Source organism: Gambusia affinis, linkage group LG14 (genome assembly GCF_019740435.1).
Source record: "Gambusia affinis linkage group LG14, SWU_Gaff_1.0, whole genome shotgun sequence".
Classification (NCBI taxonomy): Eukaryota; Metazoa; Chordata; class Actinopteri; order Cyprinodontiformes; family Poeciliidae; genus Gambusia; species Gambusia affinis.
This window is the reverse complement of record NC_057881.1, coordinates 23416101-23488189: the sequence shown is the minus strand read 5'-3', so window position 1 is coordinate 23488189 and position 72089 is coordinate 23416101. Positions and strand designations below refer to the sequence as shown.

Genomic DNA, 72089 nt, shown 5'->3' with positions numbered 1-72089 from the left:
CATGGAAAAACAAAACAGGCTCCTTCACATCAAGAATTGATTTCTAACTGGTCTCTGATTTAATAGCTGGTGAAATTAAGTCGGAGATTCTTCCAGCTCCTTTATCAGACCATGAGCTTATTTTAATTGAAAAAAAAAAACTAAATTAAACCAGTAAGGGAAAAATAAAATTACAGCTTACTGGAAACTCAACTCTTCACTATTAGAAAATAAAACAGTAGAAGAAAACATTAAACAAATAATCATAAAGTATTGGAATACAGCTTGTAGTCAGAAGGAATTTGGTAAAAATTGGGAACTCCTAAAATATGAACTTCGAAAATGAAAACTGGAGCTGAGATTACTAAAAGAAAAGGAAAGTAGAATCAGAAGCAATAAAATGAATGAATCTGTGGCTCCAGTGAGATCTTTCTGTTTCAGGACGTTCATTATTAGTCAAAGCTGAAGGCTGATCTAGACTCGTTTCTCTGGTCCTTGATCTTGATGTTCCCACGGAGATCAGTACCAACATTAATAAAATAAACTTTAACTTTATATGGAAAAAGAAATGCCATCTCATCAAGAAAAATATTCTAATGAATAAAGTTGAAAAAGGTGGAATTGAAGCCTTTGACTTCACATCTTTAAACAATTCATTCAAAATGAAATATTTAAAAAAATCTTCTGAAAACCCAAACTCTATATGGAATCCTATTCCCATTTACAACAAATTGGAGGATTACCCTTTCTTCTTAGATGCAGTTATAGTTTACCCAAAATACCCCTAAAACCATCTGTTTCATAAACAAGCTGGTCACTTTGGTACAAAAACAATTTCTCTCATAAATATTATATCTGGAAAAGTGAAGACATTAAATACAAAAATAAGACTATCTTTTGTAGAAAATGGTTTGATAGGAGAATATTACTTGTAAGGCAATTATTAAGTCCAAAGATTATAAATGGTCATTTATTGTCTTATTCTGATTTTATGTTATTTTTCCAATTTCCTGTCACCCCTAAAGAATATGCTGCTGTGTTTGACACATTCCCCAGTGGGTCATTAAAGCTTTTAAAGATATAAGTTTTCAATTAAGCTTGGGGTATTTTTGACACTGATTTTTATTTTAATTTTTTTTATTTTTTTCCTTTTTAAATGTTTTTTTTATTGTTAATTTTTTTTTCTCCTCCTTAATTAGCTTTTGTATTACATTTTAATTTTTATTGTTTCTTGTGTTTTTTTGTCTTCAATCAATGGTGTGATACTTCCTCACTTTTCCTGGACACAACATCTACAGGATAACCTTTCCTACCAACACAGTGATGTTGTTGCCGGGTAGACTGGGGGACTGCCGGAAGGTTTTTTCCTATCTTGTGTATATGTTCCTTTTGTTACGTCTTCCAGGATAGTGTTGTGTCTTGTCTTTTGTGTGAGGAGGGAAATGTGTGTTGATTAATATTAAATATTTTCATATTTACTGATAATCAAAAGGGGGGAAATGTGATGGAAAAAATTACAATAAATCCCATCTGCTAGTCATGTCATTTGAAATGTTTATGAACTTTCACCAAAAGAACTATTTGGGTTTGATGTAGAAGGTTGGAAGTTGTTTTCTGCAGCTGCATCAGAACCAGACTGTCTTGTTGTTAATTCTTTATCTTTGGTATAAAACTCATGTGCTGTCCCTGGCTGACGGAGCTTGGCGAGGTTTTCATCCAGACCTGCTTCATTACTGATTGTCTATTAGCTCTCTGTGTTGTGCACAATATCTGAATAAACCTGACTGAGTGATTTCACATGAACAGTGCTTTGGAAATAGCATTTTTTCCACAACAACCTCCAGATCAAATTCACTCACTGCCAAATTTTTATCCAAACTCCATTTATATTGATTATGATTGTCCTTTTATAAGTAAGAAAACAACCAACAAAATGTTAAGAAATATTTTATTACGACATGTTGTTTTAACACCAGCTTGTATATTTTATTGATCCAGCATTTTTGAAAATCTAAATTGGAAGTGGACTTGGTTGCTCTGTATACGTTATTATACAATAACGTATACCTTAATCATTAAAGACATGAGCGTGTGGAAGTTACACCTAACAGTCTCTTTACAAATCAACTGGTTTCCTGTCCAGACTCATGGTCACCCTTCAGGCGTCGTCTGTGTCTCAGTGGGGCAGATGGACTAGCGTAATGAAGTTAACGTGGATTATCTTCTATAGACTCACATACAGTCAGGTAGAGAAGTGTTGCTGTGTGCACTGCAGGGCTAATCTGTTCTGTACCATGACCTACAACTAGTAAGCTACTAATACACATGAGAGCATTTAAGAGAGAACCGTACCGAGCAGCATTGTCAGCGTAACAAACCTGGTTACCATGGTTATCTTTATTGATGAAATATTGCAAAAAATAAACGATAGGATCAAGGAGTTTAACGATTAATGTTAAAGTATAAAGACGATCATTTTTAATGAACTGAAGAGACCAATTACATTTGAAATCTTATGGACAGATGCCTTGTGATTATATTAATGCTTTAGGACCTGGGCTGTTCTGGACAGGAGCTCACAGGGCGACGAAGAGATAACACAAAATCCATTTCTTATGATATGTACTGGCACAGAAGGCAACTTTATTTATACAGCACCTGTCAGCCAAAGACAATTCAAAGTGCTTGTACAAGAAAATTAAAAACATACAAGATAGTAAAAAAAAAAAAAGCTAATTAAAAATAGACAAAGTAAACATTAAAACTTTGAATATAGTGAATGAATAGAATTAAAAAAAAATTAAGAATAGGCAACTTTAAATAGGAAGGTTTTTAACCTTGTTTTAAATAAACTCAAGGTAGGGGCAGTGTTACAGTGAGCAGGACGTTTATTCCAGAGTGTTGGAGCATAAAAACTAAAAGCTGCTTCACCATGTTTAGTTCTGACTGTGAATAGTTAGTGGGTTTGATTCTGATGATCTTAAAGGTCTGAGTGGTATATATTATTGTAGAAGATCAGAAACGTAGTCTGGGTTTCTATTATGAAATGCTTTGTAAACCATTAAGGAGATTTTAAATTCTATTCTTAAATTCCTAAATTAAAATTCTATTAAGTCTGTGTCTTCACTGCTCCACACAGACCAATTTCATTTTCTAACTTTTCAGTTTTACTGCAGCAAAGAATTAAAAATGAAGGCTTTGCACTTTCAGCTTCAGCCGTTTTGAAACAGGATCACAGGTTTCTGCTGCAGCCTCAAGCTGAGGAGAAAATCTCAGTAGGCAGAAATGTAAGCAGACAGCGGCAAACTGTCAAACAGGTTTCTCTATCAAGATTTGGACCATCAGTTGCTGTTTGGCATGGTGAACACCCTGCTGACGCTTTAATGAAGACTGATCAAGTCTTTACTAGATTTAAATATCCAAATAAGTCTTTGACACTTGTAATTTTAACCACTGTATCAGAGAAACATGAATACAAATACATGTGGGTACTGATAGTGCCCCTATCCACATCAGTTCTTAACAAATGAAATTGTTAGTTGGGATCCAAAGGGCGGATTCTCACCAGCCCTGTTTAGTCTACTTTAATGTTTGTTTGGACCAGAGATCGCGCCGAAAACAGGAAGTGGACTATAGTGCTGGACCTTCTCGGTAACGTCAGTGAGTCTAGTGCTAGCAAGAGAAGTGGTTGGTGGTCTTTTACCGGAGACAAAAGGTAAAAGACCACGCTAAAATCAGAGTGTCGTTTCCTTCAGAGGCGAAGGGAGAAACTGGTTTTTCAAATACTTTGGATCGTTTGACAGAGTGCGGTGTGAAAGAGAACCTCAGCAGCTGAAGCCATAACAAATGTTGCCACTTTGGTCCCCAATAGAACCGAGTTAATCGGACTTTGAGGTGTGAAAACATCCTCAGACTCTCCCATGTGGTTTTGGTATTTTTGACAGTTTTAAGAAAACCAATAGCATCTGCCTTCTTCTGAATGTATAGTTTCTACTCCATTGTCCCAAAAAAACCTCTAAAAGTTGCAGATGTTGGTGTGACTTATATGTAATGTAGATATAATTGCTAGAGGTCACCACCCATAAGTGGTCTGGCCAGACATTCTGTGAAATATTCCATCCTTGCAGGCCCATTTCTTTCCTCCACTCCTCTCCTGCTTCCCAAGCTTGTGACGCTGTAAATAGTAACCTGAGAGGCATGAACCTTCAGCCGGAGGATTGGGATATCTGGAGCTCTCTCCTCTGTTTCCGAGCATTCCTTCTATTTGATGGTAGAGTTTATAAGCATGGAAAGTTCCTGTCTAATTATGGGTACGATGAGGAAAAGTCTCTGGGAAGGCACGAGTCTACAGGGCAGCCACCGCACCGCAGGAGGAAAGAAGAAAAGCTGACATTTTCTGACAAGCTGCTGATCCATGTCATGGCTGTGTAAACCAAACTGAAGTGGATGACTTTGACTTGGCTTCTCGGCTGGAATGAAATGGTGTGCCAGTTCAATATGGAGGAGGATGACTTCAGATGTCTTTCTTCCAACAGAAGCTGTGGATCTCTCTTCCATTTTAGTGGACCAACAAGCACTCTCAGCTTTTAACGTTTTTCATTAAAACAAAAAGGTCCCCGAATGAGAGTCTTAGAAGCCATTGCCTGTATAGAAAGGTCAAGTTGACCCAGATTGGAAATGATTAACTTGGATGGCCCCAGGTGATGTTCAGCCATGCATCTGTTCTCATTAGCCTGCACCGTCTTCCTGTTGGACCCACTGCCGGGCTGCTGGCACAGGCCACCATGCAGAGCAACTGGTTGCTGGGAGACCGTGGTTCACTGTAAAAGCCACTGAGGGTTAGAAATGAGTGGAGAGTGGAGGGGCAAACAGATTTTAGGAAGTGGTTCACATGGGGCAACAGGCATAACAATATATCAACTGTTGCACCATTTAGAAACTGGTGGGTTTAAAACCAGACAATCTGGTTATTTTTCTGTATGTGACACAAACCACGTCGAGGCACCCAAGAAAAATGAGTCAAAGTAACTAATAATTAGGGTTGGAGGTCCCAAAGTAAAGAGTGGGCTAACAATCTAAAAAAATTGGACTATGAATATGAAGTGGTTCAAATTAATTGGTTTTCAAACCCTATCTTGTTATTAGCTCTGATGTATAATATTAAAAAAAGACAAACATGGAAATGAATTTTTAGTGCACACTCAATATCACATATTGTATCACATTGTACATGTGGTAGTTATTATATTCTATGAGACTCTTTGGTCCAAGTGTGAACGTTGAAAATAGCCAGCAGCACTGGTCACTAGCAGGACGACGTTTTACGTGATGTGAAAGTGAAAGGCCATGGCGTTCCATCTGTAAAGTTACACAGGACGAAAATTAACAGCAATATTTTGGTTTATTTATTCATTCAGACATTCATAAACGTCTGAGTTACTAACTAAACACTAAATTCATAAGATAAATATTTAGTTCCCAAATAAATATTTAAATTAGAAACTAAATATTTAATTTGCACGTATTCCTTTTCTAAACTAAACCTTCATTTTCCAGAGTAAATATTTATTTTCCAAACAAATCATTAAATTTTCAAACTAATTATCTATGATCTAAGCAAAATATTTAGCTTACAACTAAATGTTTTACAAACAAGCACCTTTTGAGCTTGCTAACTAAATATGTAGATTGCTAGTTAAATATTTAGCTAGTATGCTAATTAGCAAAAGGGAACTGTCAAAATGAAAGGTGGATTTTGTGGACGACTGACAACAGAATAATCGTAAACAAGCAAGAAAAAAATTTCAGGATGATTTTTCCTGTGTGGGCTTCTGTAGTTTTAGATGAAGACACAGAGGAAAACAAAATATTCCAATTTGATGAATTGAACTGAATAACTCTGTCCTGTGGACTCGTGCCTTCTCTGAGCTGCATTTCGTCCAGATTTGAAATTTCTGTCCAGCTCTATAAAACAGAGTTTGCATGAACCACAGAAACGTTGGAATGGAAACAGCTCTGCTCGAAGTATGTGATTCTCATGTCATTTATCATTCGAAATATTCTACCCACTGGCAGAATAGTGGACAGAAATGTAGGTGAAAGCAGAGAAATGTTGAAGGAAAAACGGTTAGGCTCATCAGGGCCTCATCACTCTTCGCTATAATGACTGACATCTGAGCTGTTAAAACTCTGTTTTCTTTGAAAGGAAAGTGTTTTCCAAATTCAGCTGCTGTGGAGGTGCAGCCCCATCACCACTGGACCAGCAGGGCCAGAGTGACTTCACACAGCTCCCAGAGATCTTCCATGACTGACAAGCCAACTCTCCATTCAAGTCATAATAAATTCAGTCTACTGTGGAAACGCTAATCGGCTGCCAAACGTCAGGTTCCCTGACACATCAGAGACATCTGTAATCCATCAACAAAATTAGCCTCGAGTTTAAGGTCTCTATAGTCAGTTGTTGTCTATAGTCAGTTGTAATGTGTATTTGTGGCATGTTATAGCACAATAAAGTAACTATGTCACCTTCAGTTAGAAAAGCGCTGTATATGTCAAATATATATTAGAAGATATTTGCCTTAAAATTGGGCCTCTGTCTTTTTAAAAAGTCCTGTTGTTTCTGAAGCTCCGCCTCCAGAAAGTCATCCCAACATGGCTCCTCTATTAAACCTTTCATGTTTTTAGCAGTGTTGCACTGAGATGTAGATCACATGATGAGCCGTATTTGCTATGTGGCTGTTATTGACTAAGGAAAATAATGCTAACTTAATGTATCTATTTATTCTTTAATTACAAAAATCCAGTATTAGCTGCACTTATATTCAAGTCACTGAATGCCATTGCTTCAATTCAGTGTTGGATGAAGTGATTGCTAAACACCCTTACCTGAAGGCGCTGACTGATTGCCACGTTCACTTCCCACTCAGGACAGCTACAGCCTGTCTTCCTCAGGGCCCCTCGCTCTGTAAATACTTTAAAGAGGGAAAAATGAAGACATTCCGTACAGCTGGATCCACAGCTGTCTGTCTCTTCCAACTGGTGTCCTGCTGCAGTCCTCGGCTTCCCTTGGACCCTTTGAACCCGTCGTCTCCGTCCTCAGTAGGGGCTTTTCTGCGCCGTTGCTAGGGCCTTATTTAAAAAAGCCTCAGACCTGAAGGGGAAAGAAGTGTTGCATGCAAAGTTCTTAAATATGGTAATTATAATATTGCTTCCCTGGCGAACGCTGGGAACTCAGGGGAGGCTGCAAGAAAGTGCATGCTGACAAAATTCTCTCTTGAATGGTCCTTAACGTTTTGCTCAAACAGGAAGCCGTATCCCACAGTTTACATGAACAGAAGGTTTTATGAAGCGGCCCCCCGTTGAACACAGATACCCCTTGCTGCGCATTTCTTGCACATGTTGCTAACACCTTGTAATAGTAATCACACCATTTATTACAGCCACAAACTTCAATGTACCTTATTGTGTAAAGAACTGAACAGCTGAGAGCCAGAAGGGAAATCATACAAATCATACAATCATTTCAAGGCTTTGTGTACAATTAAAAATCAAAAGGTTAACAAGCCTGGTGTGCTCTGATGACATCTAGTGCAGAAGTTCACCTTGATGTCAGGATGCACTCGCTGTCCTGTGAAGGCCTCAGAGGGGATTGTCAGAGAGCGTTTAGTCTCGTCTCCACTGAGTTGTGCCTTATTTTATGGCCCAGCATATTTAGTCCACCAGTTGGACTTTCACTGGGCAAATGGAGTTAAACCCAAACGTCTGGCGTTGCATCATACAAAACGACACGATAAGACATGACGCCAAATGTTGACGCAGTGGTATGTCTCATTCTAGAATTGACATTTTTCTGTCCCCCAATCAGTGGACTGTGTTGTGGGACACCAGTAGCTCCACCCTAACAGAACTGTACCGTTCGGGTTTGGTACAGTATGGGTTGGCTGGACCGCGCTTTTGCAATGGAAAAGGACAAAATAGGGTAAATCTGTAATTCCATAGTGTTCCAGAAAAAAGACAAAAGCCATGTTGACAAAAGCACTTCATATCACCAATGTGATAGAAGCAGTGCCAGTGGAAACTAGGTTTTTGTTAACTAATGGCATCATGAATGCCAAGTAACATGGCATATGAATATCCTAAGTGCTATTCCGCATCGTTTGAAAATGGAAAGATTGTCCCACAACTGCAAGCATCCCAAGACTTACCTGTTCAGTTAAAGTGACAAGCCAGACAAGGAGAACAGCCATTAGGAAACAGTAACTCACAGTAACTCTGAAGGAGCAGCAGAAGCCTACAGCTCAGGTAGGAGAATCTGTCGGCATGACAATGATTCTCCTACTATCCACGAAGTTCCACAAAGTAGGGGAACAAAAAAGGAGTTTTTGGCTTTTATACAAAATGCCCCCACATCACCATAAAAATGCCACCCACACTGCGAATGTTGCAACTTAAACCTCTTCTCCTCTCTCATGTCCAGTGTTAGATCACATGGTGCTCATAACGCAAATAAAAAAAAAGAGAGAGAATAAAAGAGGAGTACAGGGAGCTACAAAGGTCTCAGTTGTTTATGCAGACTAATAATCTGGTCAAGAAATCTGGTGAATCCCAGAGACGCACGGCTCTCCTGTTCTTTCCATCAGAGCCGTCCTCTTGGATCTCCCTCCGCACCACAACTGAGTGGGATTTGGACTTGGGATCGGGAAATCCAGAATTGTTTTCATACTGCTCCATTTAAACTCTTGAATGTTGTCTTTGTAAAAACAAAAAGTAAAACTCTAGAAATGTTCCACTGACTACTGTGAATGTTTAAGACGGTGAAGCTCTGTGTCTGATTTATATTGTACGTCTGCTGCTCTACTGCAGAGCTCTGGAAACATGGCTGCTGCCATGGTGGGAAAAGTACTTCATGGATACCACTAATTTGATAGAAATATGGCTGAGGAGCATTAAAATTGATCCTGGTGATCAGATGTTACCTATTTTGCATGCAACTGTACACAAACCCACAAAAACTCAACAGATGTTGCTGTGAAAGCAGACATGTTAAATCAGGCCTAAAACAGTTAAGCAAGCAGATGCAGTGTGATAGTAGTGATAATGTGCTGAGACATGTAAGCGATGGACCCTAACCCTCAGCCAATCCTCCCCTACTGATAGGGGAAGCTCTGATCTTCCTCCTGTTCCTAATCCCTTTTTCCTCACTTTCCTAAAATGTTACTTGCACCTGGCAAGTAATAGTGCATTACTGCCACCAACTGGTATGTCAGTTTACCCTTTGAACTAACCACCCTGCTAGTGGTTTTCAGTGTTCAGTTCGCTTTGGTTGCTTTGACAAATAATGTGGTTTTCTGTCCCGGATCAATTTGCCAAGTGTGATTCAGTCAATAAACAAAAATCTGCTTGAACCAAAAACCTAAAATAGGGCTGGTGTCAAACTTTAGTTCATTTGCTTAAAAGGTCCAGTTCACTTGGAAAAGGTGTGAATGTGCAACCGGACTCTGATTTGGACCAAACAGCAAACTTTGGTCCGCCCAAAAGCCAAGGTCTCAGTTCAGGTGAAGTGATCTCTGGTGTGGTTTGAATCTGTATATGAATGCCAAGCGCTCCAAAAGCAGGAAGTAGACTACAGCACAGAGCATTCTGGGTAAATACAACAAAAACAAATGCACAAGTCTAGTGCTAGAAGGAGAACTGGCTTGTGGTCTTTTGCAAAAGACAAAGGACAAATCCTACAACAACCACTAAAATAAAACTCACCTCCACTTTTGTTTACATTTTGTAAAGAAGGACGTTGCGTTCAGTGTCTTCTTCCGAGGTTTTTGTTTCGTTTCCTTCAGTGGTTGTTGATGGATTCCTCCACAGGAGAGGAGGGAAACAGGTTTTTCAAAGAAGTCTTTGACACTTTGTAGTGAGAAATTGAACCGCACCAGCTGAAAATGTAGCAACTGTTGCAATTTTGATCTTCAGTCATACCGAGTCTACCAGAATATCAGGTGTGAAAACACCCTTAGTGTGTGTCTAAGTCATTCCCGGACCTGTAAAGTGAGAAGGTTGTGTGGCAGGAGCCAAGCTATGATTCCTGATTTCTAATTTACTGAAACCAAAAACTACAGTATATCTGCTTCTTTAGCTCTGCAGCTTTTCTGTTCAGGTCATCAACCATCCATGCCTTCACCTACCTGTTCACTGAGCCACTGCTGGACTGGTCTTCACAGAAACAAAATAAACCAATCACCAACACCCTGTTCCACAGCCAACCGCAAATTGTCCTGGGAAATTGTGGAAAGAAATCCATCTGTCTTCATAAACCTCTCCTTCTGGGAGAGAAACTGACCATGATGACCAGACCTGCAGGCTCATAACACCCACTCAATCTTCTCTGTTGTTTTTTGTCATTTCTGCATTTTGACCAAGAACAAAAGCAGAGCAGCCATTGGACTGTTATTTGCTTGTGGTCATTTTTTAGATATCAACTCATTGGAACTACATTGTTATGCTTAAGTCACATGAGTGAAGTGGGCCTCTGTCATTCTCTCTGGTGGGTCTGAGGAGAGCGTGCAGGACGGTGAAAAATGGTAGGGAAGAAATCACTGCAATAGATGGAACTTCTGATGAACTCTGACATTGATTTCTTTCTGAAAGCATGTTTTCTTTGTATGATGGCTACTTTTATTGTCCCTAGTACGTAAAAAAATCTTCATAAAAACTTAACTCCCACACTCATCTGTGACTTGCTTAAAAGATTTACTGTTGAAACTTTTTAGAAAGGCTTCCAGAAGGTCCTCCACAGTATAACTGGAGCAGCTGAGACACTGTTGGCTCCTTTTGCTTTATGTGTAGATCAGTGGCGTCAAAGCCAATTTAACTTTGGGCCAAATCAAGATCTTGAATGCTCTTAAAGGGCCAGTTGTGCCCGAATCTATTGCTAAAACCCGTTAACAAACTGTTAAAATATGAATAAATTCTTAATATTAAAGGATTTTGAGCATCTTTTCAGTCCCTGCAGCATTTCGCAAATGTTATTGGGATTTTTTTTGCAATAAAAATCATGGTGTTTGAGCAACTAATTTTGAAATATTTGCACTTATGTATGATGGGAAATGTGACTTTTTATTACTTGCCCTATCATTATGGATTATAACTCACGCAAAACTGAGGAGATGATTTTTAGAAGTAAGAACTGCATCCACCTGCAGGTGGGAGTAAACAGTCACTTGGATACAATATTTTTCATCATTTTTGCCAAAAATCTGCAACAAACTCACAATTATGTATTACTGTGAAAAAATGCAGGGATTTCTTAATTTTGCATGAATTTCCACAATGATTTAAAGAGAAGTGGAGGGACTGATTGGTGTAATTTGGCAGTGAACAGATAAAAACTGTTTCCATTGACAAAATAATGTTTATTTTAGCATACAGTGCTATTCTTTAGAGTCTAGAGGGCCACATGAAAAGCTACGCTGGGCCAGATTTGGCCCCCGGACCTTGAGTTTGACACATGTGGTGTAAATGCTGGACTTCACAATAGCTGTGCCTCCTTTGAAGTTTCCTGCTGTAGCGCCAGGTGCTAAATACTTTGACACTTCAAACTGGCTTTCTGCTATATTTACAACTTGCCCTCTATGAACTGCCATGGAATGAGCCAGTATCAACAACAACAAGAAAATAAACAGAGATCTAGCTCAATGGCTCTTTCACAAGCAAATCCAGCATTGGCCCTAAATTAAGAGCGCCCTGTTTGGCACAGAGCAGCCGGATGGGTTTCTTGTTATTTTATAAGCTGGCCTCGCACCTTGTTTTGTAACTGTATCTTTAGACTCAGTGCCGTATGGGAGTCGCTTTCCCGGTAGTGCTCACTGCTGAGACGTACAACAGAGAAGCCTGGGAACTGAAACACAGAAGCCAACCTCTCCTGGATACCCTAGAGCTGCGATCTGCTACCAGGACACTCCCTTGTTTTTGTCACTACAGTGCCCGGTGCTACAGGAGACAGTTTGCTTGAACTGTGCCCATTAAGGTTGAAAGCAGGACAGAACTCTTACACTCTGTTTCCATCTTTTTTTTTTTTTTTTTTTTTTTTTGCACAAACATGAAGGATCGCCTTAATGATTGACACAACGCAGGTCAAGAAGAAGCTAGCCAAAATGTAGTTAATGATTTTGATTCTTGTGCCAAAAGCAGAGTGAGTTATAGATGATAGCATCAGCGCTGGAAGACAGCGTTTAGTCGGTTGCCAGCGTGAAGACTTCTCCACTAGAGACAAACTTCTCGCCATGTGTTTTCATTTACATCCAGTTCCACACGGAATCACATTCTCTGCTCTGATTCCATCAGCCCAGTAGGTAAACGTATGTAGCAACCAGTGATATAATGCAGGTAATAACCTAATAACTGCCAATACTGATAACAGAATAATTTTGGGTCATTTTAAGTGTAATAACATTTAACAAGGGTTTTATTTGCTTCTGTAGCATTATTACATTCTTTTAAAAAAATGCAACAACTGCAGCTGGTGGTGAGATGGTAGTCACCAAGGAAACCCAGTGTGTAGAACTTCCTGTAAGATTTCTCCATTCAGAATCTTTGTTTAGAATATTGTTTATTTTCTCAGGGATTGCAAATCATAGTTTCATGTATGGAGGAATATCATTTATTTATGTAGGTTAAAGTGTGTTGTGTGTTCCAATTTAGGAAGAGAATCCTGGTCACGAGACATACATGTGTGTTATTATTACATGACCAAAATGTTTTTTAGTGATATACTAATAATATAATAACCAGCCAATAGCAGAGACAAAATATTATATCATCACCGGATATAAAAACGTGACATTATTGGAAAATTATTACATTACTGCCTTCATTGTAACTAAAAAGGTCAGAATTAGAAATGGTAAATGGCCCAATGGGGATCGAACCGGCAACCCGCCAGCTACATGACGGACTGCCAACAAAACCACTGAAAATTATCAAAGAAAGGTCATGAAGAAGATTGAAGAAGGTTGTTTCTGTTTTGTCATTTTACAAGGAAAAATAAACAGGAAGTAGATCTGTTTGAGAATATCACCACATTTGAAAATGTGATTGAATGCAGAGACTGTGTGCTGCCAAGTGAGTTTCTTAAAATTATTTTTATTGTTATCAAAGAAGTAGCTCAAAATATTGGGATAAAAATTATTTATCTATCTATCTATCTATCTATCTATCTATCTATCTATCTATCTATCTATCTATCTATCTATCTATCTATCTATCTATCTATCTATCTATCTATCTATCTATCTATCTATCTATCTATCTATCTATCTATCTATCTATCTATCTATCTATCTATCTATCTATCTATCTATCTATCTATCTATCTATCTATCTATCTATCCTATCTATCCTATCTATCCTATCTATCCTATCTATCCTATCTATCCTATCTATCCTATCTATCCTATCTATCCTATCTATCCTATCCATCATCCATCCATCCATCCTTCTGTTCCTCAGGGACTCATCCATCCATCTGTCCATACGGCTTATATTGGCATGAGAAAAAAAAGAAAAAGAAAAAAAAAAGGTGCTGCATACCAGACTTTCTTCCAGTGTGAATTATTCTAACCTTTTGACTCGTCTGAGGATAACAAACTCGCGTACACACCGACACACACACACACACACACACACACACACACGAGAAGTGGTTTGACACACGGTGTGATTAAAGATCGGGCTTTAGAAGGAGCTATTTCCTGAGACTGCGATGGAGGGAGCAGCGGGTTGGGCTGGCGGCTCGCTATGTGTTTGTTGCGGTGCGACTCCTCGGTTCCCGTCGGCGTATCGATCGCTAGCTGAATGGCAGAGAGGAAGTTGACTCACACCTCCGGTTTCTGACGTCTTTCCTTTCTGCTACGTCTCTTCCTGTCGCTTGCTCGTTCACGCCGTCCACTCCTCGACAGAGTGGACGCCCGTGACCCCGCCCGACCCCTGTGCTATAAAAAGTCAGCCGGGCTGTTTGGTCCAAACCCATGGAAGTCAGAGGCAGGGCCAGCCACCACCCTCCAGCCTGCTTCCCTCTTTTATGATTTCTCAGACCTTGTTGTTTGTTTTAATGAACTATAAATGAACACTTGTCCTATTTTAGATTGCACATCATAATGAGTGGAATGCAGTTTTACCCCTGGCTTATATTTGATTTGACCACAAGTTTTTATTTCATAGGTACACATTCATCTCCGTTGGGATTTAAGAGCCTTAGTGCTGTCGATCAACCTTGTGTACGTACTGCTCACTTCCTCCCTGTTTTTCTCTGTTACGGCTAATTCCCATAAAAGGAGCCAGTTAGCATGGTACTGAAGAGGATTACAGCTGGTGAAAAAGAAAAATTAAACAATTTGTTTTTATACAGAATTCTGACATATGTCAGTTCTGAGTTTTCACCTCAGAATTGTACATCAGAACTCTGAGGAAAAAAGTCAGGATTAATGAAACAAAAATAAATGAATATAAACTGAACTGAATTCTTTGTTCATGAGCACAAACCAGATAGAATCACAAAATTCCAAGGGAAAGAGAAACCATCTGTGCTTCAGCCTTTCCATGGAAGTGGGTTGTGCGATTTGATTAGGTTTTTTTTTTTTGTTTGTTTGTTTGTTTCTTTATCTCACATGCAGGAGTTTCAAAAATAACAAAAGTGAGTCACATTGTGAACAGGATGCTTTCCTCCAGGGCAGAGCACAGAGAGACATAATGTAGCAAAGTGAACAAGTGGTGAACATCGTCACTGTTTCACACCTCGGGTTCAGCAGAGCCATAAAGCGGTGAAGTAGCTGCAGAGTCGTTGGGTTTCATGGCTGCAGGCGGACAGTTGTTGGCCGGCGTTCCTGGACCCGAGAGAAGTTGGAGGACGTCGCCGACGCAGCGACCTGGTTTGCCCTCTGCATGGGAAGAGCATGAAGCTAACAGACCAACTGTAGGATTAGCCAAGGATGTTTTTAAGAGAAAATAAATGTGACTGGCTTAAAGTGGGGTCAAGGGTTTTTGGGTTGTGATGTGGGTGGACAGCAAAAAAGAAAAAAAAAAGAAGTCAGGACTAAAGATATAGTATCCCAGATACTTCTGTTGTTTTTTTGTCTGATTTGCTGGAATGTTATCCTTCTTCCTACTGCTGGCATAAAAACGTCTCATCCAGCTTCACAAAGTGTCACGTTTGACTAGATATAATAACAGCATCTGTTTCTGCACAATATGCATTTATGTCACATTGGAAAGATTCCACTGCGAGATGCACTGTTTTTCACTGCTCTGTGACAAGACAAGTTCCATTTTTTAGCTGGTGTTGTCATTCATTTGTTTAGTAAAATAGTGTAGAACAACTATTATAATTATTTCAGGGAGATTTCAAAACAAAACAAAAAACGTATTTAATTATATATTATGATGGAGCTCTTCTATCTTTGACCTTGGTGACCTTTGCATTAGGAATAAAACTAGATGCCTAATGGGACCATTGTCAAAGTTAGGAATCAGAAGATGTAAATTTGCTGGAAATGACTTGGCAAACTCCAGGTAAGTAACCTGAAAGTTGACTGAAAGTGTCTGGTGAGTTCCACACACCATCTGGTGAATTTAGCAAAGTGGGCACCGATCTCAGATTTACACTACATGTGGCTCCGCTCCAGTGCGCACTTCACTGACATTCGTAGCCTCCCTGATTTTCAAAATGTGCGGCTCTGCTTGAAGCCCAGAGGGGATCCGAGAAGTATGTAATTATAGTTCTCATCTTCCAATTTAATTGTTCTTCAAACTTTTCGCTCTCACTTTAACTTGAGAGAGTTGACTATTTTTGTTTTGGGGGGTTTTTTTAGAATTTTTTTGGTACCACTGGCATTTATTTGATGGTAATCTGACAGGAGGGTAGAGAGAAGGGGAAAGACATGTGTCAGCCATGTTGAGGTCAACATGCTCTGTATGCAGGGAGATCGCTGTATTGCCACACCATGCTGCCATGCACCACTCAATGTAAACTCTCATACAGACACATAATTACTGCAGAGTTGATTCTATTGGCAGATCGGAGTGGAAACAAAAGATTGGGAGAAGGTTTTGTAAATTATTACGCAGGAATAGACTTGTTTTAAGAGTGTTTTCACACCTGATAAACTCGGTTCAGTTGGGGACAAAAGTAGCGCTAGACACGCGTTAGTTGTGGTTGTATTTACCCAGAATACCCTGCGCCATACCACACTTCCTGCTTTTGGAACAGTCTCCGGTCTGCTTGTTGTTCACATTTGCATTCAAACCGCACCAGAGTTCACTTCAGCCGACCCGAGATCGACCAGAGTTTGTGTTATTGGTCTTCCATTCAGACCTCCCCAAACTAACCAAAGGCAAATCAATTAGTTCTATAAAAGCGGACCAAAGAGTTCTGGTATGAATGCATCCTCACATGTCACCTTCATGAGAGCTAATCAAAAAGTTTAAGCCTGTGGTGAGTTCACTGAAACGAAAGAGTCAACTGCCAAATACATCTAGCTGGAAACCTTCTCAGAGGACAATGAAAACATTCCCATCAGAGAGGAAGCAGAGAGACTTCACCCCGGGGATCTCCTTTGGCATGTGTGGATACACACAGCGCAGAATTTCACAAGTAGCTGTCAGCGGCCCAGGAGGAGTTAGTCAAGTGTTCACCTGCCAGACGCTTGTTTCCTTCGCTATTCACGGAGCTGCGTCAAACATTATCATCTCCTCTATGAGTTAAGTCTTTCACACATCAAGTAGATAAGAATGCATTACTGATTCCCCCCAACTGACGACTCCAGTTGGTCCCTTGACGCCTGCGTCTCTTGATGCACCTTGTGTGCTCCTGTAAAGGAAAACGATCCGCTCGAATCTTTCTTGCTGACAAAGTCTTGAGCTCTCTCTAAGTCTTACCTCTGCGGACTTGTGGAGTGCACCCCGTGACCTCCGGGTCGTTACTGCGCAGCGGCTTGACTTGTGCGGACGTTGCACAGTCACGCCCCTCTCTCTCCAGGAAGCCTCATCAGAGTAATCGAATCTGCAGGGACGCCGGGGTCCGTGTGCCTCGGCGGTTCTGCATATTCAGCCATGAAAGACGACTGACGCTCGGGAGGTTATCAAGGTTTCTGCAGGGTTAAATGTGGAGATGGTATTTGTGCATGTCTGTTTAGATACCTGTATTTAGGAACTTGAATGAGCCACCAGCGGTGTGGGACTAGGCCAGGAAATACCAATGTGGCTCTCCATAGGATTGCTCTGGCTGAGAGCCCCAATCTGCAGGAAGCAGGTCGGCTCATGCACCTCCTCATCTCTCCTTTAAGAGAGAGACACTAACTAGAACATATTGTGTGTGTGTGTGTGTGTGTGTGTATGCATACCCATAAATTACACATTTTGAAAACATATATGTATAAATATACCTATATATTGCTTGGCACCGACATGCCAAGCAATCCATACTGTATCTCGTGTGAGCCGGTGCGAGTCAATGGGTCATAGTGTGCAATACGTGAAGCGCCCAGAGCCGGTCTGGATTCGAAGGGAGCGCAGTCAGTCCTCTGAGCGGGTGGAAGACGGTCCAGCGTCTGTCCCCAGCTGCTAAACCAAACAGTCGGATGTCTGAGAGTCCAGTGTTGAGCCTCCGCACCAGACCATCCGCAGCTGAAAACGCACTCCAGAAAATAAACAGGCCGGGGGCCATGCAGAGCAAATATTTGATCGGTCTGGGACAGATGTGTGTGCGTGTGGTGGGAGGGGAGGGGGAGGGAGGTGGAGGGATGAATATTCCTCCAGGGTTAGAAGGAGGGAGAGGAGGAGAGGCTGGCTGGACATGAAAGGAGCAACTACTGTATAAATCACACGTCTTGGTTCAGGAAAGAGACAACAGTTGAAGTATGAGGATCTTTCCATTGAGTTGATTCGAACCTAACGCTGCTTCTAATAAGAGAAACTCAAAAAGTAGTTTTGTGTTGAACAAGGTCATCTGAAATGTGTCAGACTTTCCACCTGCCGACATTTTCAGCCGCCACATATTTATTTGCATTCTTTCTAAGGTTACGTTTACACAGGACCGCCGTCTGGACACGGCCCGTGTTTTAAGATATCGATCGGGGAAAAAGTTCCTCGTTTAGACGAGATCACTACAAAAGATTACTTTGAATCCACTGCAGTTGCCTTGCCAGGCCACTGTGTGACCTGGCAAGGCAATATGTGAAAAGTGGATTTCACATATTACTGCCCTCCCTTAAAACTTATTTTTGGAAAACGTTTTTCTTTTTATGAACTCAGACGATCTGATTCAGAATTCTTTTGGTGATAAACAACAGAGGAAATCTCTGAGAGGTAATTCCTCTGAATGAGAAAGCTCCCAGTCTCCAGTTTTTCTCCAACACTGCCCAGTGAATCACAAAAAAACAAGTCAGGAAAAACAAAAGCTGCTTCTGGATCCTGGATCCTGGCAGCTGTTCGTGTTTGGCTCTGGCTGACATCAGCGGTCAACCAGATGTGCTCTTCTCCGCGGAGGATTGGGAACCATATTGTGTGAGCCTCATATGGAGCCACGGCCCGCCGTAGTCTGTGTTATTATACAGAGCTGTTACATAAAACGTCTGGCACGAGCCAGTAAGAAAAAAGCCTTATTGTAAAGCCCCATAGGCTTCACTCTCTTCCATCGTTTGAGGAGAATTTATCGATTCACATGGCAAGCTGACGTGTTCGGCCATCAAACTGCCTCCTGGATGGAATCAGAGTTGCAGTTTATTGGCTTTTCAGCCAGGAAGATATCAGACAACCCGACATCATACGCCTCATATTTCCTGAGGCTTCGCTCCAGAGGGGCCTGTATAAAGGAGTTCACATCCTCCACAGCCTCTTGTTCGCTGTCAGGGGCTTCATTTGCCGCACACACCATTAATGTTGATGAGGGTAGAGCTTCTCTTAGGGGCCCGTGGATAACAAACAACGGGCCCTTATGGAGGGCCAGTGTTTGCCCCGGCTGTTTTGAGCAGCCACAACCATCTTTAACCTGCTGTGGGCCTGAGCAGCGACTTTGCAAAAGTATTAACACCCAGGGAGTGAGTCAGGTTTATTTTTATAGCAGCTATCCCAACAAGGCAAGTGGCTTTAATACACTAACCAATTAAGAAACGAGCAATAAACACTGCGATATGTCATGTTTATTGCTACACATCAAATCTACAAAAATGCACATCAAATGTTCCAGTTATGAATCAAAGGCAGCTCTAAACCGGTGAGGTTTCAGTGTTCCGGCTGTTTTGTGGTTTTCTGGAAGTTTTTTTTTTCCAGATTTGTGGAGCGTAGAAACTGAATGCTACTTCTTCACGTTATGCTCCAAACCCAGCCCGGGCCATTACCTTCCTACGTGATCCCCTGAGATTCTCATCTCCTCCATCTGGAATTTCTCCCATTGAGCTTGATTTGTAGAATTTCAACCAATAGGCAAACAGAAGGCGATTTTCGGAGCTGAGGAAGTTGAGGAAGTCGTTCAGGCCTCACTTCCAAATATCGAGTTGACAGTAACAGTCGTCTGGTTCACTTCTCTCCCCACAGTGGCGGGTGGTTGCTTACAGAACAGGCTTCACAGCCTCAAACTGACTCTACATGTTAGCCGTTGAGTGAAATTTTAAACTTCCAACAGAGGCCACGCCCCCAGGAAGCAATCGTTTCTCAATTCAGAAGTGTCCAAACACTGTGGACGATGTGAACTGTAGGACAAGGGGCTTTTAAAAATTCTTTTACCAGGCTAGCTCCAGCTACAAAAATGTTATTTTATAAAGTAAGACCAACACAAACTAGTGTGTCATTTTAAAGAAAAAGGAAAGTGAACTGTTGTTTTCTCTTTTTTTTTTGCATTTTTATTTTATAAACAACAGTCTAAAAACCTGAGCAGGTTTCAACCCCTCAACAGCAGCTTCTTGTCTTGTTGCCAGGTCAGGTTTGTAGAGTGGCCCACTAGTAGATGTCAAATCGGCAGATTTAATCTACTTTGTCACAGATGCTTTGCTTGTTTCTCTGGCTCAATCAGGAGTCTGACCAGTCTGCTGTGGTCAGACTTTGGTCCTCATGATGCTGTTTGTTCAGCTAATGTCCTCTGACAAACCTCTGAAGCCAGAAACAGAAGAGTCTGGTTTATACCGACGACATTAAATTAACCACCAGGGAATGTATTTGCTAAGTTGACTTTTGAAAGCTATTGTATCCACTGCTTTTTATGTAGGGGCATCAAAGAAAAAGGGGTTGGATACAAATCTACAGTCACCTTTATCTAAAAGAAACCCTAAAGGAATTGTTCCAGCTCCAGCTCTTCCAGAAATCACAGCTTTATGTTTGTCGCACAAAAATCCAATTAAAGTTTGTTGCTATGATACAAAGCAAATAAAATCAAAGAGCTTTGGACACTTTTTAGTGACTTAATGTGCCAAAGGGCAGTTTTACCCTTCACATTAGCAAGTGTGTGATGGACCATGAAGTTTCTTCATGTCATAAAAATAGAAGAAAAAACAAACAAAAAACTTCTGAGCTATTTCAAGAGGTGACATTTACTGTGAGCAAGCCTTTCCTGAAGTGGCAGGATCCACTCATTCTGTGACTCTCTTTGTTTAAAGTCTGCTCACACAATGATGCTGCTCTGTCCTAAAAATACTGCTCATTATTTGGGAGAGTCACTCAACAACATCCAGAGCTCAGCCGTTCTCTGTTCCAGCTCTTATTTTGTCATAAAACGGAGACGGCAGTCCTCCCTGCCCTGAACGCCGATGAGTGTTCTTATTTACAAAGCGGACAGTAAAGTGGTTGTGTTTAGAAAAACAGATCTGGATTGATTTTGCTTATTGACTATTAACTTTTAACTCGTTAATATTTTCTGGACATTTGCTGCATATGAAAGCACATGCTGTATCTCTGCAGGGTCAAGACTTGTTTCCATTTTCTCAAACACAAATGAGATTTTATTACTGTCAGCTCGTCCTCATTAACTGCAGAACAATGCCGTGACCTCATATCCTCTCTGGAAAGCTTTTGGTTTTTGTTGTGGAATTCGGTTGAGGCTCTTTAGCAGCTAGTATGTTACCTGTTTTTCATAAAAACACCTTTATTTGTTTTTAGATCTGGTATAATTTTCCATCGAGTTTAAGTTTAACAAATGAAGAAGTTAAGATAATAATAGCAGTTTGTGTTATTTTTTTCTTTAGCTTTTCACTCCAGACTTGTACGGTGTACTTCTGACATACTGCTCTCTAGAGTGCATCCAAAATACCTGGTTTTATGTAAGAAATTAATCCTTTGTGATCAATTACAAAAATATTCAATGGAAAATGTTACCTTTATCCTATACAATCCAAGTCTAAAACAAATAAACATGTTAAATCACAAAATGAGACTCAAAAGAAACTCAAATATCCAGAGAATTCCCAAAGAATCCTGGGACTAAAAGTGACAACAGGAAAACTCTCATAATTTCTGGAACTCCCCGATTTTCCCCAAGAATTTTACCACAATAAGATAAAAGTTATTCACAAAGCCGAAGATAATACTGGCTCCTTTTAAAGACTTTGTGTGCATTACAAAATAAATGTTGACTCACAAACTGATCTGTTTATCTCTCAACACCACTCACGTCTTATTAGCCGCTAATGCTGTCTCAGCTTTACAATTAAGCAACCAGAGTTGCCAGAGTTGCTTCCAGATTGAGTAAAAACAGATCTGGATTGATTTTGCTTATTGACTGGTCTCTGTAACTGGTCTTAACTCTGGTAATATTTTCTGGACATTTGCTGCATATGAGGGCACATGCTGTATTTGCAGGGTCAAGACTTGTTTCCATTTTCTCAAACACAAATGAGATTTTATTACTGTCAGCTCGTCTCATTAACTGCAGAACAATGCTGTTGACTCATATCCTCTCTGGAAAGCTTTTGGTTTTTGTTGTGGAATTCGTTGAGGCTGTCCTGTTTTCATAAACCATCATTGTTGACTGGACCGATTTTATTCGTTTCGAGTTTATCTCGACACGGGACGCTTTTGTGTGTGCGGTGATCCCTCTGGGCCTAATTTGGACGGGAATCAGTGAAACTGGGAAAGCGCAGTTCCTGCCGCTATCTTTGATATAAAATAAAATGTCTTGGTGTCCCCTCCTCCCTGTAATTTTCCCCAACCGCCGCCGCCTCCGCAGTCGCTCCGGTGACAAACACCCGGCGGACCTCCGCTTTTCGAGGCCGTTGCCCCCATGTTTGTTTGAGACGACTTAGCCGTCCGTGTAGAATCTTGTTTTGCGTTCACAGAGTCTCCAGGCGGCTCATGTCCTCAGCTGGAGGATTTCACAACAGTGAAACACCGGGGACGGCTCCTGACTGCCTGCCTGTGCTGACCCTTCCTGTCAGCCTCCCTCCCCGGGGTGGTATCTGTCACCGCTAACGGAGACATTCCGAGCCGGCATGAGAACCTACCGCATGTCGAGCAACATTTTCTCTCTGCAGTCATTAGATAAAGATTAATCTTCACAGCAGGCTGACAGAAGGGAGGAAAGAATGATAACCAGGATCTTACAAGCTGCGGTTGCCATGGTGGGAGCTTGGCCCACTGGGGCCCACCCACGATGCCCGGACAAAATGGGTGCTGTGGAACAGACTGGAGGAAAATTTAAGCATGCAGTGGAGGATGTAGCTAAGAAGTCTCTATTATTCCTGCTGCTTTAAAGGGGCAGTGTTATTATTATTACTTTCCAGGCGCATAGTTCAATTTTGTAGCACAACCAAGTAACTATGTTAACCTCTGTTGTGATGAAAATGCTGTATACATCAAAAATGAAATAAAAGGGGGTGTTCTGTGGTGGGGCAGGGGTTATCAAAGCCCACTTATGGAGGTCTTAGTCCTCAGCGCAGCTGTTGCAGGTTCGACTGCTGGCCTGGCAATCTTTGCCCCATATCTTTCCCCTCTCTCAGTAGCCACTTTCCCGACAGTTAACTATCAAATAAAGGCCACTAGAGCTGATAGAATATATTTTTTAAAAATGACGTAAAAGAAATCTTACTTTCTCATTTAAAACCTTGAAATCTGTCTCTTTAAAAACCTCTGTTCTTTCTAAAACTCTGTCTTCAGGAAGTCGTCACAACATGGCTCCTCTATCAACCCTTTAACAAGGTTTTTACCAGCGTTGCTCTGAGACGTAGCTCCTATAATGAGCTCAGCAGACGTGCACTTCCACCAGGTGTTTGCTAACTGCAAATGCTTGAAAACTGCAACTCTAAGGAGGAGCTTCGTCTTAGAGGGCGGTGCTTGGTCCCTACAACCATTTTGTACAGCTGAATGGTTGCCACAGGAGATTAAAGGGATTCTCAAACATGCATGAATCTACTTAGTTTGCTTCTTTTTTCGTTTTCTTTTTTTTTTTTGCCTATTATGTTATCAAGATAGACAGTCTTGGTCACTGTTAATGTCATCCATCATGACAAACTCAGACACATGGCGTTGAACTTTTTGCAACTCAAATTTAGCTTGTATGCCTCAGAATCTACGCTGAAATCTATGGGATGCCTTTTGCAAAGTTTCCCTGTAAACCATTGACAGCAATATTTTTTCATAGAGAAAAATCCAAAAGGCTATTCATTTTTCAAAGTCATATTTTCATCATGCTATTCTTATACTTGTGAATGTGAATTTCTCTCTTGGATTAATAAAGTATATTCATTCATTCATTCAATTATTCATTCATTCCAAATTAACAATTTAATTAGGAAGCTCAGTTTTTAACTTCCAAACTAAATATTTAGTTCCCATCTAAATGTTGAAGTCTGATCTAAATATTTAGTTCACAAACTAAAAAACTAATATTTGTTTTCTGCCCTGAGCGAACAACCTTTCCAGGAGGGTTGGGGCTCATGCTGTCCCCTGACTCTCACAGGGTGCCGCTCTGGGTGGTTGCCGATCAAAAACCATTGACCTTTACTTCTAAAGTAAATATTTGTTTTTTAAACATTAACAATTAATTTACAAACTAAACATTCAGTAATTTTCATACTGAGTATTTAGTCATTATGAAGAAATTTGGATCCTAATTTCTTCACACTAAATATGAAGTATTCATATTTCCAAACTAAATATTCTGGATCCTAGCTAGCTAACAAAACATTTAGGCTGCTAGCTAGATTAGCTTGTTTCTACTTAGATCCAAGCTACAACCAATAAGTGGAAGTGGTCTATAAAAATAAAAAGTGAGTTTTGCAGACTTCTGTTTAATTTTAGACTTAATTGCAGCATTTTTATTTATTTTCTTTTTATTATTATTTTTATGTATCATCAGTTCTTTTTTCCAACGTGCCGTTTTAACTTAGATACAGTCGTTTACTCCCGGATCTACAAAGGCTCTTTGATGGACGCGGCTTTATTACGTCTATTACAGTTTAAGACCATCTGCTCATAAGAGAAAATCATTCATCAGAAAATGAATCACGATATTGTTTGTGTAAAAGACTTTGGCTACACATCAGTACTTTACGACCCAGCTGGATTTTTTTGTTTTGTTTTGTTTTGTTTTTTTTGCTGGTGAACATTTGTGAGATAAAAAAAGAAACGACAGTGTTAAGAAAAATGATTATTTCTAATGCTTTAAACAGTTAATTTTATGTCATGTGTAAAAGGTATCTTGAACATTCTATGTTGTATGAATTTATTTGTTTTAAACAGATATTGTGTGAAGAATTTACAGTTAAATTACCCAGCAAAGGTCAGGTAATAGATGCAGATCAAAGGAGATCTTTTAGTATTGTTATCAGGGCTCAGGAAGCCACGAAATTAGCATCTATTGCAGGGCAGAAGCCTGTATGGTTCACAGAACATCAAAGGTTTTAAGAATGTTGAGATCACTAACATTTTTAAAGTGCATTATCTAAGTTTAGAAGGGTGAATGCTGAATGTATTTGAAAACTGTACTGTCTATGATAATATCTGAACCAAATGGAAATTGTTTCAATGAAAATGTGTTGTTTAGTATTAGAAAACTGTTCAGGATTTTATGTGATAAAGCAAGGACTTAAATCTTTGGAAAATGCTGAATGCAGTAGACCAGAATTAGGTTTGTGAAGATAATCTTTCCTTAAACTAAATTACTTGAGAGGAGGACTCGTCTGTTAGAGCAGAGCTTCTAGAGACCAAATGGCCTTTGATCTCTGGCGTGAAATTAAGGGAAGGTCTAAGTTCCTCAGAGGGCTGCAGGGTCCTGGTTGGTCGACCAGAGGAGATTGAACACGATAATAATGATTCAGATCGCTGTTATTTCCTGCCGTTTTGGCATTCAGCCTTCTCCAAAGACATGTCTTTGTTTTTCTTTCTCTGTCTCTGTCTTTGTTTTTATTCTTTGTCTGTCTCAGGTAATGAGTCTGTATCTTGGCTGCTTTGCAGTTTGTGTTGTTACTTCATTGTGATTTGTTGTGAGATTAAACGCTGTAACTCTGTGACGTCATCACGCATGTTGCTCCCGATTGGCACACACTCCTCGCTGGATGGACCCGGGAAATAGGAAGAAAATAACAACAGCTACACCACTGGGTAGTGTCTGAAAATGTGAGCCACATGACTCAGCAACCTTTTAGCTGCTTGTGGAGAAAGCAGTTGTTTTTGCAAGTGAAATAAAGCTGTTTGTCAAACAACTTACTTAAGGACTGTTTAAATGTTGCACAAACCACACGCCTTTAAAATGCTTCACAGTGTCTCCAATAAACAAACTATAGGGCTGCACTTGAACTGGCAGATGTAACAAAAGAGCGTTAGAGCTTGTCACAGAAAATTATTAACTCTCTCAAAGTGCAAATTTTATTTTGGCTTTATGAGCATTTAACAGCAGCCTGGTTAAAGCATAGGGTTAGTCACTAATATACAAAGACTTAGAATTGCTCTTTTGTTGCTGCATAGCAACTAAACATAAGGGCTGAAGGTTTTCTAATTTCATTTTAGGAAATTTTTTAAGTTACTTGATTGGCTTTTGGACATATTCACATATTCAAATAAACCAGATTTCACAAAGCCTGGGTGTTTTGTCCTTTCATACGTACCAAGTGCCAAATAAGTACCAAAAATCAATATTTATATATATATATATTAAAAAACCCATGTCCGATTCATTAAACTTGCCAGAGGAGACGGCGGTCTGTTCAGAGCAGAGCGAGTTCCTTTGCGGCTGCATGTTGTCAGTACATGTTTGCTTCAGAGCGATTCTCCAGGGCTGGTTCTGTTCACCGGATGCCAGGGCTGCAGGTCCGATTGACAGTTACTCCACAGAGGCGAGTCTCTCTTGTCAGATTCATAAATTGCTCCTCAATCACTCTGAAATCCCCTTTTCTAAACTGAAGCGACATTCAGAAGTAAGAGTTCCTGCGTTCCAGAGTTTCTCTGCATCTTCTTTGGAAAGCTACTGTGAGGTAAAAAGTTCACATTAAACCAACAAGAAACTGGTCAAGTAAGGAAGGAAACGTCCTTTATTATGCATCACAAAAGCATAATGAACAAAAATAAACTTGTGTTTGAAACCCCATGTTTTTTTTTTCTGCATTCGCAAAGGTAAACTTGTAGCACCATGTGCTTTAACTAAACCCTCAGATGGATTCATTAACAGACCATGTCTTCAGTCAGAGGTTTTTCCCAGATTCACTGCGATACAGACTGCTACTAGAGATCTGTTTGAAGCTGTATGAAAAAACAAAATGCCTATAATATGAATCAGATAATAAATGAATTGAAATTAGCTGTGATGCTGTGGGCCGTGTTGCTCTTTACACATGGTAAGCCTGTTAGTGAGGCATTTTTAACCATCTGTAAAAATATATATGTATATAACAGAAGACGGAGTGCTGTCTCATAGGGAAGACATGTCTGGACACAGTGTACTTTTGACTCCCCACCCCCCGGTTTACAAATACGCTCACATTGTGTTGGATTTTTTTAAAACATTTTTTGTGAACTACTGCACTGGTGCAATAAAATCACTTTTTCAGATTAATAAGAGTTCATTTATTTCTGGGTCAGTTGGTGTGAGGGTGGATGAAAAGAAAGACCAAAACACACTCATCTTCCAGCTGTTGACGCTTTTTAATGGAAAAAACTCAAAGGGAAAAAAAAACACAACAAAATCCTGAAACAAAAGGTTAAGACAAATCTTACATAGCAACTAATTAAAAGAAGATAATATTTAGGCACTTGGAACCATTTACAGTCTTTATTTCTGGTGCTACAGAAGACGGTTTTTCTTTTGCCTCTTCACTCCTCCCAGTCAGGTCAGCTGAAACCACAGACAGAACAACACGCACAAAACCGCTTTCAGATCCACGTCCAACTATTTACATTTCCGCCAAGCCTCTAATCAGAAAACAAACCGACGTAGCAAAGTTCCTCTCACATATGAAGCCTTTGTATTTCCCCCCGGCACTTTCACGAGGGTTAAAGGCCGTCAACAGAGCAAAAAACACATTGATTATAAGTTTCATTTCACCAACACCCTCGCCTTTTTATACAGCAGTTTAATCAAAATAACTTAGGTTTTTGGATGTACAAGACAATTTGGCATTAAAAACAAAACAAAAGCAAGATTTTTGTCCAAACCAGGTCTTGAGATGTGAATTAAAAAAAAAAAAAAAAAAGCAAAATTGCTGCAGAGGTACTGTGTACACAAATGTCTGAAGACTCCAGAGTGTCACGTTCCCACCTCCAGCACAGGGCGGACTGCATTCTGGCTCGCCCAGAGCTCTGGACCCGGACCAGTGTGTCGACTAGATGGACCCGAGCAATTACTTCCCATGTCCTGTTCGCTGGCAGAATGAGAATAACGAATAAATGACGTGTACGCTGCGTTCAGGAGGAACTCTTCGTAAATGACGTGGGGTGGAATCATTGCTACAAAGCTTAATGCGCTTTCATGTTCCATCTGTACATCTTCGGTTCACCCGAGATCGGGTCTAAAGGACAAAATATCCAGGAAGGGTCAGCCAGACATCCCTCTCCGACTTCCTCCAGCTCATTCTGGACGTTCCCATGACATTCCCAAAACAGACCCAGATATTCCACTGAGTTCTGGGTCTTCCTGAGCTGTCCTTCCCATGGGTCATACCCGGAAAGACCCCAAAGGGAGGTGCCCTGGGGGAATACTTATCACAATACTAATAATGCATTTTATTTGAAAGTGCCTTTCAAGTCACTCAAGGTCATCGACCAAGAAATAGGATATTTTGTATTTCTTGTTCGAAACCACATATCAGATGGCTGAACCACCTCAGCTCTACTTTGAGCTCCTCTGGATGTCAGATCTGAACGCTCATTTCAGCTGCCTCTGTTGTCCCTTTGCAAATAAGCTACTTAATCATGTTGAGGCACTATGACGGACATCAGAGATGACGGACCGGAGTATTGGACGGAGCGACTGCGATTGTTTTCCCAAGTTGTTTTTGCTAGCATAGCCATGGCTTCTACTTGTTGAAGTCAGGCACACTCAGCCTCTAGATGGCGGTAAAGTGCTTCTGAAACAATCCTAGGTACATGTTAAATATGCATCAACAGGCAGCTCAGCTCTGTAGAAGAGTCCTGCAGAACCCCAACATGTACTAGGAAGGCAAATCTGGCTGTTTGTTTTTTGTCACAACTGTAATGAAAACAAAGAAGCACAACCCATCACTCTTGAGACGATGGTATTACATAACTAGTCCTGAGATGGATTGGCGTTCTGTCTACGGTGTACCCAGTCTGTCACTGGAGATAGACACCAGATCCCTCACCACCCTGCAATGGGAAGCGGATGGATGTATGGTGGTGTGGATGGATGGGCCTGACCAGTTAATATCAGCTTAATACAATATCAGAATAGCAGAAAAACACAGGATTTATTTCCAATAATCATATTTGCCCTTAAACTCGTACTAAAACATGAGTTATAGATGATGCTATAACAGATGTCATTACTAATATGTTATCTGGTAGTCTAAGCAATTTAATCACTTCAGATTGTTTGTTTTATTTCTGTATAAATAGCCTGATATTACGCGACATGTTGTACTGTAAGAACCTCAGCCTGGCCCAAGACTCAGCCTGACTCATCAGTTTAGTACTAGTTGGTGATATTTTACATCCACTGGGTCTGTAAGCTGTGCTGCCCGTATTATCCAGAATCCCAGTTGATCCAGCAGAACCAGAGCCAGAATGCAACACCGACACCTGTAAAAGAGGCAGCGGGGAAAACAAAACAATAAAACCTGCTCACTTTATAACAACTTAAAGGTCAAACAAAAAGATGTTCACATATTCCTAATGATGGTCCTCAGCTGCAAGGCAGCCATGTCTGATAAGAGTTACTGCGCACGGACATGGACTGGACCTGTGCCACGTAGTAGTTGCTGAAGTTGACGTCTCTGACGTAGGGGGCAGGCTGGTAGTAGCAGGTGATGTTGGACAGGGCAGGGATGGCGTTGTGTTCGGCCATGACACGCAGCGCCAGGGCGGATATTAGAGCCAGCGTCTGGCGCCGCTCGTGGCCCATCAGACACACAGTGCTTTCGTCCACCACCTGCCTCAGCGTCAGCAGGTACTCGTAGCGCTTGTGCTCCATTCCCACAAAGTGGTTTTGAAGATACGCCTCTAGCTTCCGCTGCTGCTCGCATATGTCGGGAAAATCGATGAAGAAGCGCGAGCACATGTAGCGCTGCATCTGCTTCATGTGGCTCTCCGAAGACGGACGGAAGCTGCGCACCAGCAGGTGGCAGTACTTGAGCAGGCCGCCGCCCCGGATCTCTTCGGGGCTCCGGGTGGCGATAGTTCTGGAGCGGAGGTGTTCCAGCGCTTCCTCAAAGTCTCCGTACATGCTCTCACCCTGCACGCTAGGATGGAAGGTCTCGGACATTGCAGTCTCCGAGCAACGGTCAAAGAGCAGCAATGAGTCCAGCGAGATCTGAAAGGAGTCCACACTGAACTCGAACTGCCTCCTCAGGGAGTCGACGAACTTTAGCTCCACGTTCTTGCCAGTGTTATTGGACAGCGAGATGAGGCTCCAGCGATCGGTGTCGTTGCAAACTTTCACGAGTTTTTGCACGTACGCCTCCTTCAGGGCCAGGGCCGTGATTCTCTCCCTGCACACGCCTTCAGGCAGGAAGTCCACCAGGCAGTCCAGCACCACGTCCTTCACCAGGCGAAATGTTTTATCATCGGAAAGACGGAGGCCAAATATTAGGTCCAGGTCTTTGTAGCCGAGGCCGTTGTCCTGGTGAAGCACATGGCTGGCTGCAGAGCCGTTCAGCTTCACATCACGCACAGCCACGCCCTTCTCCTCCAGTCGAGCCCTGACCACCTGAAACACACAGGAGAGGAGACAGAAAATTGAGGGATGTGATCATAAGAAGGTACAAGTCAAGGTAAGCCTTCAGGGTTTATATGTCCAAAAAGATGAATGTCTTTTCATTCCCGATTCAGTTAACACCTTAATCCAACCTGCTGTTCGGAAATGAAAAGCAGAGTTGGGTGGATCAGTTCAATAGGTTGAAAATATCGACTCCAAGTCAGTAACAGTATTAGTTTGACACAAGTGTGGCGAGATGGACACTTTGGTTTCTGACTCCCTCTTGAATGTTTGTTTCTCTACTGTAGTTTTTCCAACTCTTAAAAATATTTAACTTCGATTTGCTTTTAAATTAGATATTTTCCACTTTGAAAAAAAATGCACATGCATTTGCGTTGTGATTCTATTGTTTCTGCTTATCATATAAAAATATTTGTGTATTTTAGACACATGAACTTTAGCTCAATTCTGTCCAAGATTTTTAACAGAAATAATTCAAAAGGGAAACCAGAGAAATGCAAATAGGTCAGAAGTTTGATGATACTTAAATAATCATAATGATGCGTTTCAGGCCCTGTATTTATCTTATTTATAATAAAATATGCGGAATCGCACACCTCTAATGTTCCACTAATAATGTTTCACAGAAAGGCCAACCTGTTTTATTTTGTTCTTATTTGACTAACTACATCTTGCTTGTAGCAAATAGGACTTCTTATGGGTTTTATCCAATAAGAGCCTTCAAGGACTTTAACTCTCCCGTTAAGGTAAGATTTATAGAGTGCGTGGCTAACACACAGATTTTTTACACTGAAAAAAGAAAAGAGGTGATCCAACTTGAATATATTGGTTGATAATTGGTCACATTCATCAAATTAGGTTTATTCTAGAGAATTTATGTTGTCAAGTTAAGGAAACATAAAAAAGTAGTTTGTTAAACATCATTAAATTATTTTGTAAAAAAAAAAAAAAAAAAAAAGAATTAATTTTAAGTTGGAGACTTGGTGTGTAACTCAGTGACAGCCAATTGTTCTTCGCAAAACACTTATATTTTAATTGCAATTAAATGATACAAACGTAAACTACTTACTAATTAGTCGTATTCGGAGGGGAAATAGCTAAACCTTTTATTTCAAGCTAAAATAAAACACACCTTTCCACATATTTTCACATATATGGCAAGGTAAAAATTTCATTCTGCCCAAATCTTATGCTCTACTTTGTGTTGCTCTTGTTGATCAAATCTATCCATAAAATAAAATATTTAAATTTTATCTATCTATAGTACATATACAGTATCCAAGTATATAAGTAAAATACTGTTACGTTATCTACCCATATATAAAATAAATGAAACAAGTGACAAACGTAACTTGACATTTTGTGAAGTTCCATTTTGTAACAACATAAAATGTAAAAAAGGTCAAGAAATTTGAAAACTTTTGCTTTATTTTTTGTAGGACTCCAGTCCAATCAAGTGATACTAAGTCCACGAATCGGATTCTGTTTCAGCAGCCTGCTCCAGAGCACCAACAGTAAGATGGTTGCCTAGAAAAATGTGATACATCACCCAAAATAATGACACCAGAGATAACCATCTGTTGCCTGCGGGTGACACTGTCCCACATACTGCAAAGCAGATCTCTAGGAGAGCAAAAACCTGGTTTAGCAGACTGATCTGATTGGCTGCACAGGAAAGCAACAGCAGACACAAACCACTGCTGACTGAGAAGATGGTTTATTTGAAGACTGGAGCCCACGCCGCTCTGCTGGGAGAGTTGGGAACATTTCTGAAAAGTGCAGACACATTCATGTTTCCTGTCAATTTGACTAAACCACTAAAGCTCAAGAACTCAAAACACAGCTGTCCACTTAAAAACTTTCACTGAGCCTTAGGGACCCATCATTGCTGTCTTGTAGTTATGGATTTCAGCACAAACAGATGTCAAAGTGCATAAAAAAAAACTGCTGGGGTATTTCTTAAACCCCAACACTTGGTTTTAGAAGTTGGCTTGATTTAATCGCATGTTAAGTCAGAAATTCTGACCTCATGTTGCCGAGTTAGAGAAGAGACTAAAAAAACTTCATCATTCTTCAGAGACCAGTACTTTAAATCAAAGTGGCCTGATTACGAAATAGGAAGATGGTAAAGAAATGCTGTAGCAACTTTACACAAAGAACAGGTACGTTATTTCAACACGATATTAGCCACTAAGCTGCTAAAATTCACTGTGACCATGTAACTGGTCATAAATTCAACATAAACAAGACAAGTTTTATATAGTTATGTACTTAGTGTCTTATTTACCAAATTCAACTGTCAATTGAAGATGCATTCTCACCAGCCTTGTTTAGTTCACTTTAATCGAACTCTGGTTAGTTTGCCTAAAAAGTCTGGTTCATTTGGAAGGTCTAATTGAACTCTGGTCCACCTACAAACGTAGGCGTCAGTTGTAGAACCTACTTTGCTTGGGCCCCAAGCCTGCTTGTTTGGGACGAAAATAAGAAGTCAGAAGATTGTCGGTCACCGATTGCCAAGGACATGCAGTCACTGGCTGCCTCGTGAGAGTGATACCCTTACAATAGTCCAACCTGCGATTTGTAAAAACTCACAACAGTCAGTAATTCTAAAAAAAACCAGACTGAGCAGGATGTCCAACATAGCTTAATCCATTGTTGGGTTGTGTTGTACAGATCTTGTCATGCTACTTTTCAGACTCTGGGGCCGCCCAACTCTAAAACGACCCCGCCCACAAGAGCCGTTACGCAATTGTAGAGGAAAACTACTCAAACTCTGTTGAATAGAACTGAACCGAGTCGAGCTACACTGCTAGGTTCTAGTGAAACACAACCATAAGTGAACATAAGTACTGGACTTTAAAATAATACCCTGCATGCATTGTGAGAAGTTTTCTTGTCTTAATATCAGTGGCTTTTACTTTTTCCTTTGGTTGTAGTAATATTCCTGTGGTTCATCTGAGGAGTAGGAGGGCGGAGGATTTTTTTTTTAATCATCTGGTTGTCTTCCCAGGACCTGCTTTCCTCTTCATGGTTACTTCATAGGGTCTTAGGTAATTCCTTAAAGCCTCATCAAGGTTTCTGGTTGCCTGTTGGATCCCAAAGGCATCTCTAGCTGTCTTCACTATCTGAGTAGTTGAAGGCAACATTGCGGATGTTGAAACCTTTCAAACCCCTCAGCAGCCATCACCGTGCTCCTCTTGGATGTCATTTGGCCACATTTACTGAATGAATCACATTCCAAGGTTCTTGTTGTGCATCCTGTTTTGATGTACATGTGATGGACAATGGACAGACATGGTGATTGTAGTAGTTTGTTGCCAGATTTGATTTTTAAACAGTCTCACCCTAAAAAAAGAACCAAGAAGCACTCCACTTTGTTGCATAAGAAGGTGAATAAACAAGTACAAATTCAGGGGCTTTTCCTTTGTCCAGCTGATACCAGACACTAACTTATATCTAGTAGTGTCAAGAAAAAAATATTATAACCATATTTGATGGGGGGGGTTTGTCTTAGACAGAAACTTAACATCTGAAGGATGGTAAATTGTTTATACAGTGCTATTTAGGCTTGAAAATAAATAAATAAATACCCAGTCCAACTAATTAAAAAAAATATTGGATACTTTGTGGGAAGAAATTACTCATGGTTTCACAAAATCTCTGACCTCAATTTTAAAAGTGGTTCTGAGTTAACGGCACGTCCCAATCCGTCTGTGCGTCCTGTGAGGAGCGTCCCTACGGGGCCCGACTCTGCCCCTGGCATTACTTCCAGAACAAGTCATGAAACAGACTAGTGCACTTCCCACATGACGCTCCAGCACCTGGTACGCGCAGCAAGGGGAGACACTTCCGCCAATGCCGGAGCAAAGAAACCTTGTAAAACAGAGCCGCAAACACACCAGACTGTCTGGTGTTGACAACGCCTTGGCAACAAATAACAGTCTCTCCACTCCAGTTCTGCTGTCTCAATAGTTTCCTCAGCTATTTCATTAAATGTTGCGGCCTGGATCCGTTTTTATTATGGAAGTTTGAAATTACACAACTATTTACCAGCCCCCAGTTCCATGGACACCCACGAAAAGCTCTGGGCAGTGAGTCAGACGATCTTACCAAGCGAATGGCGGCTGAAATCGAGCAGCACCCTGACCTTCAATTCCCTCCACACAGTAGCCTGGCAAGCAGCTGGGAATGATGACGATGATGATGGTTTTTCCTCTGGTCAGGAAACCTTTCCCAGAAATGTCTTTGCATGGGTGGTCGTTCCACCTGTGTTCCACCATCGCTTTGAGGACTCACAGAATGTCTCGGGTCACTCTGGCTTTATTTGACTAAATTATATCCACGAGACAAATTTAGGGAGATTCCAGGCGCAGCAGCGTTTTGAGTGGACTGCATGAAGTTAATGTGAGAACAACTCGACACAACCGGGGGGTTGATTTAATTTGCTCAATTTGCCTCCGACCTTGTGGCACCAACATGTGTTTAATTACTTTAGCATTTCAAATTAATCTCAAAAACATGTCTAGTGAACCACCAACTGCCATTTTAGTACAGCCAGCATACTAAATCTGACGCCACTAAATGAGATTATAATTCTTATAGTCTTTTTACTATATACGTGTGGAAGAAACAAATATGTAGTAAAAACTAAATGTTCACTGTTATACTGATGATATTCAGCTATGCAGTGGGTCAAAAAGTGGAATTATTTCTAGAGGTGATATTGACATAAAATTTTCAATAGGCGTTAAGTTACTACATATAACTTAATTTCTTAACTTATTAGTTGTGGTTTCTTTTTTTGTATGGATTAGTTGGGTTGCTACCAACACCTGGTTATGAGAAATAAAGTCATATTATGACAATAAACTCATAATATTATTTAATAATGCCATAGTACTAAGAGAACACAGACCTATGAGAATGAAGTCAAAATAATGTGTGAATAAAGTTGTAATATTTGACTTTTTATCCCCCTAGCAGCACAAATTTACTCCCGTACTATCTTATTCATATATTATGACTTTATTTTCATAATTTGATCACTTCATTTTATTTGATGGCATTATTAAATTCTTTTTAAAATTCATTTTCTTAGCAATCTATTGTTTGAGCTAAGGTTTTGGCTAAAAGATGAAAGAAATGTTTAAGTACTTTGATGCCTTTACAAGGCAACTTGTTCTATCATCACAGTGAAAAAAAAAGTGGATTTGAAGGCTATATTTCCATAGCGCCCTCCTCTGGGAGCACGTGGTGTCTTCATTTTCCTCAGCCTCAACGAAAAGCAGAGTAGCTGGTTGGTTCACAGCCCGGCGAGTCGGACGCTGACGACCGTAGCATCTGGTCTTTGCTTACCTCACGGGCCTGTTGCGCAGCATTAGAACGGTCAGAAATCCATTCCTCACGGTCTGATTCATATCCAGGCACTACTGTCCATGACAGAGCAGCTCCAGACTCTCCCCACAGCCTTCCCCTCCAGCTACAAATCCCTTTGGTCGAGCGTCTGCGTTTGCCATTGTGACGTGTAACGCAACACGGAGGGCTGGGGAGCAGCCTGCCGGACGGAGCTACATTAGCCTCCATCGTGGGTTCCGGCTGTGGTTTGATGACTGCTGATGTTAAATAAGTCTGAGAGTGCAGAGGTGTCATTAACAGTAGAAGTTTTTCCTCCACTGCTCCCAGTGCTCACTCCTAGCCTGACCGCAAACAGATGGTATTCAAATGTGGGCTGCAAACGAATCTGCTGCTGAAGGAACGTGGGTTGAGGGTGGTGAAAGGTGGAGGTGGGGGGCAGGGGACTGAGGGTGAAGGCGGTCAGCTACTAATGCCGTCATCCACTATGGTATGGGAAGGGTTGATGACATGTTATGATGTTATTCCCTCGTTAAAAACATACCCAGAGTGTTGCTTTGACTCTTTCATGAATGTTTGAGAAATCTTTTAATCTCTAGTGGCAACCATACAGCTGAGCAAAATGCCTGGGTGGACCTAGCTCCGCCTTCACGGCGAAGCTCCTCCTCCAAGCTGCAGTTGATACATTTTCAGCTCCCCTACCCCCTTGCAACTCATCCACTCAGCTTCTTCAGACTAGCCAGCAGCAATTAGCAAACACCAAGTGGAACTGAGCTCATTATAGGAGCTACTTCTCAGAGCAACATTGGTAAAAATGTTGTTAAAGGGATAATAGAGGAGCCATGTTGTGATGACTTCCTGAAAGCGGATTTTCAGAAAGAGGATTTTTTTAAAGAGACAGAGCCCCAATTTCAAGGAGTTAAATTACAAAGTGAAAAGATTTTAATTAATTTTTGATTTATAAAATTATTTTATACAACTGAAGGTAACATAGTTACTTGATTATGCTACAAAATACCACTATGTGCCAGGAAAACATAATAGACCAAGACCAGAGTGTATCGAGACCGAGACAAGATCAAGACCTTTAGGGTCCAAGACCAAGACCAGAGCCCCATGACACAATATGTGTGACTTAATTAAATATTTGTATCTCTAACTCATCCACTGATTTAAATGGTGAGAAATAAATTTCATTTAGTGCCATTGTGACTTGTGACATTTTCTCAAGTCATGTTGCTGTATCCCATAAAATACTCCTTCCCATGACTACAAGTTCTGCTATCTGCCCTAAGTATTTGTTGAGTCATCATGTATTTAAGTGCTTTAGCTGGACCTGCAAAAATCATTTACAAAATTGCTAGAAAAAGTAAACTTGTGCCATCCATTTGGAGCAGCAGAGGGGGCTCAACAGATTCAAAGCCAGGAAGCACTTATTTAAAAGGCAAGAAAGCAAAGTCTGCCAGCAAAGTCCATCTCATAGTGAACAGTGGCAGACCCCTGCAGTGGAGGTCAACAGACCCAGACAACAAGGTGGAGAGAATGAGCCAAGTTATTCCCCTTAGGAGACTGAAGACTAAACTGAAACCTAAAACATGTTTTTATACACAAATACGAAATCTGCCTTCACCAGAATACAGCATGATCTGATCTACAGTGGTGTGAGAATGTGTTTGCCCCCTTCTTGATTTTTTTTTTCTCTTCTTTGGCATGTTTGACTTCAGTGCTTCAGAACATCAGAGCCATTTAAATATTAGTCGAAGACACAACAAGTAAACACAAAAATGCAGAAAAAAATCCAAACCTACAGTCATGTCTTCCTTCCACATAACTTAACTTTGGTTCATCAGGCCCAGACTTGATTACTGCCACACCTGTTTTCAATCAAGCTATCACTTAAACAGCACCTGCATGTCGAAGTGAAGGACAGAAGATCCTCAAAAGCCAGACATCATGTCGAGATTCCAAAAACATTCAGAAACACGCCAACAATTCCACCTCTGGACGGCTGCAGAACAACAAAATGAAGACTTTGGAGTGGCCTTGTCAAAGTCCTGACTTGAAACCCATTGAATAGCTGTGACTTTAAAGTCGTTCATGCTGGGAAAAACCCTCCAATGTGGCTGAATTACAATAATTCTACATAGACAAGTGACCCAAATATCCTAGAAAAGACTCACAGCAACTTCTAACAAACAGCTCATCGAAGGGTGACCCAAGCAGTTAGTAGGTTTAGCGGGCAATCCACTTTCTACACACATACCCATGTGGGTTTGGATTTTTTTTTTCACTCTTATTAATTCATTTGTGTTTACTTGCATTCTTTTGACTAATATTTAAATTAGTTTAATGTTTTGAAACACTGAAGTGCGACAAACATGAAAAAAAAGGAAATCAGGAAGAGAGCTGACAATTTTTTCACACCACTGTACAAACCAACTGTGTGACCTTGCACATTTATTAACCTGCTGTCCCACTGTCTTGTATTTTGTCATGTGGGCTGGCATTTTGGGAAAAAAAAAAAACACAATGCGAGGAAGTGAAGGGTTTCCAGGTAATGCTTTTCATTCACTCCCACTCCGTAATGAAATGAATGGTGTCGAGTTTCATTACACATTTTATTTTTGGTGTCAAAGTAAATGAACAGGGGTTAAAAGAACGAGGTATGGGACTGAAGCTACGATGCTGAATAAATGCCACCAGGTGGTGACATAACGACTAGCAGAATTAACCAGAAAGGAAGTGACGACACAGGTTTCAAGCATCCAACATCCTCAGGTGAGTGAAGCATCCGCATAACATTAAGTAGGACTAAATGTTGTTGTTTTTGGATCATTGGTGCAAAATCTGAGTTGTACCGATACTAGCAGTAGGGCTCCAGTTTCTAAATAAAATCTCTAAAAAAAAATTCATACCAAATCCTAATCTTTTTATTACAAAAAAAAAAATTACAGAAATTATTTTCAAAAACTTGTTTTTATTTTAATAATCCCTTTTAGGATTTGACCTGAATTCAAAGACCAACTGAAGAAAAGGGGTGTAGGTTTTCCAAAAATTAAATCTTCATAGACAGAAAGTTCTATTAATTGATAAATTAGATTTATCCCCAGAACTATTGTACCAAAGGGTCGTACATGTGACATTCACAATATGATAGCCATGGCTAAAAATACAGAGTGGCATCTTTAGCATTCAATAATTTTGATTTATACATTCAAATTTAGTAAAAAAAATTATTTAAACATTAGCCTGAGGTTGAGTGCTTGACAGGCAAGTCGTTTTTATCTTGGGAACTTCAGTTTCTGTTACTTTAGAGAGCTGAAATATTTCCAGAAAGCTAAATTTCTAGAGCAGTTGGAGACAGAATTAAAAAGAGGAGAAACAGTAAAGTCTTTTACCAGCCCTGTAAAAAAAAGAAATCCATGTATGAAAAATTAAACAACAGAAGCCTAAAAGCTGCTGAAAAGTCAAGAGTCGGCCAAGATGTTCAATCATCTCAGGAGTTTGAACCGTGAAATGGATTTTCATACTTTCTCCGTTCTTCCATTTCGACTAAGTATCGACTCTTTGAAACAGCGGAGACGGGTTGGGCAACACCAGGCCAAAATCTAAAAAGAACAGATTTTGGGGATTACTTTATGATTTGAGACTGTGTTTTTAATTTAGAAATATGAGGGTGTCCATGAAACTGGGGTTCAGAACTTTCAATTAATCTTTTCCACTTTGAAGTTGTGCACACATGTGGCTTTGTTAAATTTTCTGATGGTTTTGTGCCGTTCCGAACTTTGTGTTCTTTCCGTTTTTATCAATCCAGAGCAATTCATTTGGAGTAGTGAGCACCTGCTCCCGCTATAAAAAAGGTCCAGTCCATCTTCGTAATCATTTACGGACAAAATTTCCACGCCAGAGGCAAACGGGGGGGAGGAGTTTTATTTGTTTTCTTTTTGTCCTGAAAATGACTGCCAACTTCTTAAAAAGTCAGCAGCAAGTCGCTTCAAACAAACAGAGTTTCTCACTGAGATACCCACACGAGCTAATTCTATTGGCGTATTTTAACAAAGGGTAAAAACGGTCCGAAATGTTGCGACGCCGGACTGTGAAGACTTCTGATTGGAGGGATGGACGTTGTTGGCAACCCTTGGCTGTATGTTGTTGGCTGCCGTGTCAGAGCGAGGTGCTGCACTGCTTAATCCCAACATTCACTTGGTCCACAGTTCCACAGTGATTCACACATTTTACAAGGGATTTCAAATTGAATTCCATCTGCTGCTGATTAAACCAAACTTTGTTTACATGGCTTAAGTTGATCGAAGCCCAAATTATTCTTGGTTTGCGTTGTAACCTGACATCACATCCAGCAAACACTTATCTACAAAACACACATTACACATTTCTCCATCGGTTGTTGTTTTACCAACAGATATCAAGAACACAAGATGTGCAATGTGCATTTGATCAGTAGCAGATAATCCTCTTAATGTCTTCATTTAGTAGAAATCCAGTCCAGCTAGTCCCTGAGTATGACGCCATTTAAACACGAGGCAGCAATTATTTGCACTGGAAGCAGACGTTGGGTGTTTCCTGTCTGAAACATATGCTCTATGTTATTATTAATTATTATTATTATTATTATTATTATTATTATTATTATTATTTCTTTTGGTGTTTTATCAAAACTCTCTCAACTGTAAATGAGATCTTGGATCTCAAGGAGACAACCTGTACATATATATATATATATATATATATATATATATATATATATATATATATATATAAGGTCCAGCAAATAATTAAAGAAAGACAAATATAAAGAGTGAATCACTGATTGGAATGTTTCAGGCGTTCTGTGTTCAGTGTGTGTTCCACATAGGAAGATCATAAGTGGTGCACCGCCTCCACCCTCCATTAACTGTGTGAATAACTATTGGTTTGCGGATAAATAGACACCCAATGCTTATCTAATGACAGTTTAAAGGCTCATAAAACTCCCATAAACTCCTATGATGTTGTCCACCAGCTAATTTGAATTTCCACTAATTAAAGGCACCAAGAGAGAAATCTACTGCAGGTGAGAATTTTACTGCTTCTAATCTTTTATTGAAACCTTGCTTCAAATAATTCTGAGCTCCCTCTAAGGAGATCTAAACACCTGTAGAGCAACAAAGTTGATGTGTGTGGAAGAACAACTAAAGCCCCGAATCACAAATCAACTTCCTGAACTTTGATGTCTGTATGACGGCAGAACGTGTTTCAAATAAAGTTTTAATGAATCAAATATTTGACTTTGGTTGTAATCAAAACGAATAAACCTTAATCTGCGGCTGTTACACCAAAGACCGTTTCAAGCTGCATTAAACCAAATTTTCAGATTGTTTTATCCGGAACATTTCTTCTGTGAACTGGGAACCTTCAAAATAATCATTATTTGTTTTATTCACCCTTTCTCAAAAAACAAAAACAAAACAAAACAAAAAAACTCATACACTTTCCAAAAACAACAAAAAAAAAGGCTGCGCCAGAAACGTAAGAAAGATTCCATTGGGCTTTTCAGCAGCAACAGATTGCCTCTGTGGAACACGTGAGGGAAGTGGTGGGTGAATTTTCCGAAAGGCGCTCTCTCTGAGAGGTCCGTAAACAAAACAAAAAAAAAAATAAAAATGTAGCGGTTCATGCAAAAAGAACTGCTTGGAGTCTCCGTTGCCTACAGGACTGAATAATGAAGGAAATAGATTAGCGGAGGAGGGGCTGCTGGGAGCAGATGCTGCCTTGATACCAGAGCCCTTTAAAGCACATGTGTGTTTGCACAGCAGTATCCCTCACCCCGTCAGGATGACTTCTGAAAATATTAATTTTCTAAAGTGAAATATTTCGCGGATTAAAGCACCACCTGAAGGACATCCATTAACAACGGCAGCGCAGGCCTTTCCTTATCCAGTGAATCAAATTATCTGAAAAGAACTATAGAGGAAAAGTGAGCTAGTGGAAAACCGCAGTCACAGTGTTAGCTCATCCCCACTAACATGTCTGTGTTACTAGTGTAAGCAGTTAAATGTGTCCTACACTCCAACAACACAAAGGCTTACCCAGGATTTTGGGTCTAGTTTCTAGAGCAAATACCTTAGTACACCTGAGATACGACTAAACTCACTTATGAGTCACTTTTCAGCAAAATTTAGGAGCTTCTTTTAAGGTAATAATCCCTTAATATTGATGAAAAGGTTTTAGTTCCACTGGCAGATTATTTCACTTATATAACATTTGGAAAAGCATCTCATTATAGATGATATAATCTAGTACGTTTTCATCAATATTAAGGAATTATGGACTTAAAATAGTTCTAATATCTTTCTGAAAAGTTACTTATACTTTAGTTTTGTCTTATTTCATGCGTACTAAGATATTTGCATGAGAAATTACATTACACTATTTTTGTAATTTTTTCAGTGAAAGAGAAAAGAACAAGTGATTAACAAAGAAGTGTCATCCAAAAAGCACTTTCAAATAAGAATTAGTCTGCTGGGAATGGATGGACATAATACACAAGCTCTAAGCAATAGAGCAACTGACTAAATTAATATTAATGAGAGTGTTGTACTTAATATAAAGTGGAGATACGTTAATTTTCAGGAGGTAAATAAAATGTGTTGCATACACTGAAGCTTTAATTTGCAAGTTCGACAAATTGAGGCCACCTCCCCTCCGGGCCAGCAGGCGGCGCCAACAACACTTGACCTCTCAGACAGTAAGTAGGTCTCTGGACTTCACATTTAACAGTTTCAAATTATTTACGTGGAATCAAAATACTCCACTGGGCGCGTTAAGCTAGGAACAACGTTGTTGGAGATGTGAGCGAACCCAACAGAGGAGTGATCACAAAGCCAAGGAACTGTAACTCTAGACATCAACCTACTTCATTTTTACACAAATGCTGCGTTATGCAGAGGTATGTGGAGCGAGTCACTTTAAGAAGTCAGTGTAAAATCAGGATCAGATTGATAGTTTAGTTTTAAATTCCCTCTTGAAATGATGTTTTAATTTTGTACTGTAGTTTTTCCAAGTCTACCTCAAAAAGATTTTTTTAGATTTGCTCAAAATGACCTTTTTTTTTTTGGCTGTTTTGTTTTTCTACTGTATCTTGTTAAAGCAGGATGTTGTGTATTTTCCGAACACAGAGTGCCATGTCACAGCACAGTCAAACAACTATCTTACCTTCTGTTGTTCAGAAAATGCTGTATATTTTGTCAACAACTTAAAATAAGTCTGACCTTTAATCGTAGAATAGCCGACACCTTGAAATTGGTGTCCGTCTCTTTAAGAACCTTTCTGACACTCCCCCTTCAGCACGTCAACACAACAATTATGACGTTTCCAACCATTCTTAGGAGCATTGTACTCTGTATGATAAGCTCAGCAGACTCTCTGCTCCTCCAGGAGTTTGATCATTCTTGCTGCCACTAGTGTGAAGGAGCTGAGTGGGGGAGTTTAGCTCTGTGAGGCGGAAGCTCAGCTGGAAACTGCAGCTCCAGGGAGGAGCTTTGTGGAAATAGGCAGAGCTTCGTGAGAGCAAAGGCACCCCGGAATGGTTGCCATGGGAGATTGAAGGATTTCTCAAACATACGTGAAAGAAAATCAAAACAACTCTCCAGAAAGGTTGGATTCAAAAAGAACATTTAAATGGATAAGACTGCCAGCAATTGGTGTCTCTAAATTCTCCCTAGGTGTGTGCGTGTGTGTGTGTGTGTGTGTGTGTATGCGTGCGTGTGTGTGTGTGTGTGCATGGTTGTTTGTCCTGTCTGTCTCTGTGTTGCCCTGCGACAGACTGGCGACCTGTCCAGCATGACCCCGCCTCTCACTCGGTACGTTAGCTGGAGATAGACACCAGCACCTCCTGACCCCACTAGAGACAAGGTTGTTAGAAAATTGATGGATGGATGGATGGATGGATGGATGGATGGATGGATGGATGGATGGATGGATGGATGGATGGATGGATGGATGGATGGAAGACTGCCATCACCTGTTCCATAATATTATATAAAGTCAATTTGGCATAACGCCTCCCTCCACTTTGAAGTATTTTGTAGATGTCCATAAACTTGGTCTAAAGTTTATGTCATAGGTCTTCACAAAATCATAAAATAATCATCAACCTCTGCTAGCAGTGAGATTGGTTATGTCAAACTTACATAACAAGAAGTCTTGGCTCTATACCAAAATATGCAGTATGACAGCCCTGGTGTTACGTTAACTGTTGATGCCCTGAAGTCAGGTATTGTGATCTGTCCTAGTAATCACAGAACATTATGTTATAGTTATGATGTTATCTCTTATTGTCACTGTCTGAATCGTTCTTGCTAGAACTAGCAATAACTAGTTGATTTATGTTTGGACTGTCTGAATTCTGCAATGCTTTAGATGACCAAATGAGTACTTTATGTATTCCTTTATATTGAATAAATGGAAATGGGGGCGGCACTTTTGAATCAGGGCTCTGCTGAATTACGGGCCGGCTCTGTACATTTTCTTTTTCCAACTTTATCATTAAAAAAAAGAAGAAGAAGTGAAGAAGAAGAAAAACAAGCACAAACTCACCTGGATGATCTGCCGAGGCTTCACGGACAGTGTAGGGAAGTTCCCGCGGCCGTGGATGGGAACGCTTTCCCCGAGGATGGAGTCCAAGCGGCGCACCTGATCCCAAGACAGGACGCTGAGCCGCCGACTCTGCTCCGGGGCATCACCGGACGACATGACAACCGGGGGTCGATGGACACTACTGCGGGGCACGAGCACTCCTCTCGCGCGCTGGGATGGTGGTGGGAGAGTTAAAACGACAGCGGCTCGAGCGTCGTTTCCTTCACAGAAAGATCCAGAACGCGGTTCGGTATTTGGAAAGTTTACTCAAAAGCCAGCGGACATCTCCCAGAAGCAGCAGCCACTCTTTGTGACCGCCTCCCCTCACCGTCTCCTCTCCGCAGACTAAAGCTCCTCGGAACTCGCGACCGGGTCTTTTCTCACCCGGCCGGGATTACCACGTGCCTCCCCATTGGCTGGATGCAGATTTATGAATGCTCTGACATACAGAAGGGGCTGCACCGATTTAACACACCTACCTCTCATGCGTCAGACGGAAGTCCTGTCACAGGAGGAAATTTGAGAGCGCTCCATAGGACTTAAAAAAAAAAAAAAACGTTCTTCTGTGACATGGTACCGTAAAAAATAAATAAATAAATTAGGTTACTCAGACGCACTTGTTCCTGCAACTGTAGAAGTGTTCTCAATCGAGGAAAAAAAACCTCCCAGCACTCTCGCCAAACTCTGTATTCACTCTAGTCTGTCAACATTCACTTTTATTTTTCACTTATAACATGAAAAACTGTTGTTACAAGTGAAAAAGAAAAACAACCAGTGGAACTAGTACTTTTATTTTATATTTAAGAATATTTACATAAAATAATCTCATATCTGGCTGTAAAGTTATTAGAAAGGAATTAGAAATCTAGTTTTGTTTTATTTCAAGAATACTAAGATATTTGAACCAGAAACTGGACCAGGAGTCTGCAACCTGTGGCTCTCTGGACCTTTCACAAAGGCTCTTAATGCTTAGGTCAGAATGAACAAGTGTTTACGAACATACATATAATTAATAAAAATGTAGAGTTTAGCAGTTTATGCATTTTTATTGCATTTCCACAACAGATTGAGACTAAAAAGTCTCTTTTTCCCCTCTCTCTTTCAAAATGTAAACATAGAAATAAAATGGTGGATCGGCAAAAGTATTTACAGTATTTTGATGAATACTATACATATTCATCAAAATGAATATGTATAGTATTCATTGTATGAATACTATACATATTCATCAAAATATTCATCATTGAATATCAAGATTATGAGTCGGTGTTTTCCGAAATGTCATGTAACATTTGTGCCTCTAAAGAAGTTGTATTAAGCTGGCCTAAGGGCATAAAATGGTTAAAAGTTTTTGAATGCTTGACAAAAAACCTGATTAAATGTTGTGTTTTTTACAGTGTGTCTCATCTATACACCATCTGACACCTATAAATTGAACAATTTGAGAGAATGAGCAGAAATGTCACCATTTCATTTCACAATTAGAAAAAAGTATTTTAATCACTAAATACAATTTTTTTATCACTAATTTCTGTAAAATGTTTTAGTCAGTTATATAGTACTGATATTTACTTACTGGATTTTGTTTGAGATTTTAAGGGATAGACCAACACAAAGTGGCATAACTGGTCAAATTAAATGAAAGCGATGCATGGTTTCAAAAACAAAAAGTATTGTGTCCACACTCAAGCCTTGCACAGGTTTTCCATATTATTTAGGAGAAAAAAAATACAGGTAGATGCAGGTTTTAGGGGCTGTTTTGATGCAGGTTTTAGGGGCTGTTTTGATGCAGGTTTTAGGGGCTGTTTTGATGCAGGTTTTAGGGGCTGTTTTGATGCAGGTTTTAGGGGCTGGTTTGGACAGCAAAAGTAACCGGAGGTAAATCTGTTATCACAAAAAAACATCCAAACAAAGAGGCATTTACTTTGACTTGTCTATTCTTGGAAATCTGTTAAAGATGCAGTTGTGTAAGTGTCGTTCAGAATTTTTGTACGTTTCAAACAACAGAAGGCTTAGTTATTTGCTGAAGGCCAAATTTTTCTGCCTTACTAAGTGCTTTAGAAATTACTCGCCAGCAAAGGCCGAGTAACCCTTGACCTTTGACATTTAAAAACTTAATGGTAAAGACCTGCTAGGTTTGTGTTGTTTGTTGGCAGCAGGTAGAGTTTTGTTTTGCTGTCACAAGGCCAGTACAGATTCTTCTAAGGTGTGGAGGCAATGCAACCTGTGTGAAGAAAGCAGTTTCTCTTATGACATCAAATCATCTGAGGGTTTGATCAGACTTCTATTAGCTTAAGCTCATCTAAGCCACAGGGCGGACACACCTGCCTGGAACCTTTTAAGCTGCCAAAGCACAGAATCTGGCCCATCTTCCAAGGATAAGACGTGACTTGCTTCAGGATTTCTACATTGCTACTTCAACTCCTGTTGGCCTTAATGTTCAGCCACTGTTTGTGCAGGACTGCTATGTTTGAGATGCCATTAATTTAGCAGACTATTAGACTATTACTCGTAGACTAAAGTCCCGTTCGTTTGGGGAGATGCGAATGGGTAATTGAACTCAAAGAACAAACTCTGATCCACTTACAAACCCCGGTCTCGGTCCGGTTTGAAGTGAACTCTGGCACAGTTCGAATGCCTATGTGAATGCCAAACGGGCCAGAGACCGCCCCGAAAGCAGGAAGTGCACTGCAGTGCAAGGCATTCTGGGAAAATAAAAGCAATACGTCCATTTTGATGTGGTCAAAAAAGCTACCTCATATGGGGGAATTTTCCAGCCATAATTTGAGAGCACACATTTTCAGTCTGAATGCAGGATTTCATGTCTTTCTTCTCAAAACTTGTAATGCTTGTATTGAAAACTTCTGCTCTCTTTCAAATAGTCTCTGCGCTTTCTCAAACTTTTCTCCTGATGTTCAAAACTTGTCTCCGTTCGGATCAAATCTCTGCTCGCTCTGTTAAGGGGATGCAATCAACACTTTTCTGCCATACTGTATCAAGTTTTTTGATAGTTTTTGGAAAATTGTCACCACTAAGCAAATTCATTTTTCGGAATTTCAAGTTGCGCTAATGATAGTGCAGCTACTGTTAGCTCAGTTTATCTCCAGGAAGAAACAACACATGCTGCGTGGTTTGTGTGCATTGTGCCGTCTCGGAAGATTTCAACAACTTGCTGGCACCGTGGCACACGAACCGCACTGAGCAGTTAGTGACTCCAGTTGCGCTGCGTAAAACAAATGATGCCACGCTTGGTTTGACACTTCACACCAAGCTTATGTTTTTGTGAAAACCCACCAGCTTTGGGCCTGGTCCCGGTGATCCGCAGCCTCGTGGACTTAACGTCTATCGCTGATGGGACTACTGTTTCAGCTGCAGAGCCCCGATTCTCTACAGCCACTCCACTAATGTTTTCCATTAGCTGTGAGACACATGCACAGGTTTACCTGAGCTGCAAGCCCCCCTACCTGGCTCTTTTCTCTCCTCAAGAAAAGAACAAAGCTCTGAGATCCTCATTACACGCAGCAGTGAAGATTGGGCCCAGATGCTCAGCCCCAAACCCTCTTTTACAGCCACATAAATTCATCAGAGTCCATTTGTTTGATCCTACTTGGGAGAAGTATATGTCAGAGGATAGAGAAAGTACATGTCTTTGAACTTTTTTCACCTACGATCTTGGTGTTTGGATACTTTCAGATTATTCGAATGGAGCCATTAGCGGGAAGTTTAACAGCCATTAAAATACAGTAAAACTGATAAATGTCTTAATCAGAACATTAAGGTAGGTGCTTGCTAATTGTTCCCCGTGAAATAGAAGGTAACACAATGCAGCTTTGTGCAGCTTTTCCACAGCGTAGCAGTTAATCGTAACAATCGCTGTTGCCTTGAGGGGTGGTCCTCATTTATTAAAGCCCCCTGCAGACTGGTTACGCTCTCAAAAAGCTTGTGGGCAGATCATATGGGACATGGCACCACACTGGCTTCACAAGTGCACAACGAATGCCAGGAAAGGCTGTGGAACAATTACTTTCCTATGGAGAAAGGGGGGAAAACGCCATGCTGAGGTCTTTCTTTTCACTGACCTGATGTCATCTGCTTTAGCTTTAAGCTCCACAGCAAACTCACCCATGCAGCGCAACCAGCAGGTCAGCTCTACTCAGACAGATGTGCATGTTTTTCTTTAAGGTACACAATGCTACAAAAATTAACCGATAATAATACTTGCTAAATGTTTCAGGAAAAAAAGAAAAACAAAGAGGAAGGCTAGTTTATCCCCAGATAGACTATCCTGAGTTAGTTGAATTCTGGTCTATTTCTAATTTCCTCCTAAATAAATCTGGTTTCATTACATTCACAGTTCTTTGAACTTTGGCATCATTGCATCATTCTTGTTCTATGTTTTCATTGTTTTACTTATTTATTTATTTAGAGCAGGTTATTAGTGTCCTATTTCTTTCATCTTTTACTTTGTAGTTCAATTGAGTGTTACTTTGCTTAGTGAGTTTGTTGATTAAAGTAAACCTTAAGGCTGAATCGTTAAACTCATACACTGGAGACAAGTTGAGTTTATTCCACAAGTTTATGATGTCTTGGACTTAAACCTTCATCTGTTGTTATTTTAACACTTACGTCTTATCAGGTATGTATTTATAGACAATAACTGAGACTAATGTTGCATGTTGGATGCATCTGATGTTAGCTAGATGATGATTAGTTGAGTTACGTTTGTGTCCAGAAATGTTACATTTGCTCGATTAGACTTACTTGAATAACTATCCTGGGTAATTTTACTTTTGCCAGAGTAACTTTATAATGAAGCATTGCTACTTTAACTTGAGTAAAATTTCTGGACACTATTCAATGTAAACCCTTGACAGTCTCGGCTCAGACTGGAGGAAAAGTTTTCATAAGTCAGAGTCTGAGCTGTGAAGCCTTAAAGGACTTAAAAACGATCGGTGTTGGTCACTTGGAGTTGACCGACATGATCCACCGACTGGTTCAGCTTCCAGTTCTTCCAGTTCGTTTCATTGGTTGTGAGTCCATGAGGAAAAAGAGCGTTCTCTGGGGAACTCTTCTACCCAACCTTTCAGTGAATTAGTTGAAGCTGAGGGTCGAAGGTCAACATCTGGATACTTCTTCACTGTGACTGGCTTGTGTTTGTTTTTAAGATGTGAATTTTGCATTGAAATAACTACAAATTAATTAACACTTACTAAAACAAAATACATTTCTTGTAATCCCGCTCTCCAGTTTGTTCTTTGATCAGTTATGAAGTTCTATTAAAAATGTGGGCCTTCCTTTAATATATGTTTTCAAAAATGATTATGGTTAAAAAAAAAAAGACTCCAGAAGTAACAGATTGAAAGAAGAACATTTTATTAAACTCAAGAGTTACAGCACTGATGAATTTTGTGTTGTGGACCATTAATAATGAAAACAATAACAAATAGAAAACAATAACTATTTATTGGGACATTTTGTTTTGGCTCTTGAATAATCAGAATCTCGTCTCCAGCCAGGCACCAGAAATCTTGCTGTCCGCTTGCAGAGTCATGGATGTTTTCATTGACAGGAGAGTCGAGCTAAGGAAACAGAAGAACAAACTTGAGAAACGCCGAGACAAACACGTCATTAAATACTGAAACTTTGCTGAGATGTCTCAGCAGCTTTACCTGTTACATCCAGAGTAATGGTGTCAGGTGAGGTCCATCTCCCCAGCGGTCAGTCTGTCTCTAACCTGAAGTGATGCTGGCCCGCATCGCCCAGCTTCACACCCTGAATCTGAGGCGAATCGCTTCCTCTGGTGTAGCTAGAATGCAGGGCAGCCTTTCAGTAACGTCATTTTACTGCAACAATCACAGCACATGCAGTTTTTCTCACCACGTGCGTCCGCGACTAGAAGGGCTGATCTGGTTGGGGTCGGTGTGGTGACCACATAACGCACCTCACAGTGTGACCTGGGGAGATTCACACAATGTTGTTCACTTAAACATATCCTATAGCCATAAACAACAACATATTTATACTGATACTTTATGAGATACACCACCACAACATACTATTAGTGTGAAGTGGGGAAAAATAAAAAATTCTAACTTTTCAGATTTCATAAACTAAAAAAAAAAAAGGGACAGAAATTTCATGCCTCTCCAAAATAATTAAATATTTAGTTTGGGTCTGTTACATAAAACCCCAACAAAGTACATTCACTTGTTTTCGCAAACATTCAAGTCATGGATGTTTTCATTGACAGGAGAGTCGAGCTAAGGAAACAGAAGAACAAACTTGAGAAACGCCGAGACAAACACGTCATTAAATACTGAAACTTTGCTGAGATGTCTCAGCAGCTTTACCTGTTACATCCAGAGTAATGGTGTCAGGTGAGGTCCATCTCCCCAGCGGTCAGTCTGTCTCTAACCTGAAGTGATGCTGGCCCGCATCGCCCAGCTTCACACCCTGAATCTGAGGCGAATCGCTTCCTCTGGTGTAGCTAGAATGCAGGGCAGCCTTTCAGTAACGTCATTTTACTGTAACAATCACAGCACATGCAGTTTTTCTCACCACGTGCGTCCGCGACTGGAAGGGCTGATCTGGTTGGGGTCGGTGTGGTGACCACATAACGCACCTCACAGTGTGACCTGGGGAGATTCACACAATGTTGTTCACTTAAACATATCCTATAGCCATAAACAACAACATATTTATACTGATACTTTATGAGATACACCACCACAACATACTATTAGTGTGAAGTGGGGAAAAATAAAAAATTCTAACTTTTCAGATTTCATAAACTAAAAAAAAAAAAGGGACAGAAATTTCATGCCTCTCCAAAATAATTAAATATTTAGTTTGGGTCTGTTACATAAAACCCCAACAAAGTACATTCACTTGTTTTCGCAAACATTCGAACCGTCCATCTAAAGAAACAAATGATCCACCTGAGGGGTGTAGTCGTAACGGCAGGGCAGAGTCACTGTAGTTCCTGCAAACATACACACACACACACACACACACGCACACACACACAGAACACTCTTCTGGAAAACAACTCACTCTACCAGCTCCGAGTACCTAGGAGACACAAACGCTTTGAATCTTTCAATTGTCGGGGCTTTAATTTAGGAATCTATGCACAAAAAATACAAGTAACAAAAAACATTTGATGCAAACAAATGCATATGTCACAGTAAAAATCATGGAAGTGCACAAGAGGCCAAACAATTTAAACCTCAAGAACTCACCCTCAGAGTGTCTGCATCCACCTCAGCCAGTCACTTCAGGATGTCCCTGACAGTGATGGAGGTGAGGAGGTTCTATAGCGATGAAGGAGGCTCATTGTTTGGTGTCTGTCAGACGGGAGGAGGGTTGAGGCGGAGTGTGAGTTTGAAAGTGATTGGCTCCTCATTCGTCGTTGTTTGACCCGTTTCCACTGTTGCTTTTTATTCCACTTCTCCATCTGAGTCTGCCTCAAAAGATGAGCTAAAAGAAGAAATTGTGACATCCTTGTGATCTCATCACTCCTGCAGCGCTTTCAGAGACGCGTGTCTGTGCTACAGGTCAAAGGTCATCAACCTGCAGTACGTGTTAGATTCACTTGTCATGTAACAGTCATTCATTCTTCTTCTGCTCCTTCTCTCTTAGGTGGGAAAAACGTCCTCATAGTTGGTTTTTTAAAGGTAACTTCACCCAAATAAGGCTCAATATTACTTTAGTGGATTCACAGGAAGTGGCTACAGGCAGCCTGGCATCTTCATGGGTATTTCCAAAGTAAAAGCTCCTACATGCTGATCAAAGTAAAGCATAAGAAATGGTTCAGTAAAATTTTACTAGAATCACAAGTGTCATTCAATACTACATCAGTTATTGTGTACAAAGTTAGACATAATTCTTGACTTTCTGGAAGTTTTCAGAGTGTGATTATGCCACTGCAATTTGAGAAATAAAAGGATTTTCAAAATTGTTTTGGCACTAAAGCTGCCAATAAACGTGTTCAAATCCCAACAAACATATTTTTATAGAAGCACATAGAAAGATGCAGGCATTATAGAGCTGCTTTTAGTCGTGTGCAAAAGACCCAACAGGGGGGAATTTAATAAGAATTGTTTACTGCACTGTATGAATAAAAGTGTTTTAGCGTTGCTCACTGTAAATAAACATTTTGCACATTAAATTTTGTTTATTTTTTTGCTTATGTGATCTAACAGGAAGGAATACCAAGGTTTCAATTCTTGAATAATTAAGAAAATATTCTCAACTATAGAGTGGCTGAAAAATTACAGTTATAAAAAATGTATTTAGTACTAACAGATGGTGTATAAACTTGGGGCCACTGGATCGTCTGCCTTCCTTGTCAGGCTTTGTATATTTGTTTTAGTCCTCAGTCCTCTCTGTTTTCTCTCGCCTGATTGGTCCAGTGCTGTTGTCTTGTCTCAGTGATGCTGGGGAATCAACACATGATCAGACACACATTCCTTAATTTCTGTCTAATTGACGGATTATTGAAAGAGACTTTCTGATCAATGTCATCATCATGTCCTCACCTTTCCCACAATCTGTTACAACCAGCAGATCAGCAGGTGGAGCAGATCTTCTGCTTTAATTTTTGGTCAACTCCAGTCATCACATGAGTTCACAGAGAAATGAAATAAAGAGAGAAGATAAAGTTAAGGAGGAAAATATGCATGGGCAGCAGGCAGCAACAGTTTCTAACTTTCAGCTCAGCTCTCCGCAGCTATATTTGAAATGATTAGTCATGTTGTGTAGATATAAATGTTCTTACTTTTTTTGTCAACTGGGTTCTCTTATCTTCCTCCACCTGACTGGTGGTGTTGAAGGTGGAGGATTCAAGGCGGAGCTGGTCTTCTGCTTTAATTGTCGGTCAACTCAAGTCATGTGCCATGAGTTGATGTAGAAATGAAATCCAGAGAAAAGACAATAGGGTTAACAAATAGAATATACTTGGACAGAAGAAAGAACAATTTTGGAATTCGACCTCAATTTCATCCACATTTAAAATAAAAATAAGCTTTCTTACTTTTTTTGTCAACTGGGTTCTCTTATCTTCCTCCATCTGACTGGTGGTGCTGAAGGTGGAGGATTACAGGCTGACGAGATCCAACCTGGGATGATCAAAGAATCAGAGATCTGAGAAGGCTGAACCTGGATCAGAGACTAGTTCGGGTATTTTTTAATGTCTATTGTTTTTTATTTTTCTGTGTTGTAACACATAAACATGCTGTTGGCCAAATAAACTATTTGTTTCATGAGATTAATAGTTTATCTACATAAAACTTTGCTCCACATGCTCTCCATTTCCTTTCCTTCGATCCTGTTCTCTAGTGTCCCTCTGAATAAAAACTCTTAATTAAATCCTTCAATCATAAATTCTGTCTATGTCCTCTTTAGTCTTCTAATTTCTTATTGTACTGATGCTTTAATTTGGTTTCTGATACAATGTATTGTCAGGCAAGCATTCCTTACTTAATGTAAATTATAACTCTATCTTCTAAATTACTAATAGTGAATTTCTATTTCTATTTTTATTTAGTAAAGCTGATGGTCCCACCACCAGCAGGAGGTAAGCAGTATAATGTGAATGTGGAATGCAAAAACTTACAAGCAGTGTGAAAAACAAGGAGTCCAGAAGGACAGGAACCACATGGACGACGACAAAAGGATCCAACGATGACCAGCTAAAACCTGAAAGATTAAAAACTTGGAGAGTGGATTACTGGGGGAACAGAATAGAATAATTTACAAATATCGGAGAGAACCGCGTGGGGAAGAACCACTATTTCACCCTGAAACATAGGGAAGATGAGAGGAAGACACAAAACCCCAGTGCAAGGCGTTACCTAAGGATTCCTGAGTCCTGCCAGAATCCTCAACATCTAAAATGCTACATCTAGCAGCGGGATAAAGAAAAGCCCCGGTGCAAGGTGCTACCTAAGGCTTCGACAGGTTTGCTAGAAACCCACTGGCTTTAATAATAAGAATTTTAAAAAAACTGAGAAATGATGATGTCCTAATGTGACTTCCGAAATGGGTCTTCAGTTTCTACGGATCCCAATCTAATCAGAGTCACTTGACACAACGTAGCGAGGTCTAAACCACACGTGTCTGGAACTCTCTTTTGCTGTAGTTCCACCAGATGTTGAAGGTGTTGGTTCCTCTTTTATGTCCTTTTCAGTCTCCATCCAGAAACGGAAGTCAGGGGATGACAAAGTTGGATTTTCACAGTGTGTTGATGGTGAAGGACTGAAAACACTGGGTGACAGAATGACATCCTCACACGGCATCCTCGGTGGGGGACTGAAAACACGGGGTGACAAAACGGGATCTTCACAGTGCGTCGATGGTGAGGGACTGACGTCAGGGGATGACAAAACAGGACGTTTACGTGGCATTTTACAAGAGGGTCTAAGGACGGGGGATGACAGACCAGGATTCCCACAAGATGTCTGTGGTGAGGGACTGAGGACAGGGGATAACAGAATAGGATCTTCATGGTCTGTCTTTCGGTAGGGAATGAACAGAGGGGTTGACGGAATGGGCTCGTTCTCCCATTCTTTACCATATCTCCATGCCATCCTTCTGCCGATTCTTTCAAGGACCTCGCCCCAAATGGGATCCTCATTGTACCACTGTGCTGTCTTGGCTGGGAACTCCTCTTCAGCAAGAGTGTATCTAATCATCTTGGCTGGGGGCTCCTCATCAGCAACAGTGTCCCTGGTCCTCTTGGCTGGGGGATCCTCTTCAGCAACAGTGTCCCTGGTCCTCTTGGCTGGGGGCTCCTCATCAGCAACAGTGTCCCTGGTCCTCTTGGCTGGGGGCTCCTCTTCAGCAACAGTGTCCCTGGTCCTCTTGGCTGGGGGCTCCTCTTCAGCAACAGTGTCCCTGGTCCTCTTGGCTGGGGGCTCCTCATCAGCAACAGTGTCCCTGGTCCTCTTGGCTGGGGGCTCCTCTTCAGCAACACTGTCTCTGGTCCTCTTGGCTGGGGACTCCTCTTCAGCAACACTGTCCCTGGTCCTCTTGGCTGGGGACTCCTCTTCATTAACACTGTCCCTGATCCTCTTGGCAGAGGGCTCCTGTTTAAAATCATCACTATTCCTGGTCCTCTTGGCTGGGAGTTTCCCTTCAGCAACACTGTCCCTGGTCTTCTTGGAGGGGAGCTCCTTTTCAGCAAGAGTGTCCTTACTCCTCTTGGCTGGGGGCTCCTCTTTAGCGTCATCGCTATCCCTGGTCCACTTGTTGGGGAGCTCCTCTTCAGCAAAGGTGTCCCTAGTCCTCTTGGCTGGGGGCTGCTCTTCAGCATCACTGTCCTTTTCCCTCTTTCCGTTTATGCCAGTTGCAGATGTCGCATGAGCCACGTCCTCTTTCAGACCTACCTGATCACTAGGCTTTGATGGTGGGTCGTCCTCCTTCGCATCATCCACCTTCTTTGTAGTTCTCTTGGCGCGGGTGGAAGTCAAAGAACTCACTAAATTTCTCCAACCTGCCAGAGGTTGTGGCGAGGCACTGATAGGACTAGAGTCCTCTGGACGCAAAATGGACTTTTCCGGTTTGTCAAGTTCAGATGTGAATTTAAAGTTGGAAGGAAGCACTGTACCAAAACTAAGCTTTGATGGTGGGTCGTCTTCCTTCGCAGAATCCACCTTCTGTGTAGTGCTCCTGGCACGGCAGGAAGTCAACAAAGCCACATCCTCTTCCAAACCTACTCGATGATATTGCGAGGTACCGATAGGTGTGGAGTTCTCTGGACGCAAAATGGGCTCCTCCGGTTTGTCAAGTTCAGATGTGAATTTAAAGCTGGAAGGAAGCACTGTACCAAAACTAAGCTTTGATGGTGGGTCGTCCTCCTTCGCAGCATCCACCTTCTGTGTAGTGCTCCTGGCGCGGCAGGAAGTCAAAGAAGCCCTGTCCTTTTTCCAACCTACTTGACGATGTTGCGAGGTACCAATAGGTGTGGAGTTCTCTGGACGCAAAATGGGCTCTTCCGGTTTGTCAAGTTCAGATGTGAATTTAAAGCTGGAAGGAAGCACTGTACCAAAACTAAGCTTTGATGGTGGGTCGTCCTCCTTCGCAACATCCACCTTCTGTGTAGTGCTCCTGGCGCGGAAGGAAGTCAAAGAAGCCCTGTCCTTTTTCCAACCTACTTGACGATGTTGCGAGGTACCGATAGGTCTGGAGATCTCTGGACGCAAAATGGGCTCTTCCTGTTTGTCAAGTTTAGATGTGAATTCAAGTGAAGTGAAGGGAGCCGTGTCTTCTTGAGGCTTCTGAGCTACCCCAATGTCTTGTATGTATTTGAAATTTTGGGGAAGAATCTCAAGAATCTCAGCGTGCCAGCGCCGTGACGCGGCACTGGCACGGTCCTCAGCGGAGCCCAGCTGATCAAACTTCGAATTGAGATGTTTCAATGACTGTTCAAGTACTCCTATGCCCCACAGGAATTTAATGTTTGGTGAAAGGACCTGGACAAACCGAAGTCTGGAATTAAAGTCATCCTGGTCTTCCTTATCATCCTTGTCTTTCCTGGAGCTAGTAGTACAGTCATTACCTACCTCGTCTTCACTTGAGCTGGTAGTAGAGCTACCGCTGGAGCTGGTAGTAGAGCTACCGCTGGAACTGATAATACAGGCATTACCTACCTTGTCTTCACTGGCGCTGGTAGTAGAGCTACCACTGGAGATGGTAATACAGTCCACAGACTGCGGAGGTGAATTACACCTCAACCCCTCTCTGTGGTCTTCAGAAACCATGTCAGTTTCTTTTGACCACACCTTACCATGATCCTTACCATTGTCTTGATATCCCTCCAACATTGGGGATCCATCTGCTGGAAACGCCATAGTATGAGCTGTAAAGAAAAAAAAACAAAGCAAAAAAAGCTAGAAGTCAGTATCTAGACCTTCACAAAAGTCCAAATCAATCAATCAATCAATCAAACTTTATTTGTAAAGCACATTTCAGCAGCAAGGCATTTCAAAGTGCTTTACATCAAATCAAACACAAAAACACAATGCAACATAGAATCAACAATAAAAATACAACATCAAGTCAGATTCCGTCAATAAACTTGCAATTGATTACGTTTCAAATACAACTCTAAACAAGTCGGTTTTTAGTTGAGATTTAAAGGAAGTCAGTGTTTCAGCTGTTTTACAGTTTTCTGGAAGTTTGTTCTAGATTTGTGGTGCATAGATGCTGAACACTGCTTCTCCTCGTCCAAAGCGATGTTTTGAGGGAACACTGAGATTCCCACAATACAATAACCCAGGTTTGTGAATGTGTTTGCTTTTCTTGAATATATTTAATTAACAATATTATTACTATGCCATTGTATATGATGGGAATTAAGAGAAAAAACAAATATACCTTATCCTTAATAACAAAAAAACAGCAAAAAAACCAGAACACACTCTAAAACTCAAAGATCAAACATGTATGGACCATCACCACCCAGACAAAGAAACTTGCAGCTTCATCTTGGTACCAATCAATCATTAAAGACAACAAATCAAATTTAGACTTATTGGTAATTCATCCCTAACCATAAACTCTTAAACATTTGGAAACCTAAATTAAAGAGCTATACACTGTGTTTAAGACGTTTTAATCGCTAAACATAATCTGACAGCTAAACACCTGTAATCTTAGATTGTGTCATTAGTGTGAATAAAATAAGACTGCAACAAGTTACTCATAACATATTCTATAACAACCCATCCTCACAAATCTTTGATGCTCAGGTACATTTTATCATTCTTAACAATAGCCAGGGATAAGATACGCAATCCATTCATTACTATTACCCTTAAATCACTGCTTACACAACTTTAATACTTGAAAAGTATCAAAGTTTAAAAATATGTTTCCAATAGCATTTGTAAATTACCAAAATGTTCATTGTAGTTAATCAAACTAAATTCCTTTGAGCTCCACAATTTTTCACAATCACAAAGACAGCTAGTGTGACACCCCATCAGTACTACCTTCATACTCCCACATATAGCCAACAGCAGAAATGTACACCTGTAAAATTAATTGAGTTTAAAGACTGGGGATCTAAATAAACAGGCCGTCATAAGTGGCCTTTTCTCCGTTTCCAGGGGCTCTTACAAAAATAAAACTGTTTATTTGATTTAGAAATTCATATCCAGTGTTAAAATGGCCATTATATTCTGTATGGAGATAAGCCAGACAAAATAATTAAAATAATAATCTGCATCCCTTATGTGTGCCTGATGCCTTTAAGTCTTATCTCATGTTACTATTATTCCAAATGGGTCAGTTATGGTTGAAGGTAGTGTTATGAAATTCATTACATCAGTCTGAAGATTATGGCTGCACACAACCCAGCAAGAAACTCAGATGAACGTTCACACAATTATATTGCTCCAAATGCTTCTTTCAATATTACCATCTCCATGGAGACAGAAAACATCAATAAAATGGATTCTCTAAAAGTAATTTTCTCTCAAACTAAAATAAAATGTTTTCCAATCAACACACTACTATTAATATTGCTGACTCTTTCTGAAAATCTAATCAGCGTGAAAATATATTACAGCTCCAAATATGCAAAGGACCAACACAGCATTTCGTAAACAACTCGCACAACTCCTCTTTCTTAGAAAAATAAAACTAAACAATAATAAGTTTAAATCTAAACTACTTAGAAATAATCCAGGAGAAATATGTATCTAAAAACTTTTCTAATATTCAAGTATTAGGTTTTTATTTCAAGTAAGTAATATCCAAGGAGACCAAATGTGTTTTTGAGGCATTTTCTGAAACCTGGTCCAGGCACTGACTTCTTATTCCAAAGATCTGAATAAAACAAAAGTGATCTTCTAAAACCAGAAGTAACATTTTAAGCCGGATAAGCAGTGCTAAATCCCCACAATCCCACCAAAAAATGTTAACTAACAAATTAATCACAACCAGACCAACTGAAACTGAGATGATTGTTTTTCTAATGAATTTTAACATTCACTGTTAGCATTCAAGTAATTTCTGAAAATGATATGCAATGGAGCAAAACACTGTTTTTCTGATCTTGAGTAATTACAATAAACTAAATAATTTAGTTACTTTGTCAAATCAACACATTGATTGCTCTTTAAAGATTTTTTCTAAGAATAAAGTTGTGTGTTGTTATTTGATCAATGTATCCATGGAGACAACATACACCACATTTTTCAAAAAGCTGCTTCCAAAACTTCTTTCAAACCAAAACAACTACAGTCAGCATTACGGACCTTTTTCAGAACTTCAAATAACTAGCATATAAATCACAAAACAAATTCAATTAACTCACAAATATGTTGCACCCCAAAACTGCAAATTATATTTTCCTAGACAAAAAGTTGGAATTTCCAAAAACTGAACACTAAAGTCATCAAAGTTGACTCTAACCAACTCAAACAATGTTCCATTTCTTTTAAAATCAGTTCATCCATGTAAGAAAACTAAACGCATATATTAAAGTCTATCATTAAATAGGAGGAGGCACATGTTTGAAAAGTGTTTCTTATTTTTTTATTGAAGTAATTTTAAATAATGTCACCAATGTATCCATGGAAACTAAATATGTTTTTCTGGGCTTTTTCAAAAAACAAATGTACAAAGAACCATCCAGTTTACCAAAAATTGGACACCAAAGTCATCAAAGCTGATTTTTGAAAATCAGCTTTAATTGATGATCACTACAACTATCCACGATTCATTGCCTATTAATGTTCTATCATTAACGAACACACACACACACACACTTTTAATGCTTATTACTGAGGCGACAGTGGTAGGAGTTTGCCCTGCGACGGTCCGCCTCTGTCGTTGTGTCCTTGAGCAAGAGACTTCTCCCACCTTTAGCTAGAGTTTATTGCTGGCACGATATAACATCTGTGGTTACAATCCATTGCATGAATGGGAATTTTATGTAAAGCGTCTTTGAGTGTCCTAATAAACCACTAGTCTTATGTGATTACCATGGAAACCAACTGTCAGGGTATTTTTCAAAAAAAAAAAAAGTAAAAGACAGAAATCTGATTGTTTTGTTTTGTTTTTTTCAAACCACCATAACAATTTTTCTCAAACACTAGTGTTAATATCCCAGATATTTATCCACAAATGTCAATAAGCTAACACATAGGAGGACACAAACCAATTTAAATTAACTCACAAATTTGTTTCACCCCACAAATGCAAAAGACCTATTAAAGCTATATGTTTTAAAAAAGTCCTCAAAACACCAACCTGACACTAGATTAAATATCACCAGTTTTGTTTTTTCAAATCAATTCATGTTTCCTGGCTATGCTAAAAATAATAAGAATAAATAAAAACAGATCAGCATGTTCCTTTCTTGAAAAAAAAATTTAATTAAACAATTAAAATATAGGCCATTATATGGGTAAATACTATTTTTTAATGTTTTTTAAAAAATAATATTAAATATTTAACGTATTTCACTTAGCGTATCCATGGAAACTGAGTGTTTATCATGGCATTTTTCAAAAAATAACGGTCAAAAACGAAGCTAATTTTCCAGAAATTTGGCGTTAATCTAACTGATTTGACTAGAACTAAGTAAAATACATATATTTATTAAATCACTACACCACAGTTTAACAGTCCTGACAATTCCAGCCAAATTCAGTTCAGAAAAAGGCTCATTAGTTAAGAACGATCTATGCTAGCAAAGAATGCTACTTGTCTTTTTTTTTCTACAGCAGTCAGTATTTCTTTAAAACACACACACAAACACAAAATAAACTAAACACGTTACTAATATCTTAGTAATAACTTTCTTTCGTTTATTAAAAATAATAAAAGAATTATTTTTGACCTTCCAGCTGGTCACCCTGTTGGTGCTTCTCCTGGTCAGGAACTGTCTTTCGCAGGTTTCTTTATCACGGGCTTCTTCAGCAACTGCGTGTTTCAGCAAGCGCTTCTTTAGCAAGTTTTGCACAGCAGACTTATCGACAAGCTCAAACCTTCCGAGGCGTAAAGGCTCCTTCAGGCGTCTCTCTCAAAAGTCCCGTCGCAAAGGGGGAAGAATTCAGAAGGTCAGCGTCATTTATAGGGTTGAGAATGCTAACGTCGTTTCCATGGCTGTCATTGACGGACGCACGCACTCACGAGAGAAATTGGACTACAAATAATACAGATAATACAAGTATCGTGTTGTCATGTTTATCACTCCGTATGCTGCCACCTACTGGCGCGACATTATATTTCTGCTTTCATTCTTACAATGTCAGTTTCGGACCTCCAAATGGGAAAACTTCTCTCTGTCGTAAAGCATGGATTAGAAGAAAAATTCAAATTCAAAATTCAATTCCAAAATACTTTATTGATCGAAAAGTTAAATTAAATGTTGTACCTCACCAATTCAGACTATTCAAAGAGTTATTGTAGATGGTTGATGATACTATACTCTTTCAAGACGGTCTCATGATGAGGATTGTCAGAGTTAACAATAATTTTCTTAATTTTCTGAAGAATCCTCCATCATTTCTGTCTTCTCTCTCCTGATTGGCCCAGTGTTGTTGTCTTGTCTCAGTGATGCTGGAGAATCATTATTAGTTCGTTTGGGTTCATGTTTGCTGTGTGCCTCTCTGCAACCCTGTGAGTTAAAACTCTCCCCTCACACACATTAAAAACGACATTTCTATGTTTAAAGAAACTGTGCACTGTAACTTGGAGAACCTGGCTTTGCTTCACAGGCAAAAAAAAAAAAAGAAAAAGAAAAGAAAAACCTCCACACACTCCAAAAACTACCGTCTCGTGATCTTAATGAAAGCGGAGTCACAGCCTGAGGTTTTCGCACACTGCTTCAAAAACAGAACATGGACCCGGGAAGACGGAACGGCACCAATCGATGAGTCTCAGATGAGCAGCATCGGCCATCACTACAGCTTCCCCTTTAACTGGCCGAGTCCAGAGACATGTACAAACACACACAGACTAAAAACAGAAAGCAAAGAAAAGAAATTGAAGTTTTTTTGTTTTGTTTGGGGTTTTTTCCCCCTCCAGTGAAACCTACAATAAACACACAAACATTGTCAAGCGAACAAAAGCTGTTTGACAAGTAAGTACACTGTTTCCACTGAAGAAGAAGTCCATGCAGTTTAACTTTGGCTGGAATCTTGGCAAAAAAAAAAAAAAAAAAAAAAAACCTGCCATGAACCAGAAAATGAGAAGCCTAAAATAAGGCAAAGCACTGCAATTGTGTCAATGAGCCGTGTTTTTGCGAGTAAAAATAATTCAGTGGGAAAACGTAATCAAAGGGCGCACCGCTCCCTTTTAAAAAGTTGAAATAAGGCTGCTTTTTGAGAGCAGCTCTTTGGATTTTCCTCTGTGTTTTGGAGAACTGTTACAAAAGAGCAGCTCTAGGGAAACAGCTGACCTACTCTAAGAGGAAGAGTTTTCAAGCTGTGGGGAGGAAAGGAGAAAAGATAGAATTAAAATAAAAAGTGAGAAAACCCCTCCTGCAATAGAAATAAAATCCATATATATATACAGTATATATATATATATATATATATATATATATATATATATATATATATATATATATATATATATATATCTTTGAGATCCACTTTACTGTAGCAGGACGGAGCGAACAGGAAGCGTGTTGCGGTGGAGACGATGGATGTGCAGGTACGCCGGCCTTTAATCCATTTAAGTGGAGTTTTAATCCTGTCCAAACGTACCGTTTCACAAGAACCAAAGCTTCTCCCAAAGGCCATGTTTAACTAAACCAGTTGTTACCCAACAACTGGTTTAGTTAAACATGGCCATAGCCTCGCCCTGGCTGTAAAAACACTACTTTCAGTTACCCAATTTAACCGAAGCGTTAGTCACGTGAACCAGCAAACACTGTTTGTACTTGATGTGGTAGTTTAGGTTTGTCATCGTGGGGTTTGTGCTGAGAGGGTATTTGTGGTCAGTGTGTTACCTGAGGGATCCAGCCATCTGCCTTGTGCTCCCTGCGTATGTTTCGCTGAAAGCGAGATGAGGTGAGCCAACAACCGGTCTGAGTGGGAATTCCATCTTATAAACTTCTAAGGTAGCTAGCTAACCTTCAACAGAATAACAAACCTTTAACGACTAAATCGAATATGATGTTTTTATAAATTCTACTGCACAGACATTTTCCACAATCTATCTTAACAGACAGGTTTAATATATTTAAGGAAAAAAGTAAGGAGATGGTGACAGTTGAAGCTTACCTTGCTTTCCACGGTTGAATTCACTTCAAAACCAATTGTTGTAACTTCCATTAAATGGCTTTTATGGAATTTTAATCTTTTTTAAGGCAAAAAGAAAACATTCAAACAGGGTGGAAATTTATGACTGGGACGTGTATGATATGAAGAAAATATCAAATAATATAAATAGTTTCAACAGATTCAGTTGCATATTAAAAAAAAAGGTATAGTACAGTCAATCAGCTTATTGAAGAAAAACATATATATATATATATATTGTAGTTTAAACTTCTTGAGGAAGTCCATTAGTATAGTATATTGTAGTTAATATGTTAACTTAAGTTCAGGAGGAGGGTCACATCCAGACCACACCTCTAATTCTCCAATCAGTTCTTGACTCACTCTTTCTTCTCAGTCCGTTACGTTTCGTCAACCTTCTACCTCTTTACTCCTTTTGCTGCAGGTTTCGTCTGGGGGTCCTATGTGGACTCAGGAAGATAAAGTGGAGTGATTCTCCCAAAGACCAAACCCCTACAGTCTTCACCTCTTCACCTCCCTTCATCCCTTCATTCCCTCCTGGCCCAATCATATTCACATATGATACACACATAACTGTGTGTTTATGATTGTTTGTCTCTGTGATGGACTGGCGACCTGTCCAGGATGTACATTGAGTCTTCACCTCCCTCCATCCCTCCATCAATAAATCTTTAAACTTCTAACTTTATGAGGTTAGAAGTTTAACCTCATACTTCTAACCTCAGAAGTAGGTCACACTTGGTAATTTGTAGTGACATCCAAATCTTCATCCATCCATTATTTTGTGAACCCTGATGGTTTTGACCCGTAATGTGAACAGTGTTACACATTTTCTTCAGAAGCCTTCTGTCTCTTCCATCTTTCAGGTTTTCTCAACCCCAGAGCATGGCGAAACTTTTTCATCAATGATTTCTTCACTGGAGGGGGAGCCTTTGCTTCTTCAATCTCCTGATCTTTCAGTTTTAGCTCTTCTGAAATCTTATGATTTTGTGCAAGTTGTTGTTCAATTTCAGCAGCCGATGCATCCAGTTGTTCTTTAAACTTTATCTCGTTTAAGAAGAGCTTTCGTTTCACTTCGTCCAGTTCTTTCTGCAGCAAGTTCTTTTCAGCATGGAGGAATTTTGCTCTCTTCCCGTTCCGCATCTCAACCTCCGCATGCCGATATCTCTCATCTCTATGTTCCTGCTCCATTGTTTCTATTTCCTCCCTAAGTGCTAAAATGTCAATTTCATATTTTTGGACCATTTCTAGAGTGGCATCTTTAACTTGGTCCAGCTCTTTCTGGATGCATCGCTCCGCCTCTTGGGAAGCATCTTGCTCTGAAGCCATTTTTTGAAGAAGCATTTCGTTCTCTGCCTGTAATTCTACATAAAGTATTTTGTTAATTTTTGCCATCTCAGCATGAACTTCTTCGTTGTCCTTCAGCTCCCGCTCCAGTGAACATACCCGTTTTTTAAGAGTTAAAACATCTGTATTGAATTTTTTGGTCATTTCCAGGTTTTCCTCTTTCAGTTGGTTCACTTCTCTCTGGAGACACGTCTCTATTTCTCTGGTGGCGTTTTGTAGAGATGATAATTGTCCACGAAGAGCCTCATTTTCTGATTCCAAATCTGCATAAAGTATCTTGTTCAGTTTCATAACTTCAGCATGAGCTTCTTCATTGTCACTCAGCTTCATCTGTAATGACTCCACATTTTGTTCAAGGGCTTTAACAGAAGTATCATAGTTGAATGATTCCTTGGTAGGAATCTTTCATCTTTTTCAGCTCTTCCTTCAGATGCCTCTCCTTCTCCTCTTCAGACGTCTTCTTCAGCAGTGTCATGGCCTTCTTCATTTCTGTGCTCTTAGCTGGGTTTTCACCTTTCAGGATCTTAAAAAAATTCTTGTTTGTATTTATTTGAGTGTTAGATGTTTTTTTCTATTTCCAGCTCTTCTTGTAACGTTTCCACCTGTTCTGCTAGATTAATAATATCAGTTTCAAGCTTGGTAAGAACTTCTTGGAGGGCTTTATTTTCCACAAGAAGTTCATTCAATCCTTTTTTTTTTTTTTTGCCTCACTGCATACGCCAATGTCATTTTCATGAAACTCACGTTTTTCTACCTTCAGTTTTACGCTGTGCAGTTCCTTTTCCAAGTCATTTGCTCTCTGGTGTTCCTTGTTGAATTTGGCTCTTTCTGCATCCAAGAGAGTCTTCAGTCGGTTAACTTCCTCCACAAAAGAATTACCGCTTTGGGTATCTTTCCCTTGGATCCAGGCATCCTGATTTTGCTCATTTTTCCGTCCATCTTCCTGGCATTGAGTCTCCTCTTCGGAGAATTCTTTCATCTGAGTCTCCATTTCTCTCAAAAAACGTTTAGAAAATATGCTGCAAATGATCTTTTACTGACATAATTTTAGTTGACATGGTTTATTTTGTATTATTTATATTTTTGTTATTTCGACTCTTATTTTGAAAGGTTATGTAGGAGTGGAATCCAGCATGTTGCTAGGAAACCAGAGAAAGAAGACGGGATATGAAAGCACAGCTTTAACAAGTGGCTGTAAAAGGGTAATTTAAGTTTAAGAATTTATTTAAAAACCTCATTTCTACCTCAAAAGAAGCGTCAGCCAGCGATGTATGTTTATATGTATTTATATAATTTTTTTTTTGTCGTTATTGTTATTATTGTTGCGTACATGCATACACACAGAACGATGACTCCAAACTTAAAACAAACGCATGGTTTTCTTACAAGCAATTGTTTATGAGGTCTTTATCGTAGAACACGAACATGAAGGTAACAAATAACAGATGCGAAATTATTTAATTTACTGTAATAACAAATATTTCTGAATAACACATTTTCCAAAGCCCCAAACTACGTTTGCTCAACAACGCATTAATATATTTCAGAAAATATTTGCAAAGTTAGCATCGTCTGTCGATGCTAACGTCTGCTCACAGCAGACGTATCAGGAAGCAGAAAAGTGAGATTTGATGAGTATCAGTGACGTTCATTTTGGAGTTATACGACCTGGACGTTAGGTCGCATTTGAATCGAATACGTATCGGATGCAGACGTTGCTAACGTCTACTCACAGCAGACTGACTGACTGTGCTAAACTTCATCTCCTAAAATAAATGTAGTTAGCAACAAAACGTATTCACAAGCTTTGTGCAGTAAAACAACTTACAACAGTACGTGTAAGTTTATGAGTAAACTCACACCTAAAAAATATAAATGGCAATTTAAAGAACAAATCATACAAATAGATTAATAGTAAATAAATAAATATTGTGAAGAGAACATTAAAACCGTTTGTTAGGATTGTGTAGGGAAAATGTTGATATCTTATAAATACAGTGTTTTGTGGTCATTATTATTTCACCATTTTATTAATGTTGCCAGTTTGGATAAGGCTTCCTATCAAGCTAGAAGAATAGAAAACATGCTAACAAAAAGCCTCAGACCTGCAGCCCATAGGAGGTTCTAGACACAGGATAACAGAAGCGGCTCTTTGGCTCACATATATCCTAAATGATGAAATATTGCCCTCTTTTTTGTTTCATTCTTTTTTTAATTGCCCTGTAGGCAGCGATTTATTCACATATATGTACATTTATTAGTATTGATACTTTAATTAAAGATGAGTTGTACAAGCCTATGTCATTGGGGCGGGAGAGCGCCGATGACATGTTCGCATACACCTCAGAAAGTATGTAGTTGCTCCCCTGCGTAAGAGCGGAGGCGGGGGAAAAATCCAACGTTTAGTGGGGCGGCGGGCCATAATATGGATATGAAAGGGCAGGAGGAGTGTGGGTGATAAAAAAACATAGTGTCCCGGCCAAACCGGGAGACTTGACAGCTGGAATACCTCAGCTGGAAACTTCCACTACATGCATTGAGCTGTGTGGCTCCTGACAGGTAACGTTTTTCTTCCCTTTTTGTGTGTGACAGTTGGTACAGAATCTGCTATGTTACATGAAATGCATTTCGGCTAACACTGCATGTACTCACTGATCAAGAAAAGTATATGACGTAAATAAAATTACGTCATAATTAAAAATTATTATAATTAATTAAAAGTTCTGTCGTACTTCAAACCTAAAACAAAAAGGAATGTCTGAATCGTTTAGCATTTTAATCAGTAAAACGTTTTAAAAAGATTCAGCTCTTTTTTGAAATAAAAAGAACTGGATCGTTTTCTACTAGCATTTCCTCTTTTATGTTTATTAGCTCAAAGAAGCAGAATTAGTAGAATAATCGATTGATTACTCGATTACAGCCCCAAAATAAGCCTCTCATTTTTTACAATACGAGTATTCTGACGTTTTTGGGTAAAACCTAAAATAAGGCTAGGGCGGACAAGGACATGTTTAATTTTGCTCACAAAGCAAAACCAAAAACATTAACTAGTCCATAAAATGATTTTCAGTAACATCACAGTCCAGTATGAAAATGCATAATATTGCCAAGGCATTAATGACACATGTGCACTTCTAAGACCTTGTGACTATGCTGTTATGAAGTAATAAATACATGAATGACGCTACCCGTATGCGCACCATTTAACCCGAGAACAATTCTCACAGCAACTCAAAACCCTCAGAGGTCAGCAAACCTGTTACAGTGTGAAAAAGTTATGGTTATTAATACCAAAGATCGTCTGAGAAATAATCTAGAGAATTCTTTGTTATGGGATAAAAAAGTCACCAATGACCCCGAAGTGAAGGAGAAGAACGAGTATCTCCAGTTTCAATGCTCTTTAGCGACCCAGTAATACCTTCACCCTCACTTACTGTAATGTGCGAATGTTACACCACATTACAAAAGAAAATGTTCTTCAGATGACAAAGCAGAATAGCTGTGTAAGACTATTCCAGGAAGGTAAAGGCCTGGAGCGTTCGCACAGGAATTCACACTACGGGACAATAGAAGGTTTCTCACGATGCTGTCGCAGTTGGATCACACACAACATTTACACTCTTCCTCATTTTCAAGTGATCGCAAGATTCATTGTGTAGTCACTGTGGTAGGTTTTGTTAGAGTTTCTGTTTTGTTTTGTTTTGTTTTTGTTTCCTCGAAGGTGTTAAGGTATTACAGGATGGATCGAAGGACACCCAAAACCTTTTTGTCACAATTCAGTGTTGAATATTGTAAACTGAACCCTCCACACCTCCACCATTGAACTCTGGCATTACACAGTTAACCTACTGCCTCATGTTAACTCAGAGAAATATGAGGCATTTAGACGTATTTCCCGTTTAGACTCAGTGTGCCAGAGCCAGCGGTGACTGACTGTGGTTCAAGGCCAGTTTCCTCTCAGTTTGTCAACTCTTCTCTCTGTGGTTATTTGTGATCAATGTTTGAAATGTCTATCTCTGTGAAAGCTAAAACGACACCAGCTATGCAAACTAGACGAAGTAAAGACATTAAAATCTATGTCTGTCGATTATCGTCTGTTAAGATTGGACATATTTCAACCCGTCTGTAAATTTACCTTTGATGTTCCAAAAAACCCAAGTGTTCAATGCCTCTGATTCACATTGATTATATGTTATCAGTGCCATAGAATGAACGCTGAATATAGGGGGATGAAAAGTTTCAACCTGAAGCCCAGACAAATGCCCCAGCCGCATTGGGCGGCTGAGCAGCTACTTTGGGCGGCTGAAATACTGCTGCTGCAGCTGAAGGAAAAGAAACGGGGCCTGAAGTACCTTGATGCCAATGTGACGCAGATTTAGGACAGAGGAGGATGTCGGGTCAAGGAGTAGAGGAGTTGGAGCAGGACATTCTGATGGTAATAGTAAGGATGGATTACAGAGTGCAGATTGTTCTTTAGGATGCCAGTATATATAAAAAAAAAAATCTGTCCTGTCCCCATAGAAAGTGCTCCAGATTGCACTCATTTCGCTGGGGAGGAGCTTCTACTGTTTCTGGGGCTGACAGCTGAACTGCAGCTGTTACTGGAAGCTGAGGAACCATAAACTGGAGGCGTAACAAGGGCTTAATAGGCCAAAGGCGGGTGGCTAGGTATTTTCTTCTGATTTAATCTAAAAGCTACATTTTAAACATTGTCCTGGCAGCTGGTGGCAGCCATGGACAGTGTAGTCAGAAATGGTATACTGCTGATTAGTTGCTCAGCTTGCACAGAATTGAGGCCAGCAAAGTCTTGGCTATTGCTTCTGAGGGTTAGGAGGCGTTTTGTTTGGTACCTGGATGGTCAGCCACCCATCACCGGGGAAGGGTTCTATCCGACAGAGGAGGACAGGAGAGAAGAGGTGCACACAGCGAGCTTCTGTGTCAAACTGCCTGCTATGTGCGTTCATACTGAAAGAGGCACATTATGTGTGTGTGTTTGGGACATGGGGGCGGAGAGAGGTGTGTTGTCAGGAAAAATTACAAAAATTACAGTAATATGGGCTTTTATATCCAGAAATGGACCTCACATTATACACTGCAAAAAAAAGAGGGGTGGGGAGGTGGAGGGGGGGGGGCATTTTATTTCCTAAAAGGGAACAATGACAGGTGCTCTTGCACCATCTAGTGTCTATTTGTGCATGTCATTGGTTGTGACATCTGAGTGTAATTCTACGTGATGGATGCACTGGTGCTTTTTTTGCAAATGGGAGAACCAGGAGGGAATGTGATTTCTGGGATGACAAAGATCTTCTGGCTCAAGTTGATGAGCACTGAGCTATATGCTGACTCAGACTTTCTACAGCAGGGGTCCCCAAAAGTGTCCAGAAACTTTTAGATGTGTCCCCAGTTCAACAAGCTTCAATCAAATAGCTGAATTACAACCTCAAACAGAAAGGTTCAAATATCTGAATGTCCAGAGGTTTAAATGCCTTAACCCTCTATAGGGTACCATGCTTGTTCCCTTACAGGATCGGTTTACTGCTGCCATCTGGTGGTAAAGATTTAGTACTACGCTAACGTAAAAGGCAGATTCATTGAACTGAAGTTTGCTTTTCTTGCTTTTATTGGAAGAGGAACATTGGCTTAAATAAGCCCACAGTTCATACAAAAAGGAAACATTACATTTCTACTTCTGAATGCTTTGCTTTCATTCACACTGTAGGTGCTGAGATGGGGTTTCACCACAGACGAAGAGAGAAGTTCATGCATGTGTCTCAACAGCTTATTGTGCCAACATGACCAGTGGGTTCATTGCATTTTTGTGCAGCTATTGCCATCGTACAGTATCGCATAAAACTTGCTTTTCAAGAGAGCAAAAGTACAATTTTGCAACCTGAGAACCAATCTCTCCAGGAAAACGTAAAACAGATCTGTTAAAAGACACAAAAATCAAATTATTTAAGAGATAAAAGGGACAGGAACAGGTTTTGTTGTTGATAAACCAGAGTTGAAAGTGCAAGCAGGTATTTGTAGAAGAGGGGATGATAACAAATTGATGGGTCTGAGCTGCTTTGGCTCTACTTAAATGATGTTTTTATGTTTTAAGAGATGTAAATAAAGACGTTCTTATACAATACAATACATGTTTAGTTATGACCATGCAGTTGCATTCTCTGTCACTTGTGTAGCACTGAAGGGGTTCACACCAGTGCAGCTGATAAGACACATCTAATCCAGCAAGCTTAAAGGGAAAATCCACAAAAAACTCACGTTGTGCTATATTCACAATTTTCAACAAAACAGCCAGGTAGCATCAAAATGAACTATGACTGACATCATTCTGACTCAAAGACCTCTATATTCATCATAGATATGAGAGGATTAATGGTGGTCAACATAAAACCTGAAAACAAAGGAAAAAAATCAGAGCAGAGGTTAGCAGATCAATTCCAAGCTAATTTCCAATTCAGCTGTCATCAGTTACCATTTAAGCTGGAACCCAAAGAAAATGACACTCTATGGAAGGTTTGGTTCTATGGCATAAAATCAGGTTTGTCTGACTATCAATAATTACACCCCAGATGTCTAAAAATGCCTTTTGACTACACAACTACATTTTAACTATCCCCGATTTAAAACGTCTGCCTAACAAGAATATTTCAAGATATCTTTAATTTTGGTTTGACAAACCAAAATACTTTCACAATATCTCAAATGTCTTCACCGGATTCATAATTTGAAGGGTCACACATCCGTAAGGTAGATGTAACGTAATCATGACGAGTCAGAATTACATTTTTAGATTTCTTAATTAATTTTGAATTAATTTAGAAAACCCCCTTGTGGTGCCATTGAGCTGTCCAACAAGTTGCCTGCAGAATTTTGGGTGTCTTGCACAAAATTGGCAGAAAATACCAGAATATAGAAAGGGTTCAGTGGTATTCAGTTCAGTTCAAAAATATTTACAGGATATGCGGAAAACGCAAAAAAACAATTGATAACTTGAAGACTGTTTCAGAAATCTGAAAAGAATTTTCTATATTTTCCTCCAAGTAACATGATACACTTAAAAATGGCTTTGAACAGAAAAACGTGCCTCTGTCAACATTTTTTTATTGTAATATTGAAATGTCAAAATGCTTCAAAATCATTTTGACTGGAAAAAA

At 40.0% G+C, this 72089-nt stretch overlaps 3 protein-coding genes and 1 long non-coding RNA gene across 14 annotated transcripts in view; all 4 read right to left on the bottom strand.

The window, feature by feature from the left end:
• Positions 1-5241: 5241 nt before the first annotated feature.
• LOC122843480 lies at positions 5242-7680 on the bottom strand. The gene is made up of 3 exons (XR_006372715.1): positions 7581-7680; positions 6865-7129; positions 5242-5337 (listed from the first exon to the last, which is right to left on the bottom strand). It is a non-coding gene; the product is annotated as an uncharacterized LOC122843480 (long non-coding RNA).
• A 19945-nt stretch (positions 7681-27625) lies between these two features.
• On the bottom strand, positions 27626-44731 carry LOC122843479 (terminal nucleotidyltransferase 5A-like). Its single transcript, XM_044138260.1, has 2 exons — positions 44279-44731; positions 27626-30322 (listed from the first exon to the last, which is right to left on the bottom strand). The coding sequence occupies exons 1-2, from the start codon at positions 44432-44434 to the stop codon at positions 29300-29302; spliced, it is 1179 nt and encodes a 392-aa protein (XP_043994195.1). The 5' UTR covers positions 44435-44731; the 3' UTR covers positions 27626-29299.
• A 4942-nt stretch (positions 44732-49673) lies between these two features.
• Positions 49674-61438, bottom strand: LOC122843478 (flocculation protein FLO11-like). Of its 10 annotated transcripts, XR_006372714.1 has the most exons (10): positions 61170-61438; positions 57117-57176; positions 53934-54016; positions 52858-53436; positions 52623-52755; positions 51559-52101; positions 51256-51388; positions 50876-50952; positions 50668-50804; positions 50544-50577 (listed from the first exon to the last, which is right to left on the bottom strand). XR_006372714.1 is itself a non-coding variant. In XM_044138250.1 (9 exons), exon 2 carries the CDS (start codon positions 57166-57168, stop codon positions 54388-54390), a length of 2781 nt encoding a protein of 926 aa, XP_043994185.1. In that variant the 5' UTR covers positions 57169-57176; positions 61170-61438; the 3' UTR covers positions 50544-50577; positions 50668-50804; positions 50876-50952; positions 51256-51388; positions 51559-52101; positions 52623-52755; positions 52858-53436; positions 53934-54387. The 10 variants fall into 10 exon arrangements, 9 of the variants coding, with proteins under 9 accessions (XP_043994188.1, XP_043994185.1, XP_043994190.1 ...); XM_044138250.1 differs by having other exon boundaries at positions 53934-57176; XM_044138255.1 differs by lacking the exon at positions 61170-61438 and having other exon boundaries at positions 51559-51796; positions 51890-52101; positions 53934-57301.
• Positions 61439-71869: 10431 nt separating this feature from the next.
• Positions 71870-72089, bottom strand: part of LOC122843475 (palmitoyltransferase ZDHHC18-B-like) — a 16940-nt gene continuing 16720 nt past the window's right edge. For both annotated transcript variants that reach the window (XM_044138247.1, XM_044138248.1), the window contains one exon: positions 71870-72089. This exon is cut by the window's right edge and continues 1265 nt beyond it. The gene's annotated coding sequence lies outside the window, so the exon portion shown is untranslated.

Bases quoted from the DNA above. Each gene is read 5' to 3' on its own strand.
- LOC122843479 (XM_044138260.1), bottom strand. From the start codon at position 44,434: ATGTCGTCCGGTGATGCCCCGGAGCAGAGTCGGCGGCTCAGCGTCCTG. The intron at 30,323-44,278 runs GTGAGTTTGTGC...TGTGTGTTTCAG, and splicing joins AGCCTCGGCAGATCATCCAG to GTGGTCAGGGCTCGACTGGA.
- LOC122843478 (XM_044138250.1), bottom strand. From the start codon at position 57,168: ATGGCGTTTCCAGCAGATGGATCCCCAATGTTGGAGGGATATCAAGAC.